Source organism: Chanos chanos, chromosome 7, assembly GCF_902362185.1.
Source record: "Chanos chanos chromosome 7, fChaCha1.1, whole genome shotgun sequence".
Taxonomy (NCBI): domain Eukaryota; kingdom Metazoa; phylum Chordata; class Actinopteri; order Gonorynchiformes; family Chanidae; genus Chanos; species Chanos chanos.
Genome location: NC_044501.1, coordinates 21,325,676 through 21,397,764, shown reverse-complemented (window position 1 = coordinate 21,397,764; position 72,089 = coordinate 21,325,676). Strand labels below are relative to the sequence as shown.

The window sequence follows — 72,089 nt, the reverse complement described above, 5'->3', positions numbered from 1 at the left end:
TTAATGTTAATGAATGAAAAGTTCATACAAACACCAAGCAAGACACTAAAGCTCGAAGATAAGACAATCAGAGCAGAAGACAGAACTTAAAATTTCACAAAGCCAACCTGGTTTACACTACACTGTCTCCTGCATGGTGCACATTTAAAATTTAATCAGTGTTTGTGATCACTGTTTTAATCATATGATATAGTGATAGTGTTGGTAATGACTTGTTTGAGTGCACGATGCAATAAAGGCTCAAACCAATGTGTTGGTTTTACATTTTTGGTTAATTTAGATTCCCAAACCCTGTCACACTGTCACAAAGCCAAACAGTAAATGGACATGAATTATAAGACTCGTGATTCAAGATTCCTTTTATTGATATGTATTATTACACAAGTATAAGAGAATAAAAATCTTCTGCTTGTCTGATTTTCAAACAGTTTAGAGCCAGGCCATAACCATAATACACAACATAATAACCACCCCCATTGTTAGAATTCCCTGCGCTATGTAAAGAATGACCGTCCAAAAGAATCGACTGCATTGGAGTCAAAAATTATAACAGAATATTAGGGCCACATGGAGGGTATGTAAATCTGAGATTTCGAGAATAAGGTCTTTTTACGAGAATAAAGTGGTAATACAACGATACTAAAGTTGTAACTTTACAAGAAAAAAGTCATAATATAATGAGAATAAAGTCGTGATTTTACAAGAACAAAATCCACAATAATACGAGAATAAAGTCATAATTTTAGGATACGTGTTATTCTAGAGGGGAAATCAGAGGATCAGCCTGTCCAATGCTCTAAAATGAGGAATGTGGAGCATCTCGTGAAGTTATACTTTAGGTTTCACAAAGAACGGAATACTTAATCATTTGGCACATCAGCACCACAACATCATAAGTATCAGGACTTTGAAAAGATTGTGTAAGAAACTGTGTCTATTCTACTTGGTTTGTTTTGTTTTGTTTTGTTTGGTTACTGGTAATGTATTTTCTGAAATTTTAAGATTTTATTCTTGTAATATTATGATTTTTTTTCTCATAAAATTAGGAATTTATTATTGTAATGTTATGACTTTTCTTCTTGAAACATTGCGATTTTATTCTCATTAAGTTTTGACTTTATTCCCAAAATATTGTTACTTTTTTTCTCGCAATTGTGATTTTATTCTCGTAATATTACGACTTTATTCTTAAAATCTCAGAATTTTTTTCCACCTCAATGTGGCCGAAATACTCCGTCGTGAAAAATAGTTTGAGTTTCAGTGAAAGATGTGGTGGAACAATGCCCGCAGTTTTCTCCAAGACAGCCCATCATGAAAGAGGAAGCGGGATTTACTCTGAGAATGGGCTTCTTTGATAGTTATCTCAAATAAATTATATGAATTATATGAGATGGATGATTATTGTGTTTGACTGGATTGTTATTGAATTGGACACTACAGTGTAATATCAGGGAGATAGGTAAGCTGGCACCCTGCTAAACATAAGACCTCTGAAAAAGTACGGTTTTTGTTGCGAAGATTATGAAGTTCAAATTGATTACCATTATAATTTAGTTGCAGTCAATGCTAGCTGGTTACTTAGCTATGTTCTGTGTGGGACATAGCATACAGTGAGAAACTTTTACTGCATTATCTAAATGTGTAATTAACAAATACACAGCTAGATATATTAATTCACAACCAGTAACCTGCCCACTGCCCTTATATTGCTGCTTCGTAACTGCTATCATATCATATAGTTATAATACGCAATCGAGTTGGCTGTTTTTCAAAATAATACTAATAATACATAATACTAATTCCACATGTTATGACAGATGGCACGTGTGATGTTATCCTGAAAGCCCTGAAAGGAGAATTTACAGTCCCTGTGGCTGAAAGAGCGTTCTGCCCTAGTTCGACTCTGGAGGAATAAGCACTTGTATGTCCCAGACAGAAAGCCAATAATATGTGCTGGAAAACTAGTTGCTAAGAAGTCAGACCTTTAAGCCACTGTGAGAAAGGGTCTCAGTGAAACAAAAGGCTGTGGAGCATGAAAGCTCAATGTCTTCCTGAGGGAGCAAATCTCTGGTTTCAGTACTGTCAATATGCAAAGGATACTGGAAAGGAGCAAGCACTACCAACTGATAAAGGCTAGATTTGTAAACAAACCAATTCCAAAGCCCACCAGGGCCAAGGACGTTCAAGACCATCATCAGATTGATCTCATAGACATGGAGAAATGGACTGTTAAACATGGCCTTGCCACATAGTACATCCTTACAGTGGTTAATGTGTTTAGCAGATATGTATGGCTGAGACCATTGCAAACCAAGCAAAGCAGAGAGATTCCCAAACATCTTAAAGAAATACACTTTGAACATGGCCCACCTAAGGTTTTGCAGCACGATCAGGGAAAAGACTTTAAAGGTGCAGTTCAGAGTCTTATGCAGTCCCTCAAAGTCAAAATAATTCAGAGCTCTCCATATCATCCACAGAGTCAGGATAAAGTAGAGAGGACACACCCTAAATTAAGGAAGAAAATGATGTATGACCTTGCGTCAGCTGGGCCAGGCATTTGCCAGTTTATGCAAAGGCTTTATAAATCCAATACAAATCCAATAAAGGATATGATTCATGGACCTTATTTAAATTCCCATACAAATGACACATATTCTACTTAACCAGTGAGTGTGAATGGACATTTCAACGTAGTCGCTGGGTTTAATGTGTCGGTAAGTTTCACAACACATAGAACTTACACACAAAAAGACCTCATTGGTGAGATGACTACCGAGGACTAGTCAGATAGAGACAGGCAGTAAAAGCTCCTGTGTCTCGATCAGCAAAACAAAGAGAAGTGGATCATAATTTTTGTTCTCTAATAAGCTGTGTTTGGTGTGGTTGTACAGAAGAAGTTCCTTATGTTCAAGTATAGTCTTTAAAGCATAAATATACATACAATCAAGAAGCAGCCAGCATAGCTACAGCTGGTCTGCTGTACATGAAACGATACTCACTGCTGAATCATTTTCTGAGATTGTCAGGATTGGGGAATTTGGCCGCCCTGCTGGCCATTCTGTGTATTGTTATGCCTTGTGCTTTTGTTTGTTTTGGTATTGCCATGTGCTTCTGTTTGCCCCTGTGTACTCCTGTCCCCGCCTCCCACCTGATCCCTATTATTACCTGGTTTGTTTCCACCAATAGCCTGTCTGTGCTGTCAACTGTTCTGTGTATTTAAGTCCTGTGTCTGCACCTGTTCCTTGTCCTTTAGTTCTTTCTGCCAGTCTGTGTGCTTTGCCTTCTGTGAGTTGTAAGTTTGACTGTGTTGCCTGGACCTGTTTTTGCCTAACGTTTTGGATTTGGTTGCCCTGTGGATCCCTGGCTTTGACCTTGTTTGTACCCTGTTTTTGACCACTCTTTTGCCTAACAATTTGGATTTGTTTGCCCTCTGGATTTTTGGATTAAGACCTTGGACTGGACACTGTTTTGAGATTGCCACCTGATTTTTTGAATAAAGTATTTAAACCTAATTCTACCCTGTGGGTCTGTGATTGGGTCTTGGTCTGCCAAAACCTCACAGAGATATCTAATGTATTTGGGCAGTGTGCTGTAAGAGTACATTTACTAGTGTCAGGGGGTTTATTTAATTTTATTCAGAATGATCTACATTTTGCGATTTGTTAGGTCTGTTACTTAAGGCCAACAAGTATTCCATGTGTTTTATGGTCCAGTGTGTGATTGTATTCAATCACCCATCGAATGATTCTTCTGAATTTTCAGCTTTTACAGCTGACACATGATTTACATACAATGCATTTATGAAAAAGAAAATATAACAACCTATATTAAAATATATTTACAGCCAATACAAAATATACTAATAGCCAATACAATACTGTTCACAATCTTGTTTCACAATCTTGTATTGGCTGTTAATATATTTTACAAAATGTTACTGATATCAATTGTTTTTACACCAGATGTAGCTTTTGATCCTTTGTTTATATGTGGGCTGATGGAGTGTGTGTCTGTGTGTCTGTGTGTGTGTGCGTGTGTGTATTCCAGTGTTTGCAGTGTGTGCACATACACAAGTTAAGATGTGGATCCTTTAGAATTCACAGTTTAACCACCTACCCAGACTTTTCTACACCCCCGAACACACATGTGGTGCGCGCGCACACACACACACACACACACACAGAATTAAGCCATAAGCCAAATCAACATGGAGGTTGTTGTTAGCCCTGGGCCTGGACAAAAGGAGCAAGAAACAAGCAGCTCATAGGATGGGGGAGGAGGCAGAACGAGCCTCTTGCTGGATATGGAGTAGGCGAGAGGAGGGCAGCTGGAAGCCAGGAGGAGATTGGCAGTGATTTGGCCACCACTGCCGGCCCACCAACTGGACAGTGTCATGTTTAAGGGGTGAAACATTCAGTGAAGGCTGGCTACCACCTGATGACATCTGCTGCCGGCCGAAGGCTACAGTTACCTCATAAGGTAACCAGAAAATGCCACAACTAAGCGTGTGTGATATTTTGTCTCCTCTAATGTTAAGATGTGGATCCCTTAGAATTCACAGTATACCCACCTACCCAGACTCCTCTACCCCACTGGACTCACACGTGGTGCACACACACACACACACACACACACACACACACACACACACACACAAACACACACCTGCCATTATCTACACCAGTACCTGGCATACACTGGTTTGGAAGTCATTCTGATTTATTAAAATACTGGTCTGACAGAGGTAAGAAGGCCGGTGTGTTTTTTAAACTTACTACTGTGTTTGTCATAAAATTTAGCAATAATAAATGAAGAGAGAGCACATGTTTGGCCTCACATACAGTTCTGTTATGACTGTGATGAGACTGGTTTAAGGCTCATGTAGTGAACTTGTTAAATGATCCCAGTCAAACTGGATTTGATCAGAATTGCTCTGGTAGGTCTTTTTTTTCTGGTCTGAGTCCCTTAGTCCTTGACTGAGTCCTTCAGTGTGTGAATTATCAAATATTGCCAGTTGGCTGAGTTAGACAAAATGTACTGTTGGAATGTTTTCCCCATGCCATTCCCACTAGTACTTTAGATTTGACAACCTTGAGTCAGACAAACCCCGGAGTCTCAGGCTAATCGAACACTGAGTTAGCTCATCAGGCTTCACACAGCATGTTCCTCACTTAAAACAGTTGTGTAGGTAGGGGTCTGATTCAATCCACTGACTCAGTTTGAAAACATGCCAATCACAAAAGCCATACAGCTCGTTATATATGAGAGAATGAGTTTTGGCATAAAACTCTCATTTGTCACGTTTTATTTAAGTTTCAAAGACAAGTGTTAAAAAGATCACCATTGGTCATTTTTTCCTTTAAGAGGAGTTCTTTAGGCAGAGTTCTTTGGATTAGCTGAATTTTGTTGAGGGTGTGGAAAGTCTGAGAAATGGAGGGGCTTCCATTAGTTTAGCAGAACGTCTCTGGGCCCAGTAGAAGCTGCCTGGTATCTGATGCGACAGCACCCTCTTCAGGCACAGAGCAGGAATAGCAGGACCAGAGTGAATGTGATCGTTATATAACCCCCTGGTCTCAGTACCACAGAGCCACTGGGTTTTGGCTTTGTCCCCTTGCCTGTGCAAGTCAATTAACACCAGTCAGTCAGTTCATACAGTATAGAAATAACACATAAAACCACATGTGTATATGCATATTTTTTGAGGTGTGTGCTTGTGTTTGTGTGTGTGTGTGTGTGTGTGTGTGTGCATGTGTGCGTGCATTTGTGTGTGTGTGTATATTTTGGTAACAATGTATGTCTGTATTTATTTATTCAGGCATATATCTTATAGTTTATATTTATTTATGTATACATTCGTGTTTTAGTTTGTGTGTGTATTTGTGTATGTGTGTGTATACATTTGAATGCATGCATGATTAAATGCATGTATCTTTATTTGGACATATCTGTATGTGTGTGTGTTTATTTGAGTATATGTGTGTGTATACTCACCAACAACTTTGACAGGTTTGGAGACCTGGGCAAGTCTCTGTGCATCTGTGTTTTCAGCAATGCAGGTAAAAATTTGGACCTGGCCCAAATCAGATGGAGTCCATCGGATTTCAGGACCATCCGCACAGAATGGTCCTCTGGGAAACCCACTGTTTAACTGCCAGCGGACAGAGCAATCAATCCTACATTCAGCCTTACAGTGAAAAATTGCCTCTTCCCCAACCTCCACCTCCTCTGGACCAGACACACCAACTGACACAAAACCAACTGTAGAGATATAACAGTACACATGCATAAACACACAGGCACAAGCACACACACACGCGCACACACACACACACACACACACACACACAGGAACACTGCACTGGCTTAAGGGCTGACATTACATTGTTGGTGAAATCTAATCAAGTAGCAGAGACCTGTGACATAGACATGTTCAGAAATTCGCTGATACATAAAACATTAATTTATAGTGGGCCATTTATAATGGCGGATTAAGCATTTCCTGACCAATCAGTATTGTTTGTGAATGTCACCTGCAGTTCTGTTTACTCTGTTTTATACTCACATCCAATCGAGTAGCCAACACTCCTGACTTGCACTCCTCGCACGTTAACCTGACAAGTGTAGTAAGCGCTGTCAAAGACCCTCAGAAACCTGAACAACAGCGTTTGATTGTCTGGAGACAAGTACATCCTGGTATCCACGGTAATAGGCTGGCCATCCTTTAGCCAAAGAGTAGGGGTTGAGGGGGAGGATCCAGAGCAGGTCAAATTGAAAGGCCAGCCCACTTTGGGCCATTCAGGTGAGGTGGGGTTGACTGAGAAAGGATCTATAAAGGAACAGGGTTAAATTAAATTAACTGTCAGAGTATTTTATAGAGTTTATAAACTTTGGCTTGATGTTTTATATAAAACCAACACTCATCACAGTAAATGCAGTAATGAGAGCCCTTAAAAAACAATATCCTCTCAGAAGTAGCTTTGAAAGTGTGCATGTCAATGACATATAAAATCACTCTAAAATGAACTGCAGGCAATTCAAATAAATCATACATTGGGTAAAAGCACTTACAAGTTTCCTGACTGTAAATAGCTAACTACACATGTTCACCACAGTTCTTTGAATTACAGATTTTTAGCATAGCTCAATAAAATTCAGTGTTAGAGTACCATTTAGACTGATTAAAGGATTAAAGACTCATTTAATTTATTCGTTGAAATTATGGCTTGCAGCCTTGACCTACAGATTCTGAATGTAACTCTTGAAATATCTAAGAACTGAAGTTATCCATAGGACCATGACAAAGGCTATGTGGACTGAAACATGTTGGTTTAGAACTCCTCTCTTCACCCTGTTTTTCCTGTAATCAGTGGATGACTAGTTTAAGCAGTGTGTTTAATGTGTGTGAGAGCCCTTACTGATCACTTGGACTGTTCTGAAAACGATGTATGGTTCACCCTCTTTCGAATTGAGGGCGATACATTTCAGCTCCAATCTGCTGCTCCGACCATCTGCGGTTAGTGTTAGTGTGTTACCCGACGCTGTGGTTTGACCGTCCACCTCCCAGATGTATTTACAGACAGAGTCACACACAGCTGAACACTGATAGGTGGAACTCTCTCCTGCCAACATTTCATCAGGACCACTGATCTGAGGAGGCTCCATTCCTGTATACACACACACACACACACACACACAGCATATTTATTGCTTATATACTACATATGTGTAATAATTGTGTAGTACCCTGTACGATTCAGTGCTGTGTGTGATATAGGTGTAGAACCCTGTGAGATTCAGTGTTGTGTGTAGGATAATAGTATATGTGTAATAACTGGTGAGAATCAACATTGTGGTTAAAGCCTGTTACCTGTAGTAGTCACGAATAGAGCGGAACAGAGCGCTATCACAATGGTAGCCATGGCTTCTATCTCCATTTTCACTGTACTGTTGTCTTTTTGAAACCTCCTGCTACTGTTCCACTCTTTATAACTCCACCACAGGATGTTACTACATTTCCCAGTCTCCCTTGCGTCATCAGGGAAATTTCTGCATTGAGACACACAGGTTCTCTTATGCCCTTCCCCTTCAACAGAAATAAAACATGTTTTTATGTTTTATTTTGTGAATACATTTTTAATTTCACTCTCCTTGATTTGTAGGTGAAAAGAGATGATTAATACTTACACATGCTTGTCTGTACAGAGGCTTTATGTGCATGGCTTATGGATGGAGGGTAGGTCGTAAAAGTTATTGACTCTAACAGTCTTTGTCTCTCTTGTCTCATATCTGCTCTGTGCTCACAGGAAGTTTGTTGATTGTGTAACTGGATGATATGTTGTGTTTTTCCTCTTGCATGGAGCTTTGAAACCCACAGACTATCAGAGAACATTTTACGTTTGCCCCACTGGCCCAGGCACCATCTCTTCCTGTACTCAACTGTGTAAAGACAGAGCACAACTGTCTGTTAAGATTAATGTAGTGATTCCACAGACATACCGCTGTTTCATACATACACGACAAGCACACAGCCAAACATTCATTTTCTATTCAGTGTGACACTTTAAATTTTCACCTTCTTATAGGGTCTCAAATAGACATCTCAACATCAAGACATGAAATCTATCATTTCTTTTCAAGATATTTTGCCAAAACAAACATTTACCAAGGTAATATGAAATTTAAATACACTTGCAAAAAATATTATGTTTTGTGGGGCATTTCTCTAATTTTTGTAAAATAATCTCGAACCATTCTCTCTGCCTTATTAAGGAAACACATTCATAGTGCATTTATTATCCAGATTAAAAGATCTTGACAGTTGTATCCAAACCAAGATAATGCATTCAGAGAAATGATTAGCCTATCCTCCATTAACTCAGACAATACTAAATGGACAGAGCTGAAATCAAGTCCCCTAAACCTGCTCAGACAACTAAAATTAAAGTCTACAGGCCTGAGAGCTGAATGGTGAAAGGAGTTTAATCAGTTTGATGGTTCTGAAACTCACTAACTTATCAAACCTAACGATTATGTTCCATTGACTGATAGTATTCATTGGTTTGAACTGAAGATGGCAGATTAATACACAGCGGATACAATGTGTCATTCCACTGAATCCACGGAGTCTGTGACCTGTACAATAATCAATCAATGAAACATCAATGTTAATAGTAATATTTTAGCTTAAACACAGCACTAAGTCTCCTGTAAAGAAACACAAACAGAGAATGAGGATGTCTCTCAGACTGTATGTGGTAGTGCATATGAAATTAAACTTGTTTACTTTGATGTTAGCGCCTCTTGTATCATTACAGGTTCTACTTGTCATTATAACATCATAGAATCATGACTGTGTGTTTCAATAGTTTACACATACCTGGGTTCTAATGATAGTTATGAATGCTATTTTGTCCTTAAGCTAAATGAACCACTGAAAACAAAAATGAAAGATGCTGCAAATACAATGCTAATGTATGTAAATGCAGTAATAAAATTATTTATATCCTTGGTTCGTCAGTCATTTCTGCATTCATCTACATTCACAACTAGATATAAACCACAAGATTTTTCCACCAATTAAAGTCTGTATAAGTCTGTAATTTAAATTCAATTTCATAGTCTACTCACAACAATGTATGAGTTAAAGAAAACTAGAACATTAAACACACACACACAGACAGATCCAGGTCAGATGTTTTTAGACTGTGTTCTCTTTGCGGGACATATTAAAGGTCAAAAGGTGAGTGATCTCAATGTCTTGTCCCTGCTCCAGTCTGCCTCAAAAATGTCAGAACAAAATCTATACAGAACTATATCCAGCAGAATAGGATTGGCTCCCAGAAAGAATGGCAGGAATGTCATCCAATCAGGTAACATCAATGTTAGAGAACAGAGGGGATCTCACACTGTACATAAAAAGGATTATGTAATTCTATGTATTTAGGATATGATAAATTCTTATTGTGTCATGTGTCTGTCCGTGAGGCATATGCTAGTAGGATCATGTTGGATATATCCTACGTCTGACTGGTCAAACAGTTTTTATCAATTATAACAGGGGTCCGCCACAAGATCACTGCGCAGCTTGAACTGTGTCAAAAATCAAAAGATTTTATTTATGCTTCATAGAAATGTTAATACCAGAATGAGGGAGGGAGATCTAACATTTTGTATCTTGTGGTGTTTGTTTTGAAGCTGGCCAAAAGAAGTACTTTGTTAATCATACTGGTCACTCAGAAGAAAATTGACCTGCACAGTGTCACTGAAGAAGCCACAGAGTAAACCCACAAAAGATAATACAGTATACAGTCTCTGCAACACATTTCATTTAATTGAGGATTTTTCTGTGAAGGATGTGAAAGATGTTTCAGCTGAGAAGGTAAAGGTGACAAGTTATCTGATATTTTCTGTAGAGCCATTGTGAGATTAGTGGCACTTATACAGGAGCTATGTGTCTATCTATTTCACAGTTGTAGTTTTGCGTTTGTTGTCAAAATTCAGTTGAGTTCAGGAGATAAAATCTTGTGATTTTTGATATTGTGTATTGGAGTTGTGTGCTTGGCATAATATAGATCTAGAGATTACAGTCAGAGTGATGCAAAGTGCAGTATTTGTGAATGTTTACTCAAAAAACACCATGACACTGATTAATTTATGTCTTTGATAATAAACAGATTTTTAGTTCTGTGAAATGTCTAATAGTGTGTAAGTATCTGATGTCTAAATGTCTAATAGTGTGTGAGTATCTGATGTGCCGTTAGATGGCAATGTTTCAGACCGAAAATGGCACGCGTTTGAGTGGAATATTTTATTTTGATTGAGACGTCTGAGGTTCAAACAGAACTTTAGTGTTCCATTTAGAGAAGGGACTAAATTTCTTTAAACATTTTTGTTTAAGGCACTGAAACTGCTCTTCATTTTTCTGAGACCGATGTCAGTTCATACCATGAGGTGAAAACCATGAAGCATTCCAATACTGGAATCGAAAATGAACTTGCTACCTCTTGTGAGCAGTTTTAACAGCAGGAAAATGAGCGTCAGTGGAAGCCAGATTTACTCACATGACGTGAATTTTCCCGGTTAGTATTTTCATGCAGTATTGCCATAAAATTCTGCGAAATATAATTGTGGCAGTCATCGGTGACCCATCCCTCCCATGTAGTGTATGGGTGATGCCATCTTCGAGTTTAGGATCCTGAGTAGCAGTTTATGGTAAAGCCTAACCAGTCCACGGTCTTGGTTCATGTTCCATTAAATGGCTAAGGTAACTGACTCTACTGGTACTGGTTTGCTGTGTTGTGTGTAACATCATTTTGCTGTCCTTTCCAGTTACGGGTGTCGGCCCCTTATCCTGGTATAACTTTGCTGTCTTGTCAACAACTCTGCTGTTTTGCCTCCTTTGCTAGCTTGAAGCTTTGCCTCTCCATAGTTGCCTCTTGCGTACACTAGTGTTGTGTTCTTTGGTTTCTTCTTTTTGTGTTAGCATTCATGAGTATTTTGTTGTGTTACTTCCTTCGTTTCTTGTCTTGTACATTTGTTCATTTTTTGGGTTGTCTTCAGATTTCTGATTTTGATTTTTGATTCTGCTCTTTATATTAATTTTGGACTGTTTCATTTTTAACTTCCTTTTCCCTTTCTTGCCGCTAGCCTTCCGATTGGAGCGCTCAGATGGCTTGCCACTAACTCATTTAGTGAAACTCATTTAGTGTTAGTTTGCCTCTTGGGCACGTTAGTGTTGTGCTCTTTGGTTTTGGTTATGTTTTGATTCTATTCGGGTTCTCTTTGTATTCATTTTGGCTCGTTTTATCTTTATTTATCTTACTTTGGTTGTGATTTGTTTACTTCATTTGGGTTTTGTTTCTTTTCCCTTATCTTGCCGCTATACCTCCGATTGGAGTACTCAGGTGGTGTGCCACTACCTCACTGAGTGAACGTGTTATATGTAATGTGGTCTACCTTGATCCGGCATTTCATGAGAAGGGTGTGAAGAGGGGGGCGGCACTGTGGCACAATGGGTAGCGCTGTCGCCTCACAGCAAGAAGGTCTTGGGTTCGATTCTCGGCTGGGCGGCCAGGGCCCTTTCTGTGTGGAGTTTGCCCTGCGATGGACTGGTGACCTGTCCAGGGTGTTTCCCTGCCTTTCGCCCTATTAGTGCTGATTAGGTTAAAGAAAATACCCGGGTCAGACAGGTAACAGTTACTGGTGAGACAGATTGTAGTAAAGAGAGCTTACAACGTACTCGCAAAACAGACAAGGGTCAAAACACAGAGGCCACAGGCAAGGCAAAAATGGGGTAAAGAAACAGGAGGTTGGTACACTGGTAACTGAACAATCAGAGCAGCTCAGACACATAAGGGAATGTGAGATTTCACAAACACAATGTGGCAAACAGAGAATATAAACACAGAGTTAATGAGGGCAGATGATGTAGAGCAGGTATGTGCAATGATAAGTCAACAAGTCCAGTGAACCAATAATCAGTAGTTTTGCGAAGATGATAGGTTGGACCAACAAGTGGTGGTAAAGAAGGCGTGACAAATATCTATATATAAATGTAACTATAAATTTTATATATATGTGTGTGTGTGTGTGTGTGTGTGCAAAAGATTCAGATGTGAAAGGTGATTCGCAAACTGAATAATCACTGAGCAGCTTCTGTTAAAAATGCCATTAGAACAGTAACAGTCATCACCTTGTATACTGGCATTAACATGTCAAATCTATTTCCTGATGAATATGGGTTTGCAGTAAAAGTAAAAGCAGTTAAAAAAGAAAAAAAACTCCCCTGCACATTTAATGTGCATGCATATGGACTTTTTTCCACTGCTGTTTATTTATATTTACTTCATGTTAATATCATATTTCATCTATATATATGAGCTGATAGTTTAAGTAAACTGAGTTCATCTGTACAATTTATTAGGTAGTCAATTTTATTAGCTACATACATGTGTTGCCGCTAATAAAGCTCATTGAGCACGGCAGGTTTTTGCATTCCTGCCGGAAGGTCCAAGAAAGTTGCGTTTTAAATCAAGACACAAATGTACAAACAAAATGTCGGCAGTGAACAAAGGTGTATGCTAAATTTGTGTACATACAGCTTGCTACAGTTTTCTTAAAACCAGCTGTACAAGTGAAGCTCAGTAATGCTACTGTCAACTAGAATCACAGTACAGATATACAGTACATGCCCCTCGGTACAAGATTCAGCTCTGCTCCTTTCAACATTGTCTCCATCTCCCCATCCTAATGCCTCAGTCTAAATTATAAATATCCCTAAAAATGATCTTTTGAAAAATAAATAAATAAACAAAAAACAAAAAATGAGTCCTTGATCTGAAGAGTACAATGCCTTTGAGGAAAATGCCTAACATCTTAACAATAACATGAATCAGGAAACTCTGTTTGCCTAAACTGTGCGGCTCTGCAATCACAGGCCCAATTTTGAACACATCCAGGCAAAATCAAATTGATTTCAAAAGATGGAGAGAAGATGAATGTATTGATCTTCCATGAATTCATTTTCTCAATCAGTAATGAATTGATTTTGAAAGTGTTGCTCTTGTTTTTATGTATGTTACAGCACAGGTACAAGACTTTAGATTAGTTAGATAGATACAAGCCCTGTTAGGATGCAGCATTACAGCAAAAGTCTGACTAAAAGTTGACACTTGTGTAAAAACGCATGGCTCCCAGCACATAGCATTTCCACAATACCTATTGTAGTCCCTGGTTTTGGTAATAGATTCCTACAGAAATACAAGATAGACTGCAGAATCGTGTAAAAAGTGAAAAATTCCGTGACGTTGGTCTCACATGAACCACTTAATGTGTCTGATTACTTGAGTCTGCAAAGAAATGTCATGCTGGCATGTCTAATTAGTTCATTCGGGTTGGTTTGACAGGTAAATGTCTTGCTTTGTTAGGTCAGAGACATAACCATATATAAGAAAAACATTTGATCTTGTTCATTTACTCAGTTCATTTAAAACGATAAACATCTGAATTAATATTTTCAGTCTACCATTGTACAGTTTGATCTTTTCACAAGGACTACATGAAATTATATAACATCACTGTAAAATACAGTCACATCTTATCTGTCACAATTATTTACACAAGAGACATTCTGACTGGGAGGAGCTCAGGGTAGAGCCACTGTTCCTTTGCATTGAAAGGAGCCAATTGAGGTGGTTCAGGCATCAAGTCAGGGTGCCTCCTGGGCATTTCCCTGTGGGCACGACCAAATGGGAGGAGACCCCGGGTAGACCCAGAACATGCTGGGAGGATTACATATTTCGCCTGGATTGGAAACGCCTTGGGGTCCCCCAGGAGGTGCCGGTGGATGTGTCCGGGGAAAGGAACACCTGGGCTGCCCTCCTCAGTCTGCTACCACCACGACCTGGTCCCGGATAAGCAGCAAAAAATGATGATAATGATGATGACATTCTGATCATTCACTTATACACTGAAAAAAACTTTAAAATAAGTGACATTATTGCTAAATGTAGTCCATGACATGTAACAAATCTTAATTATCACTATCTTAAAACCACTGTTTTAATTTCAGTGGCAATGCAGCAGTCTACAAGGGGATCTAATTTGGGGCAGCTCAAACAGATACGGTGCACCTTGCATAAGTCAGTACATGGTCTACATCTCTTGCTTGCGAAGATGAGCAGGTCTTTGATGTGGAGCATTTTGAAGGGCTATTTTTTTTTTCTGCTTGGTACAGAAGTATAATTAAACCAGTCAAAATAGACAGCTACACTACCTTAACACTTCCTCCCAGTTTTTTCCAGCTACTGCTGCTGAATCTCAATAGTAGATTTTTTGAGTGAGAAAAGCGGCATACAATTTTCAATTTAAATTTATACCGCACATAAAGATATACAATATTTGTCAAAAGATTTACAAACACACTAATTAATAATGTGCGTTTTTTTTTTTTTTTTTTTTTTAAACAGTGATTTAACTTGTAAGAACATCCTGAATGATATCCTTCAAATATTACTATAGCTGAGAATTAGTAGGACAGTCTTCAAACCCTCAAAACCCTCACTCACCATTTCACACAGAATCTACTGGTTAAACAAAAGTCACAGGGTGTTATCTTTGGGACCCAAGGACACTACAAAGTAGGAGAGGCACAGATTGAAAGGGCTACAAATAATTACGCATGAATACACAAGTAGTCAAGTAGCAGTCACTTCTGCAGCTAAATCCTAAATGATGACAAACATTTTTAATGGAAGCTGTCTGATTTCAAGAGTACTACAACTGATGATCATTCTAGGTATCTGCACTATTGTGCTGATTTGGTATGCCACTGGTTTTGCAGCTGTCAAATCTGGATTTGCATAGAAATATATGAAGACTGAAGACTATACTATCCCACCATTATATTTCTGGGAGTGTATTCCAGCCCAATTAGGAAAGCCTACCACTTGAGGACAGCAGACCATCATGAGAGTTTCCCAGAGCATTTACCATGATGAATCAGACAGGTAGATTGCAGTAACTGAGCTTTCCTGATGCCAGAACTGCGCACAGGATTTTCAGTTTCAAATACTCTGTCCACTTGAAAGATGGTGCTTGAGGAAATCCATCATGAAAATGTCACAGCCTGTGAGGCCTAGAATACGGAGTATGGACCCAGAAGCAGACTCTTGAAAGATTCTTTTAAAAGGTGATTTTAATGATCAAAAAATTAAGCAGTTCAGAAAACAGTTGGCAGTGTAGCAGTCAATTCACAGACAGGAAAAATGGGGACCAGGCAAAAACATGGTTAGAGTCCAGGCAGAGTTTTAAAAAACTCGAGATCAGTCCAATACAAAAAACAGAGGTACAGAGGAGGGCAAAGCAGTAATCAAAGTGAGCAGGCACAGGTCACAGACAAAGAGGGCAAAACATTCCAGGCAATTACCAAATACCAAAAGGGCAAGACACGAGCAAAAATCGAAGAAACAGGCAGTAGTCAAAAACATGAGAAAAAAAATCAGAAACATACATGAAACCGTGAGAGACCCTTCCAAAAACTGGTAAGATAATCTGGCAAGGGCTGAATGGTAAGACAAGACTTTTAAACACACTAATGAGAGGATGGTGAACAGGTGAGTGAGGGAAGGCTGGTGATCGGTGCGAATGCAAAAATGTGGAGTGGAAACCAGGAACAGGACACAAATGGGAGAGAGGGAAACCGTGGCTAGACAGTGGAAGGACCAGGCTGGATTGTGACAGAACACAGCTCCTTACACTCCTTGCCCTCTGGGCTTAAAGCTCTGATCCTCCAGATGGAAGCATAGGAACACTACTGATAACAGAGCTGTGCCAGAATCCTCAAAATTCTAATTGACATGACAGGTGCAGTTTCTACATGGAGGAGCGCTGAAAAGTGGATATTTTTTCCACCCAAAGCCTCCTGTCATCACAGCTCTTACAAAGAAAAGTCAGAATATCTCCAGTTTCAAATGTACAGTCTTTTCAATACTATTGCCACATGTGGAAGTGTTGGAGAAATAATACGCTCCCTTAAGATAACCATTGTAGCAACCATGATAAACAATGTAACAATAATGTATTCATTATTATAGGGGTGAATCAATGTAATCACTTATATTAACAGTTATAACTATACAATCTTTTGTATTGCAAGAAATATCAAGTTCTGTGTTCAAAAAGAAGAGGCCTGTGAGGCCCTTTAGGGGGCTGCATGTGAGATAAGAAAGGCGCCTCTGCCAGGATATTGTGGTCAGTAATAATGCATGTAGAGGGTGAAACGTTCAAGGTTTCATGGTACATCTTACTCCACTAATGAGCAGGGCAGTAAATATTAGTGACAACATATGCTAGATGTAAAGGAAAATAAGCAATAATGATGTAACATAAATCAGAGTTGAGAGGGAATCTGTGCGGATGGGCCGGCAGAGACGCCCCACATACAAAGAGATGAGGTAATGTGTATCTTTTTTGGAGAGAATATGTATAAAAATCTGTGCTTTGTGAGAATGTGTCAGTCACTCCCCAGGACCTGACTCAGTTTGTTGTATGCCTTTTGAACTATACAATAAATTTACACTGCATCTGACTCAATATTAGACTCCTATTGTTTTGTCTCAGAACAGGTACCGGTGTGGTGTTGGGACTCACATCTGGCATCTGTCACATCTGGCCCAGGCTGAGAATTTTCACCCACAGAAGCTCAACAGAACCAATGGAGTTAGTGCTCTCTGATCTGGACACAGAACCGGCCCGACGCATAAGCGAACTAAGCGGCTGCTTAGACCCCCCATGGCCACCAGAGGGCCTCCAAGAGCACTTCAAATGTCCCACAAGAGAGCTTGAGTGTTTTCTTGTTGTTCTTATGTCAGTGGTGATCATACAAAAACGTAATATCATGTTAATGGGCTATCTAGCTAGTACTGCTGGTTTACTCAATTCCCCTGCCTCTGTCAGAGCTTGTGTCACGTTCACGTGCATGCGCACTGTGACGGACGTTGACTGCATTTTGATGCAAAGACAGTCAGTCAGTAGTAGGCCCACACTGGGAGAAAGAAAATTCAGAGATTTCGAGAATAAGGTCGTAATATTGTCATATAACAGAGTCATAATATTACGGGAATAAAGTCAGAATTTTAAGGTACGTGTTATTTTAGAGGGGAAATATCAGTAGAGCAGCCTGCCACTTGCGCTGAAATGAGGAACGAAACTGTTAACCTGTAACTGCTCAACAAGCAAAACTGCATTTATCAAACGTTTAATAAGACCTTAACTGACACTGATAAATTTAAAGAACTGTTCTAGGTTGGGGGCAACAAGGTGGCGCAGTAGGTAGCACTGTCACCTCACAGCAAGAAGGTTTCAGGTTTGGTTCCCAGCCAGGTGGCCAGGGTCCTTTCTGTGTGGAGTTTGCATGTTCTCCCTGTGTCTGTGTGGGTTTCCTCCCACAGTCCAAAGACATGCAGGTCAGGTGAATTGGAGACACTAAATTGCCCTTAGGTATGAATGTGAGTGTGTTTGTCTGTGTGTCTGCCCTGCAATGGACTGGCAACCTGCCCAGGGTGTTAGATAGTGAGTGAGTGAGTGTTCTAGATCATTGAATCATGACCTCACAGACCTTACACAGAGGTTGCTTTTCCCCTTGGTGCCAACTGAGTTCCAAAACAATCTTAGATAGTAAGAGACCCTCTAACAGCAGGTACCTCTAGCATCCTGTGGGGTATTCTCTACATCGACGAGCTGTTTCTACAAAGGTATGTGATTTCTGGTTGGAGGAGCTTATTTGAAGTGGTCATCATTTCAGTGAATCTAAGCATCCCTACTATGATTAGAGCCCTTGCAACACAGAAGAAGCAGTGAAATTGTTCTGATGCCAGAGCTGTCAAATTTGAGGACCTCTGATGTTGAGGACCTTTGATGAGCTCTGAGACTCATTGAAAAAGTGGACCTTTCTCCACTCAGTGCCAGCATTATCACTGACACCTAGTTTAAGGTGCGGCATCCATTAAAGATGTTGTGTATCAGTGTCCATTCTAAAGAGGGCTGCGCAAATGAAATTGAAATGAAGTGAAATAAATTGAGTGAGCTGAACTGGGATTAGAGCTCTCATATCCCAGATAGAAGGAGAGGAGCTCTGCTGATGTCAGAACTACAGACAGAATCTCCAGTTTAGAAAAGACAGTCTTTCAAACGATTGCTTATTCTTTTGATACACATAGGCGCTCATTCAAAGAGTGGACGTTGTTACAATTAATGCTACTATAATCCACACTTTATTAGTACACATTGATGGCAGAGGAAATCAGGGCAGCTTTCCTTGTGCTATGAATGTGCACAATATCAAGTGCTTAACACAGAGGACTGCTGATGCAATTGCTCCACTGAGGAAATCATTCAAAGCGTGGACATTTTACCATTGAATTATCCTCAATGTGGCTAATACAGCTTGACCACTACTGGAATCAGAGCAGCTAGAACCTAGAACCAGAACTGACCAAAACCATACAAAAAACATGAAAAAATTTTTTATTGTTACCTAACAAAGCCATGTTATTAATTTGAATTCTTAACAAAGGTGGTGTTTTTAAATGTGTTGGAAGCTTTTCATTTTCCTTTTTTTAATCAACCCAATTGGAAGGTGTGGTATGAGTAGGAGAGAGGGGCTGTCAAAGAGAAGATAATGAAATTAATATACCAGTTGTGCAGATTGTCTCACATGCATCAAAGGGACACCAGATGCCCTTAAAGACCAGGACTGGTTTGCAGTAAAATGTTATGTAAAGAGCAGAATTACAGCATATGAGAGGGAGTGAGGGGGGGGGGGGGGGGGCTTAGAGAGAGTGACAGAGAAGTTATACAGATCTGCAAGCGCCAAGGTAAGACATAAGAGAGACATAAAAAATTTATTGTCATTGTACTGCTGTGCAAGACAACAACACAATGAATTTACAGACTGTACAGAAAGTAGGATCTTGTCATGATGCTTTAATTTGACTTTGACTGGAAATCCAGCACTTAAAGGCCACAAACTGAGGTGCAGTGAAGCACATGCTATAACAGGAGTTTCAAGATAACTGTAACTGCATAAGTTCATTGATCTGTCTGTCTCCTTCCTCTACAGAGAGGATCTGTAAGTACAAAGAGGATCATATTCCTGTTTAAAGGTATCTCCTTATTTGATGCAACTTAAAATATCTGATGGACTTCCACTAGTCTTTTAGATGTTGGTAGAGTGCTTGTTATATGTTGGGCTGGGTTTGCACTCTGTAACGACCTCCCCTCCTCCCTCGCCGGTTTCAGCCATTCCGCACTCAGCGTCGCTGTTGGAATGACACACATTTTGACCCCAGCTTGGGATCCTGTCCAAATAAGGAATTTGCTCCTAAAGCATCCAAAGGCAGTGATAGATAATATTTAAATCTTGGCCTTTGACCTTTGCTCCTCAGATATGCTTTTGGTGATACATCTAGACATGGGATATGTCAACTATTCTTAAAATAAAGAATCCAATCTAATCTGGGATGAGAATTTATACTTTTTTCAGCTGATCCCCAGACTCAGTTTTTCACTCATCTAACAAATCTGAACCTTTGGTTTCAGTGTCTGTGTGTATTCCAGTCAGACATGGGAAGAAAACGCTTAAAAGGAATTTAGATAATTGCCACATAATACCACACTGTACTACACTACACCACACTGTACCACACTATACCACACTACACCACACTATACCACACTACACCACACCACACGACACTACACAACACTGTATCACACTGTACCACACTGTACCAGACTACACCACACTATACCACAGTATAGTGTGGAGCACATCACAGACCCCAGTCACCTTTATACTCAGCACCCCCACATAGCCGGAATGGAATCATCGTTCTTCCATAACCAGATTTTGCGACGATTCGACTATGAGATTGGCAGTTGAATCAGACTCCTTGGATCGAATTGTCAACTAGTCAACTATTCGGGGTCACCCTTTTGTGAGAGATTAAGTTTTAATTTCACGTAAACTCTGTCTGTTATTCTGAGTTGAGGCCATGGTTTCACTAAAACTTTGCAGTGCTGGAAAATTGCTGTAAGTGACTAACTGTCATATGTAATGATTGTTTTTGCACACAAGTAAGTACTTTTTTGGACACTTTTATTTAAAAAAATCCATGTACATTTGCAAGCATCCATATACTGACAGTATACTGACAGAAACTGACAGTCTCTTTTCATTTATGCCCATTTATCCATAAATGTGAGAACAGAAGGAACAGAAGTGCATCAGACTTGATTTGCTTTAATAAAATCAGTATTTCAGCATTGCATTAATATGCTTCATTTGCCCCATATCAAATTGTAGTGTTCTCAAATCTTGTCTAATCTGAAATCTCTCCAACATTCTGATTCAGAAGGACTAAAGTGTACAGACTGTGTGTTATAAAAGCCACACACGCACACACATGCACACTTTTTTTTTAATCATTGTAGTTTTAGTATAGCAGCATTAGTGCATGAAGCTGAGCAAGGAGAGCAGCACTGAAACACAAAGTAGAACTCAAAGGAGTAGAACTCAGCCACCAGGGCCGCGCTACTGCAGAGCACATGTATATGTGCTGTGTTCTTTCTATCAACCGGTTTGTGGTCAAGTTAGTTACATTTTCCACATCCTTCACACATGGCTGAAAAGGAAACCAGTGTGTTGTAAATAAAATCACTGTTCTACATGCTTATAAGGGTGATTTGCAGGACTTAAACTTTGATCTAACAGGATTGTCGATACAGGAGTCAGTCTGAGGAGGAGCTGGATCGAGGAGTCAGTCCGAGTTTGATGGGGTGTGTAGGAGCCATTAGGCCATTAGGACTCAACACCAGAGGAATCTGAGCAGAGAGAAAGAAAGACATGTTAGGTGGAAGAGTTGCTGAGTGGTAATGTGACAATTATAGCAGAGAAAACATTACTGTTGTAAATGATAGTTATGATACCAGTATTAATCACATAGCTTTGGTAAAGAATAGTTATATAAATGGTGTTTGTAACATACTCAGCAACATTAACACAATATAAGCAATATAATAATAATAATAATAATAATAATAATAATAATAATAATAATAACAAAGATAGGCATGGTAACTTTAGTGTTAGTCACAGTAATAATAATGTACTGATGGTAAATCAGAGTAATAGAAGTTACTGTGAAGAATAGAAAGTGACATAGTTACTTTATTAACTATGTAGTCACAATATAGCAATGTTAACAGCATAAGAAGTAGCAGTAATATCAGTTGTAGTAATATTGCTTTTTTTGTATGTGTATAAAAGTAACCATACAGTAACACTTGATTTTGTAGCTGTTGAACATGGAGTAACTGTCTTCTTTGTACTAACAGAAACACTGTTACCTGCCTTAATAGCTACTATTGTTGTAACTGTATTTAGCATGTTAATTTATGTCACATGTTATTGTTTTGCCAGTGGTATTAGGTGTAGTACTAGCAATATGAGTGCTTTTACTTATTTTATCAGCTGTAGTCATCCCTTTAGTAATTGTTTTAGCAGCAGTACTATCAGTAGTAATGGTTTTAGCAATAATGCTAGCTGTAGTAGTAGTGGTAGTAGCAGTAGTTGCTTTAGTAATTGTCCTGGTATCAGTTGCAGTAAAATCGGTTTTAGTAATTCTGTTTGCTGTAATACAAGCAGCAGAAATGGTTTAAGTAAATTTTTCAGCAGTAATGTTATCAGTTACTTGTGGAACAGTTATTAGATGTTGTGTAACAGTAGTAGTAAATGTTGTTGTCTGAAAGAAGTTATTAGTCGTGATTTTGTAATAGTGATAATTACAGCAGTTACAATAATAACAGTTCTTACTCACCCGTGTCTCACGACACACATGAACGTCAAATCTCTGTAATATCTCTGTAATGACCAGCTTCATGCTCACTAAGGCAAATCTCATCCCAATGCAGTTTCTGGGCCCTGCCCCAAAAGGCAGGTACGTATACGGGTCAATACTCTCTTTGTTTTCTTTACTGAACCTGACACACATAGGAAAAGAAAATTAAACAGATAATTAAGGAGGAGGAACTGTATTGTGACAGTTTTGCTGTACTTTTCACAGTTTTCAGTCTTGTTTCTCTCTCTTGTGACCTACCTGTCTGGGTTGAACTTTTCTGGGTCAGTCCAGATTTCAGGGTCTCTGTGGAGGGCGTAGGTGGGCACTAGGACAACTGTTCCCTTGGGGATGGTGACCCCATTGATCTCCACAGTTTTCTTGCAGATTCTCTCGAGCCGAGCAACAACGGGGTACAACCTCAGAGACTCATTCAGCACATCATCCAGATACTCCATCTGCATCAGCTTGTCATACTGTACTGGGGCCTGTGGTAAAACAAACAACATGAATGAACAAATAAATTACATCTGATCTCTTCACATACTTTAAACTGCGCTCATGCACCCTTGTGCCTGTCCCCAACCACCACCTTGTTGGGGAAGGTTTGGTCAATCTCTTCCTGAAGTTTCCTCATGGTCTGTGGGTGAGTGGCCAGGTTATAGAAGAGGAAGGTCAGAGTGCTGCTAGTAGTCTCATAACCAGCAAATATGAATGTCATTGCTTGGGATATAATCTCCCGATCATTCAGACCTACAGATGTAAGAAACAGAAACGTTAAATTAGCAGCATTGCTTAATATATCACGGTCGTAAACACACACACACACACACACACACACACACACACACACGTAAACACACACACCTGTTTCCTCTGTCTTATTGTGTCCATTTTTCTCTGGTTTCTGAGAATCCACCATCAGCTGCATGAAGTCCACTCGCCTCTACAGGAAAAGAGGAAAAGACAATTGACTCCAGAGGTAAATTAATAATTTTGACACGCATAAGATCAATAGTCTTGTGCCAGGGACAGAGGGTGTTTTGTAAGGGACAGTATATGGATGTGTGTATGACAGACAGAGAGAGAGGAAGAGTGAATGAGCGAATCAGTGGCATTGTTGTGTCAGGAGGATAATATACCTTACAAAGTGGAGTATATGGATATGTATGTGAGAAATGAGAAGAGTGAGTAAAAGAGATTATATATGTGAGTGTAATCTATTTATGTGTGTATGTATGTGAGTATGAATAAAGACAAAGATTATATATGTGCATTTATCAACTTGCTGCTTAATTTGTTCCACGAACCTCATGGTCATTAGCAACCCGATCAGACTTAATCTTCTTCAAAGACGCGTAGAAGAAGTCTGTCACAGAAGACGGGAAAAAGGTGAAATTCATTTTCTCCATCAGAGGAACAGCAAAGGGGAGGACAACTACAAAAGAAGAGAAGAGAAGAGAAGAGAAGAGAAGAGAAGAGAAGAGAAGAGAAGAGAAGAGAAGAGAAGAGAAGAGAAGGTGGTCATCAATTTTCCATTGGGCAAAAATATTGCTAAATTTTTGAGTGAATGATATTTTAAATGGACCTTACAAGTTATGATGAACAATGGACTAAGGAAGTCAAATTTAAGTATTTTCTTGAGGTTGTTCACAAAGGGGTCTTTGGGGTTGTTGAGTGAATCGACGTTGACACTGAAAGCTGTGTTGGTCACGACATCCATACTGTATGCCCCAAAGAGTCTGGAATCAAACCAGAGAATATTGATTAGCATAAAGGATTTTTTTAGTACAAATTTGGACAATGCTAGAATAGGAGTGAGGGTCAGCACAGGTATGGGAGATAAAACAATGAACATAATCCTCATGATAAAATTGGCCACAAGAATGATATACTTTCTACATTTATTTTCTTCAAACACATAGTATGACTGCAAAAAGAGACTGCAGTGCTGAAACTCCAGTGTAGAAAAATGAGGCAGTGTGAGAACAGAGCCAGATCCACAACAAGTAGGAGAGTAAAATCTCAGAAAACAAAGAAATGCTGGAGAAGAAAGATCAGTCATCTGACTGACAAGACTGACAATACACAGAGTAACACTCGTTGCCTTGTTTAGGTATTTAACTATTACATGCAAACCTATGTTTATTCAGTTTATGTACCAACCTGTTTATATATCAGCCTGTTGGTCTAATAATAGATAGTTTTACATGCTTAAGTATAATGATTATTAACTATAATGAACCTTCTGGTGTCTTCAGAGTTCTGAACACAATCTTCTTCAGTCTTTGAAGCATTATAAAGTTTATGTGGTCGTAATGATCAGTATTGATGATTGTGAAAAAAAACATATAAACATTTTTGGACAGATCAACAGCCATAGGTCAGGACACGTAATAATAGACATAATAAAGTTATGGTGAGGATTGGATATTCTGAATAACTCTTAAACTGTTCTGAGAACAGTGAGGTACATATGTTGTAATGTGTTATGTGAATGTAGTGAGAATAGTGTTACCCCGAACTTTCATGTATCTGAGAGGGACTCACTCTTTAAAGTCAGCAGCTTCACCCAGGTCAGCTTTCCTCTGTAGAGTCTTCATTAATGTATTAGAGTTCTTCTTCATGATCCCAAACATCTGAGAACACAGATGGGCTTTAGTGAAAGAGTGTGTACAGCCATTTTCAAAACATACAGTTTATTGGATAGTGCATTTCACTGACAATGTCTCTCAGTGGTGATGAAAAAACTACTGAAATATATAATCCATGTTTCATGAAGTCAAGGACTGTTTGTACCCTGTTTAAATCTACATTTAAAACTCAGGTTTTTTGTGGCATGTTTAAATCTGAAAAGCTTAACTCTCAAACACCCAATGCCAATGAACAAAATTAAATAAACATGAACAACAATAAATAAACAGATCACACATCTTCTGATTTCTTTGCCAGTGAAAAATATTAAATGAATGAAACACATATATAATTAGTTTACCTATAAAAAAACAATTAACATCTGGATATATAACTAGGAATTCAGCAACACTTTGCTTTTCAAACTGGTGTCTTTTTCAAGTCCACTTTGCAGATTTCCAAAGAGGACGATGAAAAGTGACTTTGAATGTAACTGTTGTAGTACTGCAAAGGATCAGAAAGATAGCACCCTCACCTCTTTCAGTCGCCCACTGGTGAAAGAGGGAGAGAGAACAGTTCGAATCCTTCTCCAATGCTCATCCGCTGCCACAAACACACCATCATTGAATGGCCCATTCAGACGGAAATTCTGTCAATGGGAGAGAATGCTGTTAACAAAAGTGACTTACTCTTTTCTCAGAGATGTACAATCGTTAATGATGCACACTAAGAGAATTATGACCAGTGTCTGAAATGTGAATACATCATAAAAATAATCGAATAACATGATCCTGACCATTTTTTGTGAACAGAGTGTCATTGTTATACTGGTGAACTGAATGTTTTGATCTAATTGTTAATTTAGTTAATGATAATGTCATGTCAGTCACAGCTGTATAAGTTAAAGTCTGACTTTTTTATTTAGTTTATATCACTATTACAGGTGTAATACAACACAAAAACAGTACAAATATGACTGGAGGAAAGGATGGATGGATGAATAAATAAATAATTGTATCAGTACTGTAGGGTAATATGTACAATATATACAACATACAGTATATGGATAATCCTTATATTCTTTTTATAGAAGAATCTCATAAGACGTGAGGTCTTACTCTTCTGTTGGTGAAAAGGGAATAAAATTCTTTGATGAGGATGGTTTTGATGATGGTTTTGTCCATGACACAGAGAACAGGCTGTCTCCCTTCATAGATCCTGCAAGTGAAACATACATTACTGGGCTATTTTAAGGACATAGACTGTTTATTTAGATAATACACACTAACACTTCAAGAACAACAGATGTGTACTGTTAAGGCATTCTACAGAGAGTTACATGTAAACAAAATGTCCTTATATCAATCCAAATGTAATGAGATTACCAGTTAGAAGTCATTTTTTGTGATAAATTTATTTTAACGTACAAAAGCAAAGAAGACAATCACACACACTCTATACCACAATATATAACAATCATTTGTAATCCTTGAATAATATATATATAAAACATTTAATGCACAGCATAATCAATATATCAGTATATATTTGTTCCCTAACCATGATGTTGGAGATGAGGGTTTAAAACTTACCCCCATATTTTCCCATATTTTCTGAAGCACTCCAAGTCAAAAGTGAATGTGCCCTGAAAAACCAGAGTACCATCCTATTAATACTCAAGCATCATAACAGGTTGTTTCCTAGTTATGTCACATCATTACTACAAAAATCCTCAGTTCCCATAACAGGGAAGGAATACCCTGTTAGAGTAATAAGACTGATCTTCAGACATAAGCTTTAACATAAGCCAACAGTACTGAGATACAAACCCTCCCCAATACAGTGCATCATCTGATCTTCACAGTGTAACACAACACCAGTCTATGGCAGTGAAATACAAACCTTCCTGTAATGCAGAAGAGTTCCAAAAAATGGCAATGGTTTTGGGCCAGGGATTCCCAGTTTCTCAAACTGCCCATAAGGCCAGTACCCGTACCTGACAAACGATGACAGAACACTATCAGAATCTATAGTAACACATTAACATACACATTTAAGAAGAAATCATGAGACAGTCTACTCACAAAACCACTAGTCCCAGGAATAAAAGGAGCAAAACCCCAGTCTCTGTCAGAAAAAAAGACAGAATATCCATCCTGATCAACTTCTGGTCTGTTGGACTGCTGAACGTCTTGGTTCTCGCCACTGAATTCCACACCAACCTCTAAAGAGTCAGAGATGCCAGGTGTCCTTTTAAACCTGAATCACGTCCAGAGTGAATGATTAACTAGACCATAACACACTGCAGAGATTGCATCAAACACATTGTAAGGTTAGGCTAGTTCACTATGCCTTGAGAGCTGCTTCATCTTTCATATACAGACTTCTCTTATATGATTCACAGATTTACACTCCCAAAACCCACTCTGTTTATTCATACATTACTAGTATCAGTAGTTTATTCATTAAAAAGCCTTATCCTCAACTCTTAAACATGGTGATTTAACCTCTGCACACACACACACAAACACACACACACACACACATACATGCAGAGAACACCGACCTCTGTACACACACTTTCTCAAAAAACGTACCTCTATACAAACACACCACTCAAGCATACCGACCTCTATTCAGACACACACACACACACACACACACACACACACACCCCTCAATCATGCGGACCTCTATACAGACACAGAGACACACACCTCTGAAACAAATTCACCTTTATGCAGACCTCTCAGAGATACTGAACTCTGTACAGACTATAATTCCGTATGATTAACAGTCTCTGTGTACAAAAGTTAATCTGGTTATCAGGGTCATAATGTTTCTGTCTGTCTGTACAGAAGTCGCTCTCTTTTTCACTGTCTCCCAGTGATACAAGAGACCAGGCCCACAGTTAATGCCCTTCAGACAAAGGTAACAGGAGTCAATCTGACATAAATTCCATCATCTTTATATCTCTGTCCCTTCCCTTCTCTGAAAGATAATAATTTATTGTCTCAACTTAATTTAGTCAAGTTATTTTGTTGCTTTGACTTAGTTAAGTTTTCTAAATGTGAGGTGTTAGGTTTTTTCAACCTAAATACATGTTGTGGAGGCAACCATTTAGTGAATGGACTCAACTGTTTATTTCAAATAATATAAATAAAAAATTACTTCAGGCAACTAGTGACATGTTGGTTGAAATTTTTTTTTCAGGTGGGGTGAGTCACATTAACACATGTAGTTCATTTTCACCACTTGTATAACCACGTTCCTTAAACTTTGTTTTAGAGGTTTCTGCCATGTATGAAGGAGTAAACCACCACAGTTCCCTGCTTCTATATGTGGTGGTGTCAATCAGTTGTTTTCACCAGATCACTGAGGACTTTTCTTAACACACACTCAAAGGTTCACACCATGCTCCCAAAATCTGTCCACCAGTAATGAGGCGCTCCTGACCAACCAGTGAGAGTCGCTGTTGAAGCCACAGGGAGACAGTCGCCTGCCAGCATCTCAGCCATGAGCACTGCCAGATGTGTCAGCATGGGTGTCACATTAAACACATTTAAAAAAAACAAACAACAGTCACCCTCTGGGTGCCCCATGAATTGAAATGAAACAAACAAACACTGGTGTTCGCTCAATATAGTTACACTTGTCCGCCTAGTGTAAAGTAGGTGGATTAGTGTAACTAGAGTAAACTAAAAGGTAACGTAGCCTAATGTAATCTAGTGTAAACTAAAAAGTAAGAATTATTTTATTGTCTCATATTTTTAGTGTCCCAGACACAAAACCTTTAAGATCAGACAATCGATGCAGCAGACAGAATGAAAATGGCCTGGCTGTTTTACACTGTCAACTGTTTCCTGGATGGTGCACTGTTTAAACTGTATGATCCAGTGACATCCTTGGTAATGACTGTTTTTATCATGTGATTTATTGACAGTGTTTGTGATGATTGTTTTAATCATGTGATTTAATGACAGCGTTGATGATGACTATTTTATTCATATGATATAGTGACAGTGTCGGTAATGATCAGTTTAACTGTATGATACAGTCAAGGCTCAAACCAATGTGTTGCTTTTTAATTTTTGTCTGATTTAGATTCCCAAACCCTGTCATGCTGTCACAAAGTCAAACAGTAAATGGACATAAATTTAGAGTCATGCGCTATCAAGTCAGTCTCCTCATGGCTTTGTGTACTCAGCATCCACTTTAGTTCTGCTCCTATGTTTCATCAGTGGAGGTTGCAGGCTGGCCAGTCTCCTGTGAAATACTGTGAGGATATGATCAGTCTGAATTAACTCTGAATTTATGTCCTCTTAGATGTTTAGGATCATGAAAATAATTCAAAAACGTTAGTGATGAGTCTGCAGAGGAAAGCTGATGGGGAGAAGCTGCTTGTAGAGAATATTAACCTCTGTACACACACTTATGAAGAATACTTACTTCTGTACATCCACACCTCTCAGATATGCTGATCTCTATACACACACACACACACACACACACACACACACACATACACCTCAGACCTGCTGACTTCTAGATCCTTTATACAGACACACACCCATTCACACACACACCTCTCAAACACACTGAACTCTGTACAGACTATAACTCTATTAACAGTTTAAAAAAGTTCATCTGGTTATCAGAGTTGTTATGTTTCTGTCTCTATGTACAGAAGTCACTTTCTCTCTCTGTCTGTACAGGAGTCATGCCTCTCTGAGGAGTACAAGAGATCAGGCCCATGGTAAGCATACACTGCCTGGCCAAAAAAAAGTTGCCATTTGGATTTGGAGCTTACGGAGGCAGTGTTATGATTTGGGGTTGCTTCAGTTGGTCAGGTCTAGGCTCAGCAACATTACATGGCAACAAAATGAAGTCAGTTGAGTACCTGAATGTACTGAATGATCAGGTTATCCCATATTCCACAACGACGATGCCAAGATTCATTGGGCTCAAATTGTGAAAGAGTGGTTCAGGGAGCATGAATTGGCCACCACAGAGTCCTGACCTTAACCCCATTGAAAGTCTTTGGGTTATGTTGGAGAAGACTTTACGGAGTGGTTAGACTGTCCCGTCATCAACAAGATCTCAGCCAAACATTAAAGCAACTCTGGGCGGAAATAAATGTTGCAACGTTGCATGAGGTTATCGAACAATGCCATGGGGAATACACGCCATAATCAAAGCTAAAGGCGGTCCAACGAAATGTTAGTGTGTGACTTTTTTTTTGGCCAGGCAGTGTACTTGAGGCAAAGGTAACAGGAGTCAGCCCTGCCCCGTTGACAGAATTCCGTGCCATAAATCTGAGTCAGCCAAAGGACTACGAAAGAGTCCGTAGAGGAAAGCTGACCATCACATGCTGAACTGATTGGTTCTCGCATGGTTCGTATTTGCATAAAGTTGCACAAAATGCGCCATCTCAATTTCGCTTGGTCGCCTGATTCGCTCCGTTTTCCTATACAGTATCTCACAAATGTTACCGTCGCTTTTCATCACGACACATTTACTTCTGTCTACTTCGGGGGTTGTAGTCAAAGTATTCCCATATAGGACTGTGCTGCTGTCTGCCTGCAACTTTAGCGATCGTCAGAAAATCTCGTTCGCACATTGGATCAGCGGGAGCGACACTCTGCTGTGACTGGTTCACTCTAAAAAAATGCTGGGTTGTTTTTTCAACCCAAACGCTGGGTTGAGGCTGTTGATCCTTCTTTCTCTGTCTAGGACCTCAAAGTCTAAGGACCAGTACACTTAATGCTTGTAAACTGGTTGATATATATTTTTAAGAAGCAACCTCGTCGATAGGAATTGCCCTTAATTATTAAAAGACTTTGGTTTAAGATATGGTTTAAATTGCTGAAAGTGTTAAAAGACTGTTCGGAGCAGTTGCTCTCAGGCAGATCTCTGACAAGACCAAATTACTCCACAGAAAGCAGGCACTATACAGAGCGATGACCATCACCCATTATTTCACACTCCAGACTGTAGATGGCACTGTAGTTTTTATTGAGGTCATGCGCAGAGAGGAACCGAAGAATGTTGTACGCAAAACAGTTTCTGAGGATGTTTCAGTTTGGTTCTCTCGCTTCATTCTTCATTATTCATTTACAGCTAAAACAAATGCCACGTTATTCTTTATGTTACGTTTGCTAAATTTACATTTTTTTCAAATTATTTTTTTCCAAGTTACGGTCAAGCCATTGTAAGTAATGGAAAACTTGGTATCACTTAGTGTTTCTTAGCTAATAGTGTTAGCCCTTAAAAACAAGCACGAACAAACAGTCACTTAATCCTTCTTGTAAGTAAGTTTAAACTGTTGACAGCTTAGGGATACTATAACCTGTTATTTTCACTTGTGGTCCTTTTTTGTCGTCAAAAATGTTGATTGTGTTAACTAATGATTTAGTCACGTCGGTGCTCTGAAATAATGAAGTTAAAACCCACCTGGGCTTGATCCAGTATTATCACGGTGAAATAAGAAGGGATTTGCCGAAGCGTTAATTGCAAGAAAATATATCTAAAACCAGGACATGCGTTGTTGATTAAGCATCGTACTGCTCATTCGTACCATTTTAAACACTTTCTAATGTACAGATAACTACGAGAGGACACTCCACCAACTTGAAGTGTAAAAGTGAACTACAGATTAATGACTGTGTCTCAGACGGCCATCTTTTTCATTAACCCTACACTGACTAGAGTTTATGATTGTTGTCTGATTGTTCTCTTAAGGTCATTCTTGTGTCTGTGGGAGAGCGAGAGAGATTCTGGCAGATGAGTGTCTCAGTGTTCTTTACCCGTGCCAAGGAGAAGGACAAACAATGGTCAGAGAAAGAAGGGAGGACAGAGGAGAGGGAACAGAGGGAGTCAATCAGTGGAGAAGAGGCCAAACTCTTCTACCAGAGCCTTATAGGAGAGGGGGATGGGGCAGGACGAGGGAAAAAAGGGAGAGGAGACAAGCGAAGGAGTGAAAGGGGGGCTCATAGAAGAAGACAGGTACAAGTTCAGCCACGACCGAGCCCCTGCTCTGAACGGGACGGGAACAAACTGCTCCGCTCAGCCCAGGAGGGTGATATGGCCATGCTGAAAGGGCTTCTGGGTAAAGGATGTGACATCAATTTCAGGGACAGTTTTTATTGGACAGCGTTGATGTGTGCTAGCTTCGCTGGGCATTTGGAGGTGGTACGGGTGCTGCTCCAGCAGGGGGCAGCGTGGATCGGGGTTGTGGACACTCAGGGAAGAGACGCGAGGGATTTGGCCGAGCAGGCAGGGCATGAGAGCATAGTGAGAGAGCTGGAGTTACATGGAGCACAGCCAGAGAACACAACACAAACCAGCAATGCAGACAGGTAGGAACGCTCAAACAGACACACACACATGCACACATACACATACATACACACACGTCAACAACACATACAAGTCAGAGTACTGTATTTCTCACAAACACACACAACCCAGCAACACAAACAGGTCAGAGCACTACCACATTCAAACACAAACACACGAAACATATACAAACAACACAGAGAGGTCAGAATACTGGATGTATCTCCCTCCTTCTCTCTCTCTCTCTCTCTCTCTCTCTCTCTCTCTCTCTCTCTCTCTCTCCCTCTCTCTCTCTCTCTCTCTCTCACTCACACACACGTGCACAAGCATGCACAAAACAACACAGACAGGTCACAGCGCTGGGTCTTGCTGCGTCTCACTGTCTCTCTCTCTCATACTGAGCCACAAACTCCCACGCACACACAACAACACAGATGGATTGGAATACACCCCAAACACATATGCATGTTTAAAAACACACACACAACAGCAACAAAAACTGGTCAGACCACTAAGTGTGTGTGTACATGTTAGTTTTGTTACAGGAGTGACTACTTTCAAAAAACTCTAGAATTTGATCTCTAGACATTCTGGAAGGTCTCTGCTAGTAAGCAGTATGCTAAATTCAAGGCAGTTGAATTAATGAAGAAGTCTAAAAACATAAGTATCAGATCAGACACAAAGTTGTTGAATGATGGTTTTGTGGTTTGTCAGTTTCGTTCTGAGACCATTTAAATGCTTTGTGAGTACCCTTTTGTGGTTGACACAAAATGAAAGTGATGGAAATAAAATGGATGTTATGTAAGGGAGAGAGTTGGGCTGTAAGACTGACATTACAGTATGTTGCATTTAGACAAACAGCAGCAGGAAATCCGAGCTCAGAGCTGCATTAATTGTGTAGAGATTGGAGATAAGCTGAATCAGTTCCTGTGATGTGACATCATTGTCTTCCACTCTGTGACATCAATGCTTTCTCTGCTGTGACATCATTGTATTCATCTCTGTGATCTCACTGTGTTCCTCTGCTCTGTGTTTGCTCTGCAGTGCTATCAGTTCCCTCTGGTGTCCCGACTGTGAATGTGAGTACAGAGAAAGCCTGGAGAGGCATCAAAGTTCTATTCTACATCAGTTCAATTTGAGACAGACCAGACCCTCTCCTACCCCCCATTACTGCCTGCCCCCCTCCAACGCTGGGTACCAGATCATGCTCCGCTCCGGTTGGAACCCGTCTGCAGGGCTTGGCCCAGGAGGGTCCGGTCGTAAACAGCCAATCCGTACCGTGCTGAAAAGGGACCAGACAGGGCTTGGCTATGGTCCCGCCCCTCAAGCAAAAGTCACACACTTCCAACCGAAGGATCCTATGGCAGTGAGACGGTTGTCTAAAGAGAGAACAGAACGCAAGACGACAGTCAGTCAACGGGAACTCCGGAAGAAAGAGGAAAGGGACAGGACCAGGGAGAGAGACTTTAGACAGTCTTTTAATCTTGACCTTTGACCTTTGCTCATCAGACTTGAGCTGTGTAATATATCTGGATGAAACAAAGTGTTGCTGTTTTTTTTCCCACTACTGATTTTGTTAAAATAAAGAGACCAAACTGATCTGGATTCAGAATTTGTCCTCTCAGCAGCTGAGCCCTGAGATGGTCCTCTGACTGTTTGACTCAGTTTATTCAGTTTAAAGTATAAATGTAGGGTTCAAGTGCTCCAATCAAACATGGGAGGGAAATGCTGAAAAGGAGTTGTAATAATAACAGTGTAATGATTATTTTTAAACAAACACAAAGAGGGGAAAAAATTGTGGAAACTACAGTGACTAAATCAATGTTTTAAATGATGAAATTTAAGCATTCCTCTTCTGGACAAAAATGTGTCAGTAAGATAAATAAGATTACAGCTAGTAACATAAAATTTTTAATTCAGTTCATCTCACTTCCATTCCTCTCCTGGTTCCACCATAGTGCACAAAGTCATCATTCTTCAAATGGCTGTCATGTTGAGGACTCATAGACTCTATGCAGTTAGAGCTCTTGTAACTCCTCAGTTTTAAAAACATGGTGGTTTAGAAGAGTATTTGTGGTATTCCTACGTGAGGAAGGGCATTCAAAAGAGGAGTTCTTTCCGATGGCTTTTTTGGAGTGTTCCTGTTGCTACGCGGAGGTGTTCCTTTAAACATTTGGTGGAAAGATAAATATATCTTTCCACGAAAGACAGGCAATTCCATCTGGATTAGACCTGTTGGACATTATATTGAAGCACTGGTGCTCTGCTGGTTCTCACAGCATCACAAAGACGATCCTTTTGAAGAGTGGTGTGGCTTTTAGTTCTTCAAGGAGCTTGATGAAGAAGTGGAGCTTCTTGCGCCCAGTGACAGTCACCTCACTGGAGTTAGAGGTCTTGGAGCTCACATGGAGGCAATTAAGCTCTTCAGATGCTTGTACTGAAACAAAATTGAAAGCTCTCCCTCTTAGAACTCTGAGAACTGGTGCTTGTTCTTGTACTTGAAAGAGCTTCCAGTAGAGTGCCCTCCACTGTGTTCTGCTCTGGGGATGCTGTTCTAGCATCAGTGATGGAAGCCATGGAGCTCAGATTTCTACACTGAGCCCCTCCAAACTTTTAGAGAGGAGATCTAGACTGGAAAATATGAGTGAAGAGAGCTAACTCGCAGATAACAATTTTCTGGAAATAGGAAAAGGAAGAGCTTGAAGTGGAGTTCCAGCAGATAAACTTGTGCAACTGTTCATATGTCTGAAGTGAATCACTCTGGACTTATAGAAATGACAGCTTAACTTATAGTAGGGAGAGTGCACTCCCAGGCATGTATTTTGGGTATTGTGTGTTTCTTTGTACACTGAGCTATCTTTGTTTATAATAATTTTGAGCTAGTTGCCAAATAAATGGCAGTGTTCATCTGCTGTTTCTCTTGTGTTAATTTAACTTAATTAATATTTCATTAATATTATTAAATAACTAATATTAATTTAATGTAATTTGTAGCTAGCTATTTTTACTGTGTTATGACAGCAAGCTTCATTGATTTTCCTGATAGTGTCTATTCTGTTGTGTTTTAATCAGGGTCCAAAATTAACTTTTTGGTCTATCAGCCAATGGCTGGTAAACTGAAATAATTTACTGGCCAAAATATTTTTCAACCAGCCATAGAATATGATGTCATTAAAACCAATGTAATTACTAATAACTCATCAATTGACGTTTTTAAAGGGAACTAAAATAATCAAAATTTCAGATGCTGTTGTAAGGGGACTCAACTTTTATTTTAAAATGTTAACTGATATTACATCTCATACATATACTCTGCAAACACCACTCAACTCCATATACTCAAAATGCTCAAATCATTTTGTTTCTCTGTGAAAAGGACACGAAGAAAACAGACCCCATTAAGTAATACAAAATCTAAAGTACCAAAAAAGTCATATATAACAAAACATTTTTTGATGAGAACACGTGTTTAATTACATTTGAATATTTTGTAATTTGTACTTTGCTGGATGGAAGATAATCAGACTTAATTTGTAACAAAATACTTTGAGAGCTTGTATTTTGTGCACTTAAAATACTTAAAACACTTAATCAAATATGTCATTTTATTCTCAAGTAAGAAAAGAACTTACTATAGGACTACTAGATATAGCCTATCACAGTCTTTGGCTAGATCTAAGTAAATCACGTGACACATCCTGTTGGGTCCAGCACACTCGTTGTGAACTGTTTGTTTTCTTCATGACCAGTAACCCAAGGAAAGAAGCTGCTTTGGTGCTCGGTGCCAGTTGCCTTGAGGCAGTGGTTCTCAACTCCAGTCCGGGGGGCCCACTGCCCTGCACGTCTTTGTTTTAACTCTCCTGAGCTCAGGACTGACACACCTGATTTCACTGATCAATTAATCACCAAGCCCTTAGCTCAATTAACTGTGCTAATGAAGAGTTAAAACAAAGACGTGCAGGTCAGTGGGCCCTGAGGTCTGGAGTTGAGAACCACTGCCTTAAGGTAAAGTATGTAGTGAAATATACTATCAGATATTGCTCACTGAATGTCATTATAGGACAGAATAACAGAGCAATTAGTTGTGCTCTAAAACTTGCGAATTTACTTGCTAGCTTGCTTGTGGCATTCTAGCTAATGCCGCAGGAATGCTCAGACAGCCCGGTACAGTGGCATTTTTTGGTTAGTCTTATGGAAGCCTTCATTAGCGATAAATCAGGCTAGCTACTTTTGTTCCTAAGGACAAACTTAATTTCTAACAGCTAAATTTAGGTATTTTTAGCTTACTCTGTAGAGTATACTGTCGCACTTATTGTAAATTGCTCCTGAAAAAGGGATCTGCTAAATGCCTAAAATAGTGTTACAGATAATTCTGTATTTATTTTGTATTTTCAAATTACATTTTTAATTAAATATATTTTCTCACACCAGTATTTTGTATTTTATTTTGGTACGTTTGATGTATTTGTGCCAATCTCTGTATATATATATATATATATATAACTGTGTGAACAGAATTCTAAAACTGTTTATGATAGCATGGTGGGCAGTTTTAATGTTTTTATGTAATGTATGAATATGGCATACTTTATTTTTAACAGCATAAAACAATGTGTTCCTTCATATGGCTCAGCTACAATAATATTTCTATGGCTGAATGACTGGCTGTTAGCATTTTCAATGCTCTCTGCCCTGTAAGCCCACCAGAGATAAAATACTGATTTTACAAACTATAATATCATTTAAGAATACTCACACAGGAGCAAAATCAGCCAAATATATTCGTTTCTGAATATCTATATTGATGTTTGTTCTTCATTTTCCAGAACCATGAATTCTGAGAGTAGCATATTTGACATGATGTGCTCCAGTTCTCTGCAAAATACTGCCCTGTGTTCAGCTAGTGTTTAAAAATCTTAAACGCAGGCAATATCACCTAAAGGATTCTTTAAACTCACTGACCTCTAATTTTATCGTGTGTTATGAGCACTCAGTGTGCATCTGACAGTCTTTGCAAAATCTGGATGTTTGTAAGCTCATGTGAGGCTAGAGTTTTCAAGGGTCTTCAAAAATGGGGGAACACAGCAGCCAGTCATCCTAAATCTCTCTTTGAACACGTATCAGTCCATAAAGTTTGGTGCAGTCATTAAATGCAGAATAGTTGATGTCCACTAGGTGGAGTGCAGATTCCACACGTGTGTTTCTGAGTTGCCCAGAAAAATATAAAAATTCAAGGAATTCATTTCTATGGCAAGTGTAAGCCTAAAACCTCATTCATTTTTTATTGACTCCTGAGATGCAATAGCACTTAAAATGACCTGCTCGTGGAGGAATACTTCCAAATAATGAAAAAAAGCAGTCATCACAAATAATTAAAAATAAACAAAGAAATTATTAAGCATAATAAAATTATTTCCCTCCTAATATTTAGTTGTGTTGATATCTGTTTTGTCTGTTATTTATTGATTTTTTTCTTTAATATTGCCACTTCCACCACTGATTCATTGTCTATACCATTGTAACTGAATGTAATACTGCATTAATTAATTGATTGATTGATTGATTATTTAATAAACCCATATCTGGTGTTATGTTTAGTTCATTTAATTGGGCTATCATTTAAAATCAGCATTTTAAAACTATGCCATGTGTCAATCCCCCTTTCTGATGGGGACTAGACTTTGAGTGACACATTTAGTGGCTCACACTCAGGTGAGTAAAAGACATTTACATTCCTTGCTGGAACCTTGCACGTCAGATGTTTTCCTCTCTCTCTTTTTACGTAGACACACTCCGGTATGGATCCAAAAAATGGAGCTGGAGCAGCAGCAGTAAAGCAACAGGTCAGGTTTGAATGGATTTCTTTTTCTCACCCAAGTAAACACAGTGTAATCCTTTTGAAGTTTGTGGCGCATTGAAGGGAATGATTCCGCAATTTATTCTCTCTCCCTCTCTCTCTCCGTCCTTTTTGTGCAAAGAAGTCCTCTTGGGATTCCTGAGCCTCCCAAACCTTTCCCAACATTTCAAGCCAGTTCACTGAACAGAAGACAAAGGAGTTTGCAGTAGATCATCGCCTTCAAATACAGCAGCAGACTCCAGTGATCCAAAGAGGTATGTGGAGACAGGATGACGTTGTAAGCCCTGAAAAGGGAATTAAAAAGAATTATAAGTTTGAAGAAGAATTATAAGTTAACTTTAAGTTAGCAATTGAGAGAGGATGATGAAATTTAGATGAGTTTTCAGCAGTGAAAAATCCGTGCATGTAGCTCACATGTGCAGCTTCACTAAGTTCATGTGGCTGTATAGCTGTTGATGACAGCATCCACGAAGATCTGGCTGTTTGTTCGTTACAACTGAAGAACTTTAACAAGAGCCTGACCACTGGGATTTTCCTCTGGTATCAGGAGCACCTGAAGAAAAAGGCTGGTGAGTTGAACATTTCCGATTCTGTAATGATTGTTTTCGTAAAATTTAAATTCCCTTTCATAGCTTACTCGCTGGATGCCCTTTCTTTCTCTGCTTTCATTTCTTTCTTTCCCATGATCCAATTTCACAGAGACCATCGTCCCTACTGACTGCTGCTGGCCACAGTTCATGTGCCTTAAGCCAGATAAGTAGGATCCTGAAAGAGAAGGGTTTCCAGAGCCCCACTCTGATGAATATCAGAACAACAGTCTCCACCAATGTACACACACAAGCTCTCACTGTTTTCCTCTTTCTCCCCTCCTTCAGACTGACCAAACTCTGTGCATGGCGCATGGTTTCATGTGACCTGATGTAAAGATGGTCAAGTGGTTTTATGATACAGTACTGACCTCTTTGAAGTATGCCACCATCCATGAAAACACCCTGCTTTCCCTCCTGACACAGTCCAAAGCAGTGTGTTCTGAAAAGGCCAGTGACAGTGGGAGAGGGCTAAAGTTGAAAGGGGGTCTCCACTGTTAGGCTGACCACATGGTGCAGGATTAGCTGTCCTGGGTTGGACAGATCCCAAGCAGCCAAGGAGAATCCTTTGACCGTGAGGCACTCATTTACACAAAGTATTATTCCTATTGTCTTCTTCACTGACTTCCTCCTCCTCCTCAGCCCAAAGGTTCATCTTCACAATCACCACAAAGTTCCTTGTGACTGGTGGCTGACAGATATCAACCTGCATATAGACATAAAAAGTGATTCTGTCTCTACTCGCTTACCTCCTCACTTCTGGAAAAGGTTATGTTTATTGCTCAGCTTTGTCTCGCTCAGTCCCTCCATCTCCTCAGCTTTAATAACGACTTTGCCACTTTGGAATTGCACAACCTTCTCTGACGTATAAATATCCCAAATGTTTGTGTGAGCATGTGGCCCAGGATTTCAAGGTGAACAATGAACCTCATAGGAAAGACGGATTGTATAGTGCCGTAAGACTAAATATACTGACCTGATTCACACAGGCACCTGTAAGCCCAACTTCAAGTTACACGGCTGCAATTCTAATCTTAGACTTAAACCATTTGCTGTTCTTGCTTTTGGATGACTTAAGTTAACCTTGCAACCTTTGGAGAGTGTTCTCTTATTCAACTCAAGACTACAAGTTTATACCCTTATTTTTTTTGGCTCTAAAATCTCACGCTTGCCAGACCTAAACCAAGAGCTAATTAAGCTTAAGGCTTTAGGCTTATGTCTTAAGTTCTGCTTGAGGTTCAGTTTAGAATTCCATGCAAATGTGTCAGAATGAAGATTCTAGCCCTGGGCTAAGAGTTGTTAGTATGAGGCAGGGAACTACTTCCCTTTGGGCTAATGAAAAAAAAAAGAAAAAAGAAACAAGATAAACAAAATAGTAATTTATTGAACACCAATAATCAGTAAACACCGTGTAGCGCCTCTGGCCCCCTTTAACAATTTTCAGACAAAAAATAACCAGAACAAAAGAAACAAAACTTAGCAACGGAAGCCCAGTGTTTAGAACATGTGAAAGAGAGCGGGCTACTCAAGAATTCCGATTGTGATTCTCCCCCACCTCAGCTGTCATATTAATCAATAGACCGTGACCTTCTGGCACATTTTGCCAGCGTAATTTTGAGAAGTACACTTTGCGTCCTCTGGAATGTGGCAAATTAATTAAGCTGATGGAATCTGGCGGTCCCTGCGAACACAGAGAGGAAGCGTGCTCACCACCGCTCACACTCCCTTAGCAATTCTAATGAGTGGCCATCCATCAGCCCTTTAACGGCCAGACATTTCATTCACTGTATAAATCTGCTGATAATACCCAGTAATAGAAAAAAAATGCACTTGCCGTAACACGTTTTATGCATGCTTTGATTATGATTTAGCTGTCCATCACAAGAGTCACTAAGTTATGAGTGTGTGTGAGAGGGGCGGGTGAATGCTGTTCAACTGCCAGTAACAGGTGGCTAAATGGACATTTGCCCATTATTGGGGTTCTAGCTCAGTCCTTGCCCATCTTCAGGAGTAAACAAGAGTACTCAGGACAAGGTTTCACATATGGCTCTGTCCCCCAATTCATCAAGCTGGTCCTGATCTAAGTGCCTAAGACCAAGCACTGCTGTACTATCACTCCTGGTTAATGAACACAAATGATACAGTGGCTGCATCACTGTTTGGTCTGAGACTTTTTGAGTAATTACGCCTTGGATAAGCTGTTAAATAATTGATCTTGGGTCTTGTTTTCCTTTAGTTTAACTAGGTGTAATCGTGTTACATTTTGATTTACATGTCTCTGCAGCAGAGGCTAATTTGAGTCACTTTTCATATCCAAATGACTCAAAATCAGAACAGACACACACACTGCATCAGTATGTCTTTTTAATGGAAAAATCAGTGGAAATTTTAGATGATAAGTAACTGACATTTGCTGTAAGCCACAGAATACAGTTTTGGGAGTGAAATTTTACACGACTGACTGCAAGTAGTCTGCAGTGCTGTTAAACAAGATGGTCCCATAAGACAAACTAAAAGGCCGAGGATTATGGATACTGTCTTCACTTTTAAATGTTAAAATGTGAGGAAAAATACATTTAAAAAGTGGTATCAATTTACTAATTTTAGCTATTGAGAATTGTGATTACTGAGAAAATCATGAAGTACCACATTGAGGCAGTAAGTATTTCAAAACAAGTTAATGTGAGTGTGGGGTTTGACAAGTGTAAATTTAAACAAATGAAAGTGGAGAACCCATGCAGTATCAGGGAATGCACAATCAAATATCTTTCATTAAGTCTGTTGAAATGACAAAGGCTTTTACTTCAATGTTATTGGATTACCAGGAATGCAGCCCTCTTATGACTATCTGTGTTATCAAAGCAATCTCTCTCTACTTTTCTCTCTCTCTCTCTCTCTCTCTCTCTCTACTTTTCTCTCTCTCTCTCTCTCTCTCTCTCTCTTTGTTTTCCTTCTTCTCTTGCTCTATCTCTTTCTCTCTCCTCTCTCCTCTCTCTCTCTTGCTCTCTCCTCTCTCTCTCTCTCTCTCTCTCTCTCTCTCTCTCCCGTTCTGGCTCTCTCCCCTTCCCTCTTGCTTTGCAGAGAAGCTATTCTTAGTTAGAGGGGAAACTGCTCTGCCAGTTGTGTGTGCATATACCAGCGCAGGAATCTCTGAATGCGATCAGACCATTCAGGAAGCTTCTATTCCTCATATGTGGGAACTACAACGTGTGACATACAAACACGTTGAAACTCTTGTTCATCAAGGCCCATTAAAAAAGATAAGGTAAGTGTCTGTATCTGTGCGTGTGCATGTATGCATGTGTATGAGTGTGAATGTTTGCTCATGTTGTGATGGACAGACTCCGAGTCATCGAACAAACTTGTTTTCCCACTTAGAGAAAATTTGTCTTATACATATTGTTCCTTTTTTATTACCTTATATTTGGTTTTGAGACCAGAGATATGAGGAAAACAAAGGCATTTATCATAAGCCTTAGAAGCAAAGTTTGTGCAGGCAGAATTGAAGAGTAAGAGCCTCGTGAGATACATGCCCATACTGGGCAAACTGTGTAAAATCCTGGACGAAATCCCTTTGCAAGAAAATTGTACACTTTAAGGTATTTTTGTGTCATAGCTAAAAACAGACAGGAGGAAAACATTTGGAGGAAACACATTATACATTATGTAATGGCATAGCTATCAGCATGTTAGTGTCATGTCCTGTGACGTGACACAATTGGTATAATAACACAAACGTGGTTAGAGCATCCTCCTGCACAGTAACCTAGTTATGTCACAGTGATCTCTCTTACTGCATGTAGCAGAAAGGAAGAGACTGATGGTCAAGAATAAGCCTCACACTTATGATACCATTAAAGGTAAAAGTTCAGTCCAACAAATATCACTTGTTTAAGAAGAAAACCACTTGTTTAAAAAGAAAAGTGCTTGTGTGTGTGTGTGTGTGTGTGTGTGTGTGTGATCACTCAAGTTGAAACTTTTATTGTTGGATCTCTGGGAGGGTTTTCATTTTTTTATGGACAGCGCTCAAACATGGAATAGTAGTTTCAAATAATCAGATAATGTTTTAAAACATTTTTTTTATCATTATCTGAGAACATGGTTAATTACTGCTTGAACCGATCTTTTCTGGTGTTGCCAGGAATGAACCTTTTTAGTGCCAAAGCATTAAAGACTACTAAAATGACATATGCAAAGAAATCTTCATAATGTAAGTTTTTTTTTTTTATGTATGTCATGTCTAATTTTGCTCTCAAGTCCATCAGCAAGGCTGCACAACCTACTTTGGTCTTCAATGTGGAACTGGTTTGTATTAATATCAGTTTTCAAAGATTTTTGGTATTTGATATCCTGCTGTGGAGTGTGATCAAAATGTTCTGCGACTTGGCAGAAGATTGCTGTCTTTTAGACAGCTTGCTGAGTTGTTTGCTGAAAGCAACAGCACCACATTTAGCCCCTAGACCTCAGTTAGGTTTTTTTTTTTTTTTTTTTTTTTTTGGCACGGTGCTGTTTCTGCATAATTACATTTTGACAGCACAGTTGACAGCATGCCCACCACCACGGTGTTTGTCAAACCCACTGACAATTCAGGACCATGGACAGTTCCTATCTGTCAAGCATGGCACGGTGAGGGGACAGTAATTACACATTCAAACATTTCCCAGTGTAACTGCCAATATTCCAGGTATATCTGATAGGCAACTTGAATTGGGCAGATAATCTCAAACAGGTTGCCGCATTAACATGGCCCAGCACATGTTGATCTTGCAGGAGACTAAGCAGAAGGATTGGTTATGGCTCTGAGTAATGCAGCCACCTGGTGTTCACAAGTCATTCCCTCCCCAATCTGTTTCTCCTGGGCACGCATCCAGCTCTGGCCTCAGCTCCGAGGAGAGCTCATGACCACAGTTTCCCCTCTCTGACCTGTAACCAAGAACTGACCGAAACTGTGGTTGACAGAAAGACGTGAATTTGTCGTTATGAATTTTTTAAAATCACATTGCAAACAAACAAGCAAACAAAACAGCTTTGAAGCTGCACTGATACTCAGAGAACATTAAATGTATCAGTTCAACATATATGAGGGTTTTTTGATTTGCTTATGTGGGTTAGGGAGTGGGTTGAAGTATGTGTGTGTAGGTGGGGGGTAGCTAAATACTAGGTAAGTCTTGCATTACCAGTATTGTTGAGAGTATTGTAAAATTAACCAATTTTTGGAAGGAGAAATATTACAAGATTACAGTGCAACAGAGAGAAAAAATTAAAGATTTTACTCAACCTAAATAGGAGAAGTAAGTGAGCTTACCTAAGTTGAACATGTAAAAAAAAAAAAAAAAAAACAAGAAAAGAAAAAAATATTGACATGTCCTGTGTGGAAAGCCCATATGTTCATGTAATAGATTTGTCAAACCTGATGCCAACTGTGACAACCTTGACAATCGTACATTGTAACTCTGAGGTACCATATGCAAAACTGGGGGAAACAACACCAAATCTGTCCTTGGGAAATGATGGCACAATAAGGAAAATGGTAGAAATGCTTGACTTGGGTTCAGCTGTTCACTGGAATCAGTATGTAGATGGAAGTGTAAGGAAGGAAACTAATTTCACTGCTCGATAATTAACAGAGGCGCTCACCTACTGGCTGCATTCACCTCTGACTGCCTTATTATAATTGCAGTCTGTTAAATGTATTCCTCACTGATGAATTAATGATTTTATTCCTTTTTGTATTACCATTTTATGACAGAATTGTCAGATTTGTGGGATTTCACATGTAAAGCATAGTTAGGAATGATATATTGTTAGCACAAACATGTTGAAGATGAGATGGATGTAATCCATATAATATACTCTGGTCTTAACTGCATTTGATGCTACAACGTCAAATACTCAACTTGATAATGTAACTGGTATTAAACACAGTAAGACGTTCCTTATAAATCATACCCTGTCCTAGTCCTGCATCTTAAAAGGGAATGAAATCAAGCCACGTGTGTCTTTGAACAAACTTTGTTATGCCATTTAAAATCGAATTGTTCATCTTAAGATTTTGATATATGTGCTCTCTCTCAAGTGCTATTTGTGTTTGACAAACTTTTGAGATGAAGGCAAGGTCAGCTCATTATATATGGCCAGTTTTTAATCACCAGTTTGACAGTTTTTCTGCTCTCTCTGTTGTCATTACCTCTGTGTCTTGGCCTGAAAACAGTGCCAATGCAAATTTTCATATATTGAATTCCTTCTTGGTTTAAATTGATGAGGGAGTGAATGGAAGCGATAGAAAACACATTGATTTTAGCTGTCATCCTGACAAAGTCTTGGTTAAATGTCAGAAATGAGAGACAGCACTGTATGTAAGCAGACTTGACAATGTTTAAATTCTGTGTAATTTCATAGGCAGAGAAAAACTGCGAGCTGGAAAAGAAAAAAACAACAACAACAACAAAACCCCCAGATCGCTGTGATTAGACTAGAAATTGCTGTTCCCTCATTTAGTTTAGATTATAGAACACCAATACCCACACTAAAGATGACATTTACTATCTACAGAAATTTTCGGATGAGTCATGCTTTGTTGAATGCCTGTGTAATGTTGATAGCATGGTGTGTGGAACAAGAGAGGCAAATCCAGTTTATCGCAAACCCATGAAAGTGTTCTACAGCTGCACTATTGTAGACACTAAAAAGTTACTGGCATGCCTAGGAAGAATGGAGGACAAAAGTTTCTCCTTTAACATCAGAGAAACCAATTTTGAGATTGAACCATCCTAAACATTCCTGAGAGCATGTCTGAATGATAAATTAGACGAGAACATTTAATCACAGGAACTGCAAAGAAAAAAGGTCAGACCGAGACTTTCTGTTTTATTTGTTTGTTTTATCTTTTAATGTCTGCATGGTAATATAATACTCTAGTATTAGCAATTTTGGTCTCTGGAATATTGGGGTTTTTTTTGCTTTTTTTTTAACTACACCTATATACGCTGCAATGGGAAAGTTAGCTCAAGGCTAACACTTTACTAATCAAAGCCTTTAACAATACATGAGTTAAGTCTGGATTTAATTGAAGATACAAGTAGAAAAGGTAACTCTTCATAAAGGCTAATTTTGTATGTAATACCACATTGTGTAACAAAAAATACTTTGGGGGCCATCTCACCGAACATCTCTGCCTGCATTGTATTAATAAAAAGGTAAAAGATGCAAATTAAATATGTTATGTGAATGAAGTCAGAATAGATAGGTGCAGTTGGCAAGGAGCAATACCTCATTTGTCATCCACAGTAACGCCTCTCTAATGCTACGTTCAGCAATAATTCTAGCTTACAGCATTCTGCCATTTTCTCTTCCATTTTTTTTTTTTTTACTGTCCATATCTGTTGGGCAGTTTTGCTTGCTCAGATCACCAAGAAATAATACCTCATTAAATGTAATGGTAACACCATAAATTTCATCCTTGAGCTACACTATGACAGATGTGTCGTTAAAGTTTGATGAATTGTTAGTTCATAAAAGCTTTGTGTTTAATGAGTGAGCCATTTATGATGGAGGCTCATACTTCGTAACAACACATTCAAGAGACTGACACAGTTGTGGTGAAGCAATTTCACTTAGCAGAGAATCCTCTGTGCTGCATCATAACTGTCTTTCAGTATTAATCTTTGTCTATAAACCAACTGTTTCACATTTTTATTTCATAAGATGTGAGCCATAGCTTTGCTTCACATCATTCTGGCTGCTTCTTGATGGTCCAATCGGTGTATCCTGACTGTACCACATAAAGTTATTTAGATCATGTCATATATTTACAATACTGTTAAGTTACTACATCAGCTTTCAGGAGCATAACCACAAGGCTAAATTTGTTACCACAAATGGTGTCAAAAATCAAACATATACACCGTTTAGAACATTAACAAAACTTTTCATTGTCCTTTTTATGTGTATGTCCAAAATGCCACTCAGCATAACTCAATGATTCTTATACTCTGTCTTAAATTTTGGCAGCAATATTGCAAACAGTCTGTTAGCTACTTTGCTAACAGAGAAGCACTGACATACAGTGTGTGTTGCTCAAATCCATGCTCTGTTTGATCGTTCTGCCCAGTAGTTGAATGCCATTCCATTTGATCTTTCAGCATCCAATGGTGCCATGGGCACAAGGCCAGACAGACAGGGGCACTCTGTTCTCCTGGATGGGGCTCCTCTCTTCATCCTGGTGCCTCTCTTCTGGAGCCTTTGCTCACTGACAGTGCATGCCCAAGGCCAAGGTAAGAGTCCGGTTATTTTCTCTCTGAAGTCTGAGACTGTACTGTGTTGTGGTCATTTTGGCACAAGTGGTGATGGTCCTGGATTTTGCCAGAGGGTGATTTTTTTCCTTTTGTGTTGTCTGTACTCCAGAGGTCTATCCCAGAAATTACTTTGTGCTCTTTAAAACATACTTGAATGCATGTTTTTCCTTGTTGAAGAGTCAGTACTTATTACTTAGTAGTCGTTGCTGTGCAGTTGGATAAATTTGGGTTTTGGTCCAGTTTAAACTGATGATTCCTGTGGAGACAAGGCCATGTTGCCCTCTGCTGTCACTCCCTCTGCTGAATTCTACCTCTCCATGAAGCCAAGCCTATTTATAGAATGGCAGGAAACCGTCACTGAACACACACACACACACACATACACACAAATCAGCTTGTTCACACCCCTTGACTCTTACCCAAAAACAATTTGAGAAGTTATCCCTTCCATCTTCATTGCCAAGTTTGCAAGTGGGGGAAATGGAGGCAGATTCAAGGTTAGTGTGCCCTTTTTGTGTTGTCAGGCAGAGGAACTGGAATATAGCGAAGCAGTTTAGCATTCAGCTCTCACACTACGAAGCCTGATTAATGGGACTCAACTGTGACACATTCTTGAGTGTAATATACCAGAGAGTGGAGGACAGGCAGGGACATGCGAAAAACAGTAGCGACAGAAAGTGAGAAATACACCAAATGCCATCAGATATACTGGCTGTCTTAACACACTAAAGAGGCGATGTATGGCAACAATTAAATACTGAGAGGAAATAAGTCTTTGCTATAAATAAATGTGATAGTGTTATGTTCAGTCACGTGTACCTGTAGCAGCCTTAAGATACTGTAATGTTGTCTAATCAAATCAAATTGTTTGGAGATGACCAGTAATTAGAATAATCTGGAAGGCAATATTTTCTCAAAGGCAGTGATTTAACACTATAAGCTATTCTTAGAGATATGTTCCTTCCTTCAGCTTTTGGCTGTTTACTCTGAAAAAGGCTAGAGATTGATGGCTGTCAACACCAATGTGGGAGACTGGAGAGAAGGTCATAAAGCATTTTTTCCCTCAACTCCTCTGAAGTTTTCCCTTTAACAAGGACAGTAAATCGTATTGGATGCGTGAACAAAACCTAGGAGAATGCAAACTGTGTTATCCTACTCTAAAGCATGATCTTCCATGAGCCATTTTTTTGTATGACCTTTGTAAATGTCAGAAATCTATTGGGAGACATATCTACAGTAACATATCATTTTTTCTGTGACACAGTAAGGGTTTTTTTCCCCCTCCCCACTGTAGTAGCATTTGGCGGCACCTCAATCTGTCTGTCTGTTGTGACTGGGGAGGCTGGATGCTAAGTACATTATCACACATTTGTCTTCATTACCTGAGCTCTCTGGCGACGCTCTGACTCCCAGTCAGGGTGCTGCTCTTCAGTGGAGAAGACAGTATTATGGACACCAACCTCCGCTCTATGTCTAGTATGTCAGAGAAAATGAATTTCCTTTTTGGATCGAATCAACCAAGTATCTGTGGAAAACAGTTTGCCTCTTACATAACTTACATGGCTTTTTTGGAAAAATAAAAAATTCCCAGTTGTCTCAAATTTTTTTGTTAATGTCAAAATTCATTAATGTTTCAAACCAAAATGGTAATTTCATTTGTACTTGAAGGTCAAGATAATCTCTCTGTGAGTGTAACTTCAAGTGGGGGAATTAACTCTGGAAAGCATTTGAAAACTAATTTAAGATTCTGGGATGCCAATTACGTGGTCTTTGAAGTCTTAATTGGAAGAGCTCCATTAAGAATTAAGAGTAAACCCTCGATCTGCTGTGAAAATATTTAATCCGTCTCAAGCACGGCCGTGAATCATAACAGAGGGACATCCTGCTGAGTGTGTGCAAATGTGTGTCCAGAGCCTGAAAACGCCACACTGCTCAAAGCAAGCTCTTTGGCTTAGTTAAAAAAAATCCTGCAGTCCCTCAGAAGACACAAAACATTTGTTTTCAAACTCAACATTGTCTGGTATTTGAAATTGTGTTCTCATTTGGGTCGTTTAAGCTACAAATGATACATTAAAACATTCTCTGAGTTTACATGTGATTTACGATTTGTGTGTTTTCTATTCCTGCGACCCTAGTTAGCATAAGTGGCTTAGATAATGAGTGAGAGTGAGTGATGAGTGTTTTATATTATCTCAAAGGGTTTGTGCAGGTCAGATACCTCTGGTGATAAAACATCCAAATACTTTATTATTCGCATGACAGGACAATAGGTGAAGCTATGCTTTCAGTTTTGCAAAGTTCGCCAAACGATTCTTTAGCTGGATCAACAAAAAGATACGTCATTTGGTGCTTTGTCCATGGTGTTGGAAAGTTCCTTCCTTCCTCAGCCACCTTTCCAGAATTTCTCTTGTTCAAATGTGCGAAGAACTGGGACTGAGATGGTTGTGGCATATGGCTTTCATTACACTGATACTCATCCAACCATTCAGGGACCAGTTGGCTTTTGTGGATAGGGACATTTTCATCTGGAAGAGATCACTCCTCTCAGGATAGAAATGCTGATTCATAACAAACAGGTGATTACTCAGAATGCTAATTTCTTTATTGGTGTGTTCCTTGCCTTGTAAGGGAGTGAGTGGACCGGAACCAAGTCAGACAAATTATCCTCCACACCATTACAGAGTTCCCAGAACCCTCACCTTGAGAAACAAATGCTTTTGGGGTTTATTTTGGAACTCGTCCATTTTATGAGAGCAAGGATGGCTGGATGGAAGGGTGACTCATCTGATCAATTATATTTTCAACTATGAAGCAGACCATCACCTATGTTTCTGCACTACTGTGCTCCAAAGTATGCTTTGGTACAGTGATGGTTGTAGCTCGTATGGCACCCTGGGCGAACCTCCCCTTCAGGCCTCCCATGCCCCCCACCCCCCACCAACAAAAATTGTGCCCCTCCCTGCCAACAGAGAAAAAAGCACGATTCCACAACTGTAATTTTTGTATAGACTTCTGGAACAACACATGTGAAAAACCATAACATTTAAAACTATTAATATAAAAATGTATACAAAAATAAGACTCATAAATATCAAAAAGAAGTGACAAAGACAAATGATGACAAAAATCCATTTGTGTTGATTTAGCATCAACACATTACCCATCCCCCAACACTGTCGACCATGAGTCAAGACTAAACCAATTCACCTTGGTGGTGTGCAGACCAGCAGCACCGGAACAAGTTTCAAAGTGGGTGGGCAAGAACAGGGGGCAAACCCAGACCTGTAGGGTTAGGGTTAGGGTCAGGGGTAAATGCACTATTTTCCCGCAGCTTGAGACTGAAACGGAGCGCCTAAAGGCAGTGACATTAACAGGATGTCATAGCGTATGCTGCATTGCAGCTTTGCAACTTCTAATTTAATGCAATAACGCAATACAATGGGGCCTTTAAAGGACCAGCTGGACAGGAACGTATTTTCAGCATCTAGGGTAGCCTACTTTAGATGGAATTACAAAGAAATTTTGCTTGTAATCTCTGTTGGTCATTCCGATTTCCCAAATCAACAAAATACATAACACACAGCCAGTGTATGCTTCGCCATTCTTAGTAAACATTATCACATTACATACCTTGCAATCTAGACATAAGATTGGCTGGTGGAGTGACATCATAACCGGGAGTCAAACATTAATCCTAAAATAATGTGGATTGGGCTGGCTTTGAGCTCCCTCACTTACGAGCGAGAACATGTTTCTGCTTATTCTCACCCAGAGTTTATATGGATCAGCTAAAGAAAGGCAGGTGACATATGGTGACAAGGCAAGATGATGTTTTTCCCTTTAGACTAAATCACTTTCATCAGAGGTTAGCTAAAATGTTTCCTTTCATATTTAATCTGTAACAATGTAAATAACAATGCATTAGACAAGAAAATTCATAGGTTTTTTACTTTTTTTTTTTTTGGCCATGCACTAATGTACCATGTCTGCTTTACAACTTACAAGTCATGGGTTATTTTAGTCAAGGGACTCAAGTTTAACAGCACAAAAAACATTGGTGGGGATCCATGGAACCAATGAGGCAGTGTTGTTAAGCTTCAATGCCTTTAAAAGTTATTTAATTTCTGGGGTGAATGTCTTGGGTCATAGATTGAAAAGCACTTCCTTTTGAACAGGATATAACATTATGCATACTATAACTTTAGTGCCATTATGCTGTGCCTTTGACATGCTGCACAACACGAGATTTATCTAAGCTCTGCATCTTCAGTTCAGCCCCATACACAACAAACAGCTGCCCTAACAGATGTGCTCTCTCCCCAGGTCCCTGGATCTCACACACACACACACACACACACACACACACACACACACACACACACACACACACACACACACACACTCAGGTGAGCAGTAGCTGAAGCCAGCAGTTACTTTATATTTATGACACCTTAATAAGCCAGGTGTGGTGGATATATCCTCAGGACATCTGCATGCTCCGTCAACCAAATTTTGCTGCCTGGATGAGCTGCTGGTCCCCAGAGAAAGGTTTTCCGAAAAATTCAGAGAACAGTGATTCTCCAAAAGTTAGAGAGATAGTGTTATAGCTGCACTCATAACAAGGTTTCAAAGGACTTTAAGAATACCAAATATCTTAAAATATTTGAGGTGTGATTTCCAGCACATTCTATTGTTTTGTTTGATATATCCACTGGTACATAGAATGGGGAGTGGTTTTGCCTTCTGTTAATCTGATTATGCTCACATTTAGTGCAGTAAAACACAAACCTTCCAACATCAAAACTTTACAGGCTGTTAGCTACTTTACAACAGTTATGGGCATTGTAAGCTCTGGTGAAATTTTCTTTAGGAAAAGAACTTTTCTAGTGTTTTTATTTCATTTCATCCGTAAAGATCCAGCCACTGAAACGTATCTTTGTGTGCTGCTGTGTTTTGTCATTACTCCCAGTGTTACTGTCGATCTCCCAATAACTGCTGTATCCAAAGACTTTGTGGTTTTCTCCACTCTGTAATTGTCCAATCCTTGGTGTATCTCTTTCTCGTCTTTGGGAACCCTGTTTTCATTATTTTCAAGATTTAGGGAAATACATAGAATCTGTGTAAAACTGTGAAGTCACTGGCTGTCACTAAGCTTTCTGGACAGGAATACTTTAAGTGGAGCGTGCAATAAAACTTTTGCAAGATTCATTGTGTTCTGCCCAGCAAAGGTCAGTTCAAATGTATTTGTTTATTTTGGTTAGGCACACATGTTTTCTGAGTCAATGACACCAGTATTTTGAAGTTATATTAATGTTATTACTGTATCTAGTGGCTATGTGTGGATATGATAGGGTCAGTATCCCTGTGCCGTCTGTTTAGTCATTCATGTGTCTCACACCTGCCTTGTTGTCTCTCACCTGGGATGTGACACTCTATCAGGGTGAAATAAGTGTTACACTGAAGCAGACAGTAGTGGTACATTTCCAGATGAAGCCCACTGTGTTACTGACAATGTATTAGACTAGAGAACAGTATCCTCATCGGGCTGAAATAAGACACAGTCTCGAACAGAGCTCTTACCAGATGATGTAGAAACACAGCAAATGAGCAGTGGATGGACCTTTATCATACATTTTTATTGTTTTTTTAATGTTATGTTTGTTATATAGACACTCATGTCTAGTGTTCTGTTTTTTCACTATTGCTGTCGATCTATCCTTTGTACCACACTCACACACACACACACTCACACATACACTCACATACACACACTCACAACATGTGTCCCCATTACAAGTCAGCAGATACATTTTGTTTCCAGCCACTTTATTGTTGGAAGACAGAAGCCTCTAGCCAAGAGTTCTGTGACTCATCTCCAGATGATTATGAGGATTCATCATGGAAATTGCTGAGGATTTGTCCATTACACAGACCCAAACCCCCACCTCTACCAGAAATAAAGGGTATAGTGCGATTTATATCAGGTGAGCAAGCTGCTGAGCTTGGCATTTGAAAACAAACTAGAAAGAAAACCATCTCTTTCAGACTGCACTGTGGATTCATTTTGTAAAGCATAATGTTTGTGAGACATAAATATACTGGAAAGAGAAGGAGAGACATTTTTCAGAGTGTTTAAGGCTTGATGGCCGTGTGTAAGTTATACATTTCATCTTGAAAACATTTTTCTCTTAGTTGTTGTGAATGGAAGTGGAGTGGAGGGACAAGGGCAAAAGTATTTATCAGTACAAATGGAGTTTTTTTCTCTCCCTCCTCCTCTTCACAAATCCCTTTGAGCACTTAGTCATATTAACTCAATCCCAGATGACAAATGCATCTGTAAATACTTCAGGTTTTAGCCCACTGCCTATGAGAGCGATGGTGGCTGACTCTCTGGCCAGGTATGTAAAGACATCTTTGCTCCATGAGACCATGGAATTAAACTCCACTACCTCAGTGTTTTCCTATATGTCTGTGTTTCTGGGTTCGTCTGTGTTTGTATACATGAAAGGATCTATCTCATTACAAACAGTTGTCATCTTTTGACCAGAATGTGCATGTTTTCTTAGGGGTGTGCAGGAGTTTGGATGTCCCGTTTCTCATTTTGTGGTTCCAGGAGTGTGCTGTAGTGCCCACTGTGGGCCCCTGAGGTGTTAACCAAAAATGCTTGCAGTTTCAATCAAATTCCAATCAAATTTCAATAATTACTAATAAAAACAGTGAGAAGTTAATGCAGCGGGCCTGAGCGCTTGGCAGAAAATCTTGAGTGTAGGCCACATTAATCTGCGCAAATGTTAAACTTAAAGCATTTACAGGCTAAGATTGAATGATGATAAATCAGAGTCTACATTCTCTCTCTCTCTCTCTCTCTCTCTCTCTCTCTCTCTCTCTCTCTCTCTCTCTCTCTTACACGCACACACACATACACACACACACATTGCATATATGTATGCAATATCTGTGTGTGTGTGTGTGTGTGTGTATACCAGTTCTCTGTAACACTAAGACTTCTAACACTAGGAAACTTTGGAGACTTTAATGCATGCAGATATAATGCAGTTTTATTAAAGCGCCTGCCAACTCAAACATTATTCATTATTTCTTGGGAGTTTTCTAAAATTCCATTAATTATTCATTCAAACTCTTGCGCTACTGTTTATGGATGATTTTAATGTTCATTGATGATATGGAAACAGACTCTGATGCCAGCACATTCATTAACTTTTTTTTTTTTTTTTTTTTTTTACTTCATTCGATATTATGTTGAGGGTCACACTCCTGGACATACCCTTGACCTGATTATTTCACAGGGCCTCACTGTGGACACCTCAGAATTCAATTTCTAACACTGCTATTTCATATCACTACTGTGTCCTTATGACTGCCATGGAGATTAAAAGAATAAAAACAAACAAACAAACAAAAAATAACAGAGTGAGCCTTTATACACCTTTAAAGAGCACATTTTCGATTCTGAGGCTGTTGATTTAATGTTTTTAATGTTTTCAGCTAAGGCTGAGATTGCATACTCTTATCTTGTGGCTATATCATCAGCAGTTTCAAGCTTCACTTGATAGCACAGCCAAGCTAAATCGCCAAACTGCTAAACTGCTATTTTGGGAAATTTAAAACCATTGACTGTTACACAGCTAAAAGGAAAGCAGCCTTTTGGAAGAATTATGAGATCGTTCAGCTCAGGAGAAACTGTCCTGACACTGAAAGAAAGAAGAGAAAAAATAGATTGCACATACATCTTGTCATATTTAAAGATGATATGGCTTGCTACACAAGCCAGGCAAGAATGTTTCCCTCAGCTGATTCCTAACAGTTCGACTTCAGAATGAATATAGATGAATAGAGACTCTTTGTCCCAGTTTTTTTTTTTTTTTTTTTTCATCTGAGTGATACTTTTGATATGTTCAGTCACAGTATTCCTCCTCATTAGACTTCAATATCAGGCACATCTTTCTGACACAGACTAAAATTGGTTTAGGACCTACTATGTTGTTTTTCATTGCGCTGGTTGGCTAAAACTCTGTGAGGAGTCTGTCAAATAAGATGTGCCCCAGGGCTCTGTCCTTGGTCCTTTACCATTTGACTTGTACATGTTCGTATTAGATTAGGAGATATTTTATTGCAAGCAAGGGATTAGATTCCACTGTAAGGAGAATGAAACACAGTTATATATCTAATCCGCTCCAGGGTATAGAGGTAACCTGTACAGGCTGTGCTACTGATGTAACTTTATGGATGTCCCAAAGTTTCATGGTACTAAACAGAGAAAGGTTCTTGTCTGGTCACAGAAATAGAAATTGACCCCATATCTCTAGTTGCTGGCATTAAACCTTAATAACCAAATAAATAATTTGTGTGTCTGCATGGACCTTGGATAAAATTATTGTATATTAAAAAAAAAACCCAACAGCAACAACACCACACACAGTCAGGTTTTCACTGTTTATCTTAAAGATTTTCATACACTGGTAATAGGACCTCAGAGCATACAGCGGCAATTGATACAGAGCCTGCAAGTACCCTATTTTACAATGTTCACCTTTCATTGTGTCTTCTCGTTCGCATGGAGACACAGCTAAGTTGTAGAAGTGAAGTTCTAAAAACTAAGCTCTTATTAAAAGCCAGAACAGGTTCTTTTTTTTTCTACCTCTTTTTATTTTTCCATAGTCATCTCCCTGGCTGCAATTTTTAAAATTATTCCACCTCACAGGTTGCCCAAGTAGACAGCTCCTCCTGCTGCTCAAAAGTAGTGGAGCCCTGCCAAACTTCATGCAAATTGATTTTTATATTACCAAGAATAAATGGATATTGAATCTACTGGTAACAGTACAGCAGAGAAGAGTAATGTCTTGAAGCAGCATGTTGTAGAGTATCAGGTCGATGGCCAGGCAGATAAGATATATTAAGTGCAGTGTTTTTACATATACTTAATGGACCAGCATCAAACCTCCTCATAGCTGTGACTATGAGAAGGGATCATTTTATCGTCATTCAGTATGCTCACCATGGCATAGCTATTTCTCACTGTTTGGTTCGTTTGTCAATCTTTGAGACGTAAGAGCCCATGATGAATTATAGGAAAACAAACAATCCATCGATTACGAGACTAAATATGCACCAAAATGAAATAATTTATGTCAGTAATAGTTATGGGAACAGAAACTCCATACATCTGCAATAATGTGTTTTTTTTTCTGTCTTTCATTATTAAATCAAAATATATAATAACTCTCTTAACTGACACTGTTAATACAGAAACCTTAAGAGATTGGGCAAAGGATTGTTTTTTTCAGAGGGAAAAGGCAAGTAACTAATGACCTCCTGTGGTATGAGACTGACACTACACTCTACTGAAATCAGTTAAACTGGTTTTTCCTAATTACTTTTTAAACCCTCCAGTTTTCATTAGGAGCCATCAAAAATTGTGGATTGGTCTGCAAATGAACTCATTTTTCATCTTAATGATGTTCAGATATGACTGGACCAGGCAGAGGCCCTGGATATCACCAGGTGTGTCTTAATGATCAAACGTAAAGTGACATCAGATGGCTCTACTGATCTTTGGTCCGATGAAATGTTATGATTTCCATTCCTCTTTAAGACATTTCTTACAGATCACCAGCCAATGTGTTAGGATATTAAAGATAGCCCCTTCTCTAACTGAAAGATGGTATATGTTTGAATATTGGTGTTATGTGGTCAATTCTGTGTCTGCTTCATGTTTAAAATGATGGAAACCTGGAAATGTGTTAAAAGTTCATAGAGTAAATTTTAAGAACACATATAGAATCACAATATTCTACCTGGGTTGATGTGTGTATGAATCATGAACCCTCATGTCTCAAGAGCTAACAACTGACAAATCCTAGTTTTCAGCAATGTTAGCATGTAACCTCCCTGCCTCTCCCAAAAAAAAAAAAATGGAAAAGGAAAAAAAAAGAAAGGAAAAAAGGCAATGTAGTTCTTGCTGGAGAAATTTTTTAAAGACATCGTAGCTATCCAGATTTAACTGTGGAATTTATATGATATAATTAAGTATTGCAAAGCTTTTGTGAATGTACCTGTAAACCACTCTCCAAGGCTCTGTAGATTTAGAATGCATGATTGTAAAATATGCTTTATTCACTCTGAACACCAGGTGGCACCATTGTCATGCTTTGTAGAGAACTACTCCATAAGACCCAAACTAGACCTTAAGATGAACTGGGCACTGAACAAAAGCATACACATCAGACAAACCACAGAAGCCAATAAACAAAACAATGCCATTCATGAACAGGGAAAAAAAATCATATAATGCTTTACCTACTGCTGCACTCACTCTTATCAGTTTAATTTTTCAAACGATTTACTGTATGAACCCTAATTTGAGAAGACATTGTCACAGATCCTTCCATCTCATTTTTTTCCTCATCTCCACATTTAAATTGAGGCTGAAGCTGTCTCTGACATTGCCATTGTACTGAAGCTGTACCATCCCAATCTGATTTATTGTTTGTGGTTTATGCTTTTCTCTGACAGTCAATAAAGCCAGCTCACAGGAGGAAATAACCTGGCCTCATGGCAAATGGCTTTATTACCACATTTACAGAGACGCTGCTTGAATCGCTCGTTTAAAATGTCTACCTTCATTTGGTCTATCTGATCATCTTATTATCCTTGAGCCCGACACACTGTTGGGAATCTGACGGAGCACTGCACTTGGCCGTAGATTCATAAAACATAATGGAACCTATGAACGTGGTTGGTCTTATAAGCTCCTGCAGAGAATAGTGGGAAGATATGGCCCTGTAGACCTCACCTCCAGCATCAGCGTAGTGTCTGTATGCCTCAAACTCTCATTTACTCTGCCGCGATCACCCAAAAGCAAAAGAATCTTTATTTTAGTTCAAATCAAGAAAGCAGTTGTGATGTTTGATTGCTTTTTCCTTCTGAGTGAAAAAAGGCTGAAAACAGTTACCTTTTCAGTTACCATGCTTTTGCCTCCAGATCTTGAGAGAACACAGCAGAAAATAATCGTGCCCCTGCTCGACAGCCAAGGTGACAATATGTTATTGTTGGTTCGGGGACATAAAATTGAAGCATTTTGTGGAAAATTTTCCTGATCAAACCTTTGCACGCCCTTTGCAAGACATGAGGCTATGCATTTATTGAAGAGATGTGGAGTGGAGTGGGCTGGGGGTGGGGTGGGGATGATTATTATTGGAAACTGTGAAAACAGCATTACTTTCAAAATGCAATTTTTGCCTTAGACGTGTGAGGAATTTTCCACTTAACCCAAACATGCTGCTTTAATCAAATGGCTAGATTTCGATTGATGCTCACGTCTTACACTTAAAAATAAACACACTGAAGTATGATGGAGCATGTTACCGTTGATTTGACCTGCCCTCGGGGAAATGTTACAATTATACAAGAAAAGCTCTGTAATGGCCTTTGACCTCTTAAGGGAGCAAGCCATTGCTGGCCTTTCATCCCCCGAGTCCCTGACTAGGTCCTGTCTCCATGGAGACCTAACAGAGAGGTCAGTTATATCCACAGAACACCACTTTCCCTACTGAAAGGATCTTTTCAGGCAGTGCAATTGTGCTTAAAAACTGCTGACATTTTTAGATGTTTAGATGACTGAAAATGCTGAAAATATAAGAAAATATAAGTGGAATGTGACCTGTTTCTTGTTTTTGTTTTTTGTTTTTGCCTAAAAAAGAACAAATGAAATATTAGAAGTTGGTACCAGGAAACTGTTGCATTATTCAGAAGCCCTAGACTAAAGTGGAGAGAGTCATAAGGTATTAGTCAAGTTAAATATCATTTGTCTGCAATGTGCTATTTGTGGAACATGAATTTTTTAGATCACATTAAGTTTTCGTGTATTCAATTCATACTTTACAGGTAAAAATGTATTTCCCTTGCTTTGGAGATGAGTCTGTTCAGGCCTCGTTTTTAGTTTGAAGGAGAACGGGACATTTGTTCAGGGTGACATTTTCACTTGTCCCTTTTTTTTTCTTTCTCCTTTCCACATACTCTCATCAGGTGTTGCGGTTCTCTGAGATTAATGAGGCTGTGAACTGCTTATGCTAGGCTGTACATCATGCCTGTCTGTCTGCAGCTCTGCCTGTCAATAGCAAACTGTCCCATGTCCTGGCTTTTTTTTTTTTGTTGTTACAGCGTTTAGTCTGGCTCTCTTCCGTACACTTCTGTCTTATAGAGCACCTTATGATGCTATGGAGTTTACATTCAGTCAGCCTTTTCTTCCATCACAGAATTCTCACTTGGGTTCAAACTAACAGTGAAATATGACAACAAAAACAACAACAAGGGCAGCAGCAGCAGTGTGGTGTGTGACGTATTTCCATCTTTAACTGAACCTTCACTTAGACCTGGAGCTCTTCAAAGTCTTCTTTCTTTTTTGTCTCTGTGTCCTGTCCACACTCTTTTGTATCCCACGAAACTGATGCCATGTTATGGAGACTTGGGCCCAGAGAGAAATGCTGACACCTTATTAGGTGGAGGAAATGATAGGATAAATATAATAACGTCCCGTGTTTGCCGAATGCCCCTGGTAGCTGTGCTATAAAAAAGATGCACGATGTTGTAGAACTCCTCGTCATAGCTTTCAGGATGCTCCTCCAGTCACTATCAGTACGGCAGTGCATAAACAGCCCAGGGCCTGTGCAAATCAGCATGTAACCACGGCTGGCTGTAAACCATGGGAGATAAAAACTGACCTTGTAAGGATGTGTGTTGCATTGGTTGGCCACATTTGGTCTTTTGCTGCTTTAGAAGAAAAGTGAGGACAGAATCCTAGTCAGGGCTGTGGACTTTGACTGATATAGTCAGGGATGATGTGTAAAGTATTTTTTTTTTTTTTTCAAGACGTTTCAGCGACTCCCAACAGCAGAGGGAGTTGTTGAAAATGCTGTGTTTGATGAAGATCAATTGTGATCAGGCTTCATAATTTGTATGTAATGGTAACCCAAACTAAAATTCAGCATTAATGAGTAGCAATGACTGAATCGAGCAAACTGGTTTTTAATACAATGTCACTGATATAATTTTAAATGATGAATGGTAATTGAAGTTCAATTAATTAAAAGGCAGAGAAAACAGCAACTTGTCATGTAATTAGAAGTCCCTGTAGCTGAACAAATAGTTTCCCTCTTTCTTTTATTTAATCTCTTTCTCAGTCCAACAAAGCATTAAAACAGTTATTTAGAGTTCAAAAAGACTAAGCTAACTAATGTATGTTTTACTGGTCTGCAGGATCATTCCTTACTTTTTAAAAAATGTGGTATGGTTATAGTGAAAGATTCCTTAGGGTGACAGGATGTTGCTGTGTATACTAGTTGTTCTCAGCCAGACTCAGATACACTGAAGAGGGCCAGGTTCCTGTCCTTCTGTTGTTTCCTTCTTACAATCTCTGTCCATGGTCCTGAATATGGTGCGGTTACTGTCCATGGTGATGCACTGTCTTAGATAAACTTTGACTCTTTTGGAATCTTTTAGTGCAGAATCTTCATCATTTATATCTACATCTTCTATAGAAGACACGCTGTCAGGGAACGGGGATGAGAGAATGCTCTACCCTCAGAAGAAAAAAAAGTATATTGCCCATTATATGAATCCAAATTGTAAATAAAACATAATGATGATTTGACATTTTTAGTCTTTTTTTTTTTTTTTGGTGTTTTTAGTCTTTTTTATGTTAAGTAATTTGTGTATTTGTTGTAGCTCCAGTGTTATGCTCTCTCTCTCTCTCTCTCTCTCTCTCTCTCTCTCAGGTTTGTCTTTTGTTTTGACTTGTTGTCATTGGCCCCTGAAGCTGTCTTAAGCTTACATCGTCTCATCTGTCAACACACACATGAGCCTCATAAATTCACATGCTTGTTTGCTATGCAGCCCAAACTCTTGGGCCCAGAGGTGATTGGGGCCTGTGATCACCGTGCAAACCAGCATCACATCAATGTTTGCCTATGGGGTTTAGATACCTAGCGAGTGACAATCATATTTAATGTGAGTTTACCTCCACATTCTCCATGAGATGAACTCTGAATTTTAACAAAAACAAAAAAAGCTTTCTTTGAAAGCTCTTGGTAGAGCAAATGAATCAAAATAGTTAAGTAAGTGGGGTTTTTTTGTTCTTTTTTTAAATCCTGCTTCGCCTAAGAGATAGCTTAATATAACGAACATCAAGCAAAAACAAGTAGGCAAATTAAAACAAACACATTGACTAACTAGCTAACACCATTTCTATCAGCATAGTTGCTAATGACTTAGACTTGTGTGTCGCTGTTTAGATTCAACACATGAGTGAATGAAATCCCTCCTCTTATGTTACTCTCATGGCAGTCTGGACTGGGGCAACTAGGATAATTATACTATCCTATATATATATATATATATATATATATATATATATATATATATATATATACACTGTCTGGCCAAAAAAAATTCTCACACTCTAATATTTCGTTGAACCACTTTTAGCTTTTTATTACGGTGCACCTTCGCCGTGGCATTGTTTCAACAACCTTATGCAACAGCACAACATTTATTTCCGTCCAGAGCTGCATTAATTTTTGGCCGAGATCTTGTCAACAACGGGAGAGTCGAACCACTCTGTAAGGTATTATCCAGCACATCCCAAAGACTTTCAATGTGGTTAAGGCCAGGACTCTGTGGTGGCTAATTCATGTGTGAAAATGATTCCTCATGCTTCCTGGACCACTCTTTCACAATTTGAGCTTGATGAATCTTGGTATTGTCATCCTGGAATATGCCAGTGCCATCAGGGAAGAAAAAGTCCATTGATGGGACAAACTGGTCATTCAGTACATTCAGGCACTCAGCTGACTTCATTTTATTGCCATATAACTGAGCCTAGGCTTGACCGTGTGTGTGTGTGTGTGTGTGTGGTTTATCCACAACTTATCCTTCCCATATGCATTCACTTGTGTCACTAAATACTGATTAGGATGTGGAAAGGTAGGGCTGTCATTTTAAACTGGCAGAGTCAGGTTTGTTTGCCTGGTCCCGTCCCAAGTGGTGGCACAGAAACAAAAACCTGATGTCTGCGTCTGTCAAACAAGAGAGTGATGTCTCACTAGACTGGCAAGCCAATGCTTTCAATTTATGATGGTGTCAGGTTTGAAAGTTTAAGCAGTAATTAAATGGATGGGAAGTACTAATACATGAGCATTTTACAGCTCTGAGGATTTGAAGTGCTGAGTCAGGCTACCTGCATGTGTAAATTACTTTGCTTCTGTGGTCTCGTGTGTGTGTTTGTTTGTGTGTGTGTGTGTGTGTGTGTGTATGTGTGTGTGAGTGAGAGAGTATGTGTTTGTGTGTGTGTGAGTTTGAGTTTGAGTGTGTGTGTGTGTGTGTGTGTGTGTGTGTGTTTGTATTAATCTTCCTTGCACATTATTGAATGCATTCTCTGGCTTAGGAGCAGCCAATAAATTGCAATTGTCACAATGGTTCTGCACCTGTTCACGGCAGCCTTGGAATCCCTAACAAAGCCCTCACATTTCTGCTCAAAGCAGTCATGGCCTGCTCAAAGCAGCCTAGAGACACACACACTGTGCAAGAGAGCCTGTGTTTGTGTGGTGAAAGAGAGAGAGAGAGAGAGAGAGAGAGAGAGAGAGAGAGAGAGAGAAGGGGAGTGAGAAAGAGAGAGAGTGGGGAGAATCAGGGGGTGAGGCCATCAGGAAAGACAGAAGAGTGGTGAGGTTGGAGGAGATAGTGGGGGGAAAAAGAGACAGAAAAGAAAGAGAATGAGGGAGAGAAGGTAGAGGGGAGATGATAAAGACAATATATTCTCCAAAGTGACTGATTGAAAAACAGTGTGGTAGTTTTCGGTAGAAATGGAGATCAGCTCTATGTTGAAAAGAGCTGACACTGTTTAGGAGGCCTTTGTTGTTGTTGTGTTTCCACAATTCTAAAACTAAGAACCAATGTTCAAGATTGTATGCACCCTCTAATCTTTACGGAGATGTTCATGATTAGATTGTCTTGCTCAAACAGTTTGGGGGAACTTCATCCATACCCAAGCCAAGAAGAGTACAGATCTTCTGCAATGTAGTGTATATATATATTAAGAAAAAAGAAAGCACCATTGACCTTGTCATGTACTGTGGGTTGGCAAAACTGATATAAATGATATGTCCAGTCTCCCTTGCAGGAATGCTCTTCATAAGAGGGTCGAATGTATGTTGGTAATGGCTTTCTTGTTTTCTCCATGGCAGCACAATCAATGCCTAAACAGTTGACTGGACTGAATTAGTCGGCCTGGCTTGATCTGATACGCTTTAACAAGCACCCTCACTCCCGCTGCGCGGGTCCATGAATATTTCACCTGTGTGGCAGCGAACATGGCCGAATCGATGGCTATTCTGTACGTCCCTAGCCTCGTGCATGGGCTGTAACGAGTTGCTCTAGCACCCGCGCCACCATTTCTAGTTACAATACACCACCGCGAGACACAGCAATAATTCACTCTTATCATAATCAATAGAAATACTCCTGGCGCTGTTGGAACATATTGAAAACTTCATCAGAAAATTGCCTGGTTTCTAATGAAGTGGTGATTATCTCTAAATCGCCATCATCTGTTATTTGCTTGACGATACAGTGTAGAGATATGAACATGAGAAACATATCTGGTGAATTCAGAGGAGTTCTCTGATGTAACAGAGTGTGTCGTCTTATTGACTGACTATCTTAAGCAAGCATTTCCTCCACAGACTTGAACACATTGCTCACTATTTGCAAAATTATTTTATTCATAACATTGTTAATCATAACAAGTTTTGACCAACAGGGGGAGCTTTTACGCTTAATTTGAACTTCAACCACCCATTGCTCTCAAATGCATCTCGCTTACCCTCCCACTCTGCTCTCTCTCTCTCTCTCTCTCTCTCTGTTCCCATTTCTCTTACACGTTCCATTCTCTCCGTCTTCTCCATTTTCCTCTCATTCTCTTTGTCTTTGTCTCTCTGTTTCCCACCCATCATCTGTCAACTTCTTCTTCGTTTTCACCCTGCATTTTTTTTCTTTTTCTTGTTCTGTGGATCGTGGGTTTACACTCTCACTGAATGTGGAGCAGATAAGAAATTGGCCATTTACCAGCTGCATTAAAACAGCAGGGAAGCGTCATTGGGTTAATTTTCTATGTACAATGATTAGGCAATTTATCGTTCATTACGTGTTTTAACCAACATATTGTTTTTGTCATTTCCCACTCTCTAGTCTTTCTTCTATCCTCCACTCTGCCCCTGTACCTGCTCTCCTCCTTTCTCTCCTCTTTTCTGTCTCTTTTCCCCCCACCATCTCCACCCCACCCACTTCACCACTCTTCTGTCTTTCCTGACAGCTTCACCCCCCCCCCCCCCATTCATCCCACTTTCTTTCTTTCTCTCTCTCTCTCTCTCTCTCTCTCTCTCTCTCTCTCTCTCTCTCTCTCTGAGGCTGTTTCATCCCGGTGGTGGTGAGTTGGCTCCTATAATTACCCAAGTGTCTGTGAAATGAATCATTGGTTGGACGATTGAGCTGTGTGGTGGGAGACATCCATCCTGAGTGCTGCAGTTGGTCTGGTCTGCCACTCCCTCTGCTTGGGATTTTGCCTGAGAGCTGGCATGTATGTCCTCAAACCTCCACTTTCACCACATGGGATGTGGCAATGCTGCGGATGTCATCCATGGGATAAAACACAAAATCTCAGGTTTTGTGACAAACACCTGATGTTTTATCAACAAATATCCTGTATAAATGCATTTTCATTTAATAAGGAGGTAGAATAAATTAAAAATGAATGAATGAAAAATAACCATGTGATACTAAATTTGGGTGCAGATCCTATATCTATGTGACAATAGGTTGATTTATGGATTTATGTCCCATGTTGTCTTTACCTGCTCAACATAACACATGCAGAAAGACTCAACATTCAAAGTCTTACATCAGTAAATGTCATAATGCTTAGATTTGACTTTTACCTGCTTCCTTTAACACACTCTGAATAACACACTGCTGAGTAAATGGACAATTTGAACATAAACAAACAAATGAAAAGAATGAAACTCTCCTTTACTTTCCTTTAATTCTGGAATGCTCTTTAGCTTCCACTTCACTTAAATGTGGCACTGAGAAGATGACAGTCATGACTGTATTGTTTGTCAGTTTTGTTCATTAAGCTGGATACAGTGTGAGCTGCATAAGAGCTTGTATGTGCCTTGGATGCTAAATATTGAGAATTATGGTAAAATTGTATCAATAGCAAAGAAGATCAATCATTTCAATATGAAGACTGCTTTTGTGCACATCCATAGGACACAAAGGTACAAATCACAGAGTTACAAGCCTCGGTTTAACTGTGTTTGACTTAATCCAACAGTGTTTCAGTATATTTGTTACAATGAATGATCTCTTCATGCACAAAGTATCTGACTAACAAGGCATTAGCTAAGTACTACAAAATAAAGAAAGAAAAACAAGTTAATTAATTATATATATACAGAATTAATTCAGATGAAAAAAGATTTGAAATATGGTCATTTAGCACTGATATTTCGTAATTCCTCAAAACAAACAAACAAACAAACAAACAAACAAACAAAAACATTAGTTTATAAGATGAAGAAAGCAGCATTTGTGATAGAGCTGAGCCAAATGACAGTATCAGTGGTATGAAAGTTTACGGGTAGGTGATCTTGAGCCCTGTTAAGTGTCTTTGTTTCTGTAAACAAATTCAAAACAACAGTCAGAGATAAGGTGGTTCTGCACAGTGTCCAAATTCAAAGGACAAATTACTCGAGGCTTGCTCTCTCGGTTTGTGTGCTGTCTGAGTGTCCTTCCTGCTTTGATGTTGTGACTCTTTCTTCCTAGAGATGGAGGAAGGGAACAAACGTTTATGGAAGAAAGCTCCTCTTCCAGCATGGTGTCTGGAGAGGGGCTTTGTAGTGAATCGGGGATGAGTGCCGTGACAAAGTCAATGGGACAGGAGGCTCAGGCCTCAAAGGGCCAGCTTAACAATGATTGTTTAATTAGCCTTTCTTCTGTGCATTGAGCCAAAGAAAATTCTCTCTCTATTTCTCACACACTCTATCTATCTGTCTCTTTCTCCGTCACTCTGCATTTGCATGTCATACATATAGACACACACACACACACACACACACACACACACAAACACTAACATAAAAGAATGTGCTTCAAAACAGAGGCTTCAGCTCCTCAGTGAAAATAAATGAATTTTGACCACATACACAGGAAAAAAATAAATAATGTGACTTAACAGATAAAGGGGGAAATCGTCCCATTGCTACTGCTCCAGATTTGAAGGCTTTGTTTATTTGACTTTATATACACACACACACACACACACACACACACACATACAAGCTCACACACACACACACACACACACGAATGAGATTCAGCTCAATCAAAGTAACATTGCTTACGTCATTTATCATGGGTCCAGGATCGTGCTATATGATGGTTCCTTGCATCATACAAACAGCTCCAAACATCTGAAATGTAAAGTGTTTGTGCGCTTATGACTTTTTGTTCATTTTTCCTTCAATTTACCAAGATCCCATAAACTTAAAAACAGCTTCCATTCTGTAGTTGCATCCCATTGTAAGCCAGACCTGCCCAAGCTGGACACAGTTAATATTCCATTTTATAACCATCCTGTTGGTGGTGTGCCTCCTTTGGCCTGAGGACAGCAGTGTTCAGTACAATAACCACACAATGAACAAAAAAACTAGAAATGAAAGAGTGTTTAGTCTCTCGTATACAATGTGTAAGCATAGGAATCGACTTTTGTACACTCTGAATGTGCTCTCACAGGGTCTGGATTAATATGCAGCATGGATACACATGGACAAATAAATAAAAACATACAAACATACATACATTTACTGTGAACCTGTTTTGCTTACTATATGTTTTGAGCATCATTTTGTTTATTGCAGTTTTGCAGTAGCTGTGTGTTTTTTATAACATGATGGAAATGCTCACACTTCCAACCATAAATGACAAAATTGACATGACTCTTTTTACTGACTGGTACATGCTTTTTTCTGTTGATAATTTTTTCCGTTTATTGAAATATCCCTCTTAATCTGCTAGGTCTCTATTACGGGTAAAATCATAACTCAGTGTAAAGGGTATGAAAGGAATGGACTGGGTCAGATTTTTTGGAGTCTCAGTGTAAATCAGTGTTTCTCTAGCCACAGTTACAGGATATAATGAGCTAATTAAGGACCTGATGACTATTCACTGAGTAGTGATCTTAAGCCTCTTGAACCTGGAGGCTGTAGTTAAAGACAGCACAATGATTTCAGAGATCCACGAATAGTAAATATGAATTTAAACACTGAGTTGTACAAAAGGCTTATGTCCTTAGTCATTGAGCTGTGTCAAAGAAGCTCTCCTGTCACTGTGACTGACATGGTTTTTATTGTTCCTGATCCATAAACTCCTGTTTTAACATTCCTGTGTAAATCACTCAGCACTCCAAAAGCACCTGTTATTTATTTACAAAGTTTCTCAGGTCCCCTTGGGGGGCTTCTTGTTGTTGTTGGACCTCACTTGCTCAAGGTTTTGTGGCTGGCCAGTTGAATGATGTTCTAGGCCATGTTCTTTGGCTGTCACAGTTGAAGGCATGAGGTTTTGTATGTGGAGAGGGTCAGCTGAAGGTACTGACATTGACTGTGATTGCAGTGTGTCAGCCCATTGGTCATGTAACCAAGATACAGTCTTGGGCTTTCTGCTGGCGTCTTTACTGTACCTTCATTTCTGATGTCTGTGTCCCAGAGCTGATCACCTGGAATGAGACACAATAAGATGTGGGCTTGTCCTCTTTCCTTTAATTCCTTTATTTGTTTCTCTGTGTTCTTTAATTCCTTCTTTTTTCAGCCTGATGGAATTTGTTACTGTGCACATCATCAACATTTGCTGTGGGTTACTTTTACGCTGCTCATTACTATGTCTTTTTATTTCCTGACAAGTTGACTTTGATGAATGTGTAATGTAGCGTGTTCTTGCCAGCGTTTATTTGAATTTGACTTGGTAGCTTTTTCATGATACAAACCCACAGCAAGCCTGTCTCTTGTGATCAGACTGTGCAGCTTTCTATAGCCACCATGCTCAAACAAGCAATAATGTGCAGTAATGAAACTGCCTGTTGTGTCAATTGCTTCTAATTGTCTCATAATAACCTCTGAACATACTGAAAATTACATTTCTGAACTGCAAAATGTCCATCTGGCTTAGCTTTCATAGAGTTGCACTTTCTAACTTCCTCTGGAGTCTCCACTCAAAGGGATGTGAGTTTGTCCCCCAGTTTCATCTCTCCTGGCGAAGATCACAGATTTCACTTTCACAGCTTTCATCGAGCTTTAGAAATGTCTTTAGTCTTTCAAAATGTTGCTCCACTGGGTCCACTCCATGTGGAATTTCGTCAGGTTTTTATGATGGAGCTCTGGCTAATGACTAGCTGGTCAGTGAAGCATGAACAAGGGAATGTTAGCTGTTAGCACATTTTCACCAAAGCTTTTTAAGAGCTGTGTTAGAATGTGCTAATGCTATGTTAGGATGGATTTAGTGGTGTCCATGGTCAGGTTAGAAGATATGTAGCAAAGTGTCTTTATGCAACTTGCCAAACAGTAACAACCTCTAGGTTCAGTCAGTTTGCATCACAAAACACAATGCTACCAGTTTCCATTATTTTTTATTAGATCAGAAGTGCCAGTGCTCTGTTTCACCCAGTCAGTTTAGTTTAAATGCTTAAAATAAGTGACAGAGGTCATCCCTTTCTCACAGAAAATGAGAAAAAGAAAATGTGAGACTGGCCAGACTTTAAGACATATTGATATTTTCTTGTGTGACTCAAGGATTTGTATTCGATCATAGGCAGCATTCATTCCTCCAGTGGCTACATTATACACATATCTGTCACTCGCATAGTGTGCCATCACTACTTCCCTCTGTAATACTCACGAGTCCACCTGTTTGCACACAGTATTCTTTAATTCTATGAAAGCATCCATAACGTATTCCTTTCTTTTTACAAATACAGTACACACAGCTGTTTTTTTCATTCATTTTTAACTTTATTAAGTATTTTTTTTATATACAGGAGTTGGACAAAATAATGGAAACGTGGTATTTCAAGACCTATAAATTTGCTGACGTTTAGATGTAAATACGATTCCCAGTGATATGTAAATCCTATGTATATATGCACTGCAAACATCCTGTGCTTTATGCATTACCCAAGATTTTTCTTTCTGTAGAGGTCTGCATATTAGTATAAGTCAAAATGTGTGACCTTTCAGACTTCCAAAGAGGGCAAATTGGTTGAGCACGAATGGCTGGCGCTTCAGTAACTAAAACTGCTGAGTTGTTTAATGTATCAAGAGGAACTGTTTCTAAAGTCATGATGGCATACCAAAAACTAGGGAAAATTAGTTCTGGGAAGTGTAACTCTGGACAGAAGCCAAAAGTCTGTGCGTGTGACTGCAGAGCACTAAAACGCATTGTGTCAAAAAATCACAGAACCACAGCTACAAAATTGACTGTAGAGCTAAACCAACATCTTGCTAACCCAGTATCAACCAAAACAGTTTGTTGAGAGCTCAATACAGCTGGATACCATGGAAGGGCTCCCATTGCCAAACCTTTTCGTTCCCCCATCAATGTTCGAAAACGCCTAAAATGGTGCAGGGACCATTAGAAGTGGACGATGGACCAGTGGAAGAATGTCATCTTTTCTGACAAATCATCCTTCACGCTTTTTCCTTGTTCAGGATGAATTTATGTATGGAGGCAACCAAAAGAAGCCCTTGATTTTGATTGCCTGACCCCAACGATTAAGCATGGAGGCGGTTCTGTGATAGTTGGGCCGCAATATCGTGGAATTCTCTTGGTCCTGTGTTAGCACTGCATATGTGGTGGGGAACGCTTCCCTAGTACCAAAGCAGTATCTACGTTTAGAGGTAGTGACAGCAGCCCTAGGCTTGTTTGCTCCCCCAGCCAATTTCCTAATTAGAGCTGGGCTATATAAAACACCTGGTAGTATGTGCTCACCCTTTTTGCTCCTGCCTCTTTGTCTCTGCATTGGCTTGTGGTGTTTTGTGTTCCTGCAAAGACCCTTGATTTGACCTGTTGGCAGAGTCTACTTTGTGTTTGAGCTCCCAAGGTATGTGCCCTTTATAATAGCCAGTTATACTACCAAGCAAAGGACTTGCACTCACATTGATATTGTAGTTGCCTTGCCCAGCTTGGAGGGATCCTGTGTGTTGGCACCTCATACCCGAGGCAGTTTACCTGCTGCTGTTTTGCCTTTAGTTCCCTTTAGTTTGCCCATGTTTTGCCTTTAGTTTGCTCTTGTTTCGCCTTTAGTTTTTTTTTATTTGTTCGCCTACTGGGTTACTATTTGTGATTCTTTTTGTATTAGTTCCTTTTTTTCCTCTTTTAGTGGACAGAGTGCCATATTGTGGGGGGGCTGTGCACCCATGGTGGGGGTCCCTTCACTTGCTGCATGTGTGTAGGAGCACTGGGTCACAGAGGTAGATTGCACTACTCTTTTTGCGGTGAGGATTGCTGTGTTGCATGAAAGGTAAGGGTACCACTCCTGGGCACTCCTCATTGTTGTCTGCCTCTCCACAAGTGGCCTCAGTTCCAGTTTAGTTTCCCGTGGGCTGGTATTTTATATATTTTTTAGGGTTTAATACTGTTTTTAGTTTTGTGAAGGCCTTCCTTGTTTAATTTGTAATAAAGTGTAGTTTCTATTCCCTGTATTCTCAGGCTCCTGTTTTGGGGTTATTTTGGTTCCCGTTCTTCCCCAGCAGTTCCAGTCCCGGTCTTTTGATCAATTTGATTCCTTCAATAAACTATTTGGTTTACTCTGAACACGTCTCTGTCTTGCATCAGTAACGAGTCTGCGTGCCTTATTAACTTTCAAAACAGTACTCAAGGTTCTTGGAATGGTATTTCCTGGGGTGTAAGTCCCCAGATGGTGCTGGTCTTTTCCTCATTCATCCCTTGTTGCCCCTCGCCACACATAGTAGGGTTACCTCTAAAGAGTAATCGTCAATTTTGGGTGACCAAATTCACCCAGTGGTCCAAACACACTTTCCAAACACACTGCTAAAATTGTTAAAGACTGGCATGAAGAGCACAACAGTGAAGTTGAACACTTGGATTGGCCCCCACAATCACCAGATCTTAACATAAGTGAAAATCTCTGGTACATTTTGGAGCAGCAAGTAAGGAGCCACTTCCCTCCACCATCATCTCTGAACTTCCCTCCACCATTATCTTTGTTCAGTTCCTTAATTTGTTCAGCGTCTCACGGGCCGGTACGTATGTCTGAGAGGCTAAACTGGGCCGTAGTCACACAGACTGGTATGCTGTGACTGGATGCTGCTGTGTATTCCCAGCCCTGTTCAGTATGAGAAGTGTCATGTAACTAATGTGGAATAATACCTCTAATCAACATAAACATCTCCTTGACTAATGTGTAACCAGTGCATAAATTACTTTTGTTCCTGTCACAAAAGGCATTAAGAAACACATTAACAGATAACAGTTAATGTCTGAACCTTACTTTTGTTTGTAGTGTCTTATTTAACATAAAGAATAGATAAACAGTCCACTGCCTTCATCTTTAAGCCATTTTCTTGTTTAAGATTCCATTAACTAATAATAGCTGATTCCTTCATTTATGTGGAGCTATTCATTAATCTGTTATGGATGTTAAGTCAAATGATTTATAGACAAAATTAAGATTTTATCTGTCAGCATGAACACATCATAATCTAGCAACGCAGCTAAGTAAGCTTTGTTAACTATACCTTAGAACATAGTTTCACAGTGTCCTTTCTGCTCAGTGCTGTCTTCTTCAATCACCAGTTTGTGACTAGAGTATTAAAAGACATTGCTAAAGGATAATTAGTGCATG

General features: G+C 39.4%; 2 protein-coding genes across 2 annotated transcripts; one reads left to right on the top strand and one right to left on the bottom strand.

Annotated features, from left to right (window-relative positions):
* Positions 1-20,639: 20,639 nt before the first annotated feature.
* LOC115817420 (cytochrome P450 3A27) lies at positions 20,640-27,248 on the bottom strand. Its single transcript, XM_030780720.1, has 13 exons — positions 27,113-27,248; positions 26,931-27,024; positions 26,621-26,673; positions 26,147-26,246; positions 25,564-25,677; positions 24,945-25,033; positions 23,988-24,136; positions 23,705-23,832; positions 23,262-23,340; positions 22,987-23,147; positions 22,656-22,882; positions 22,377-22,539; positions 20,640-21,381 (listed from the first exon to the last, which is right to left on the bottom strand). The coding sequence occupies exons 1-13, from the start codon at positions 27,181-27,183 to the stop codon at positions 21,289-21,291; spliced, it is 1,521 nt and encodes a 506-aa protein (XP_030636580.1). The 5' UTR covers positions 27,184-27,248; the 3' UTR covers positions 20,640-21,288.
* A 3,963-nt stretch (positions 27,249-31,211) lies between these two features.
* Positions 31,212-33,933, top strand: gpank1 (G patch domain and ankyrin repeats 1). The gene is made up of 3 exons (XM_030780563.1): positions 31,212-31,239; positions 31,770-32,386; positions 33,411-33,933. Exons 2-3 carry the CDS (start codon positions 31,812-31,814, stop codon positions 33,859-33,861), a joined length of 1,026 nt encoding a protein of 341 aa, XP_030636423.1. The 5' UTR covers positions 31,212-31,239; positions 31,770-31,811; the 3' UTR covers positions 33,862-33,933.
* The last annotated feature ends 38,156 nt before the right edge of the window (positions 33,934-72,089 follow it).

Bases quoted from the DNA above. Each gene is read 5' to 3' on its own strand.
- gpank1 (XM_030780563.1), top strand. From the start codon at position 31,812: ATGAGTGTCTCAGTGTTCTTTACCCGTGCCAAGGAGAAGGACAAACAA. The intron at 32,387-33,410 runs GTAGGAACGCTC...TTTGCTCTGCAG, and splicing joins CAAACCAGCAATGCAGACAG to TGCTATCAGTTCCCTCTGGT.
- LOC115817420 (XM_030780720.1), bottom strand. From the start codon at position 27,183: ATGGATATTCTGTCTTTTTTTCTGACAGAGACTGGGGTTTTGCTCCTT. The intron at 26,674-26,930 runs GTTTGTATTTCA...CTGGTTTTTCAG, and splicing joins CTCTTCTGCATTACAGGAAG to GGCACATTCACTTTTGACTT. The intron at 23,341-23,704 runs GTTCGTGGAACA...CTTTTCCTGTAG, and splicing joins GGGTTGCTAATGACCATGAG to AGGCGAGTGGACTTCATGCA.